Source organism: Typha latifolia, chromosome 2 (genome assembly GCF_019914945.1).
Source record: "Typha latifolia isolate L0001 chromosome 2, TyphaL0001v2, whole genome shotgun sequence".
NCBI lineage: Eukaryota > Viridiplantae > Streptophyta > Magnoliopsida > Poales > Typhaceae > Typha > Typha latifolia.
Window position 1 is genome coordinate 4,953,215 of NC_133087.1, and position 55,293 is coordinate 5,008,507.

Genomic DNA, 55,293 nt, shown 5'->3' on the forward strand with positions numbered 1-55,293 from the left:
AATTCGGAAGAAACTGGTGTAGTTACGAATTAAAGTATTTTAGTAATCTAAACAAAGAAGGAGACGAGCCTTGTATGATTCCACTGCTTGGACAGTATATTTTGTAACTAAATTTGCAATTTTTCTTCCTCTTGTACAATTCCATCTTATCAATTTCTTTCCCTGAGAAATAACCTTTGGACCAGTAGAATTGTAGATTGCTAATACATTAAAGTTAAAGCCAACTCTGTAACTTTGAGAATGTTAATAAAAGCTAACGCTCCATCCATCAGTCAATTTTTATATCAGAAAGTACTACGAATCAAGTTCACATGTGGCAGCCTATATTATGGCCAATAGGCTATAGTTTATAAAAGCCATTCTCAGATCACTAATTCGTCCTGTACTGAAGCAATTAATCATTATTCAAGAGGTCAAATGAAGTTCTTTTGAACATATCAGAGCAGTATGAAGGCATAGAGCTACTCATTCTTGAAGTAGACACAGAGAACAGCAAGAAAATGGATAGTACTGCCATTGTAGGCTCCAAAAGCACACGTTAGATCAACAATGAGGGTGAACGAGAAAGTATATTGTAAAGACCAGAGACCACCACTATCTAGGGGAAACCTAATTAGGATCACAGATCTCTAAGGCTCCACAGTTGTCACCTGCTGCCATTCTCCATCCACGGCTTCTTTCCACAGTGTAACATTATTATGTCCATCAGCAACAGCCAATATATTTCCTGTCAATGACCAAGATACCCTCCAAACAGGAGCCTTAAAATCATTAAGGATTCTACCCTCCCACTGATCACCTTCCTTCGCCACTGTCCAGATAACCACTGTTCCATCCTGAGAAGCACTAGCAATCGTGGTCTTAGGTAGTCCCAGGTTTGGTGCCCAAGCCACATCTCTTACCCAATCCGTATGCATCTGAAGAGCAGGAAAACAGTCCATCTTCCAACTTCCATTGTAAAGCTTCCACACTTTGACTGTGTTATCACAACCGCCAGACGCAAGCTTCTGAACATAATCAAATTGTCCAGAACCAACAAGGGCACCAGGTGCCATTGAAGGAGCCCATGAGACTGAGGTTACTCCTACTGGGTGAGCCTGATCAATTCTCGTGGTGTCCCAAACCCCATCAGCTCGAGCTGTAAACACTGAAATATTACCATCCGAAGATCCACATGCTAAGCATAATCCAAGTTCATGAGGTGCCCATGCTATGGAGTTGACGGAGGACTTGTGCTCAGTAAAAACGTGAGCCTGAAGCCACTCATCAGGCTTGTTCCCTTCCTTCCATATTATCACACGTCCATCATAGCTGCAAGAGGCAATCATAGAACCAAACTTAGGATGGGCCCATGCTACCTGCCAAACTGGGCCTTGGTGCCCACTCAGGGTGGCAAGGTGCTGATGCGAGGAGCCACTAACACCTACAATCTTAATAGTTGCATCAGAGGAAGATGTTGCTAGGCGCTTTCCATAATAATCCATGGACACATCATGAACCACATCTTGATGGCCTGTTTCTATCTTCTGAGAAGGCATTTTCCTGTGCAATAATCTATAGACTGTTGGCGCCCAACCTACACATTAATGAAAAAAAAAAGAATTAGTTTCTGAAATTGCCAAACTTGTGGCAACAATACATGCTCTTTAAAGTAATACAAGAAGAAACGATGTATAATATAGAGTTCTTATGTACTTCAAAATACTCATCACACCAATATCACCTAACCCTAATCTCATATCTGAGTAAGCCTTCTAGGTCCAAAATTTGCACAGTTATAATACAGATACATCCTCTTGATACTAATGTTTGATTTCCTCAGGGGAGCAAACCTTCTTACCACATACCATTCTTTCTCTGCAAACAGGACAACCCTTTCCAAAATCAGTAGAGTATCATTCCGAAGTTCCACAAGAACCATACCCTAAATAAACAATGGAAGAAAAGAGGAAAGCTCCTATACTTCAAGTTGCAAACAACAAAACTATCAACGGAGTCATGACACTAATATCCTATCTCTCTTGTACAACCACATTGGTGAAGATGCTTACAAGATATTCTAATGCTTTAACTATCCTAAATATAGAAATATCCTTAGTTACAACATCCATTACCTTTGACAATTCTAGGCATAAACACAACCATTTCAACAATTTACCAGACAAATTCCAAAACTAGTTTTGCCCCTTGAATAGTATACACATCTTAATCATGCGTACAACCATACATAACTAGTTTTGCTCCTTGAATAGTATACCCATCTTAATCATGCATACAACCAAACATAACCATTTCAAATTCCACAACTAGTTTTGCCCTTAGATAGTATACCTGTCTTAATCATGCCGACAACCAAACATATTAAATAATCTACCAAACAAATTCCAAAACTAGGTTTGCCCCTTAGATAGAATACGTCTTAATTATGCCTACAACCAAACATATTCAATAATCTACCAAACAAATTCCAAAACTAGGTTTGCCCTTAGATATAATACATGTCTTATTTATGCCTACAACCAAACATATTGCATAATCTACCAAACAAGTTCCAAAACTTGGTTGCCCATTAGATAGTATACCCGTCTTAATCATGCCTACAACCAAACATATTCAATAATCTACCAAACAAGTTCCAAAACTAAATAGTATACTGATCTTAATCATGCCTACAACCAAACATAGCCATTTCAATAATTTAAACAAATTCCAAAACTAGTTTTGCCCCTTAGATAGTATACTGTCTTAATCATGCCTACAACCAATATCCAAGTGTTTTGCTCCTTAGAAAGTATACCATCTTAGCCATACCTTTAGATAGTATACCCGTTTTAATTATGCCTACAACCAATATCCAGGTGTTTTGCCCATATTTATCAAAATCGGACCGGACATTAAATTGGTTAAAGGTTAGGTCACTAGGTTATTTGTTCAACCAGTGTTCACCCGGTCGGATAGTTGATTTTTTAAAAATCTTTAAATAATATATAGATAGTTCTGAATAATTCTAAAAATAAAAGAATATCTACAAAAGTAATATAAGTGTATCAAAACCTATGTCAATTACTTTTCAAAGTAAGTCATTTAATATAAAAAGATAAAAATACTATTGACCAAGAAAAATACTTGAAAACTAAAATAATGATATTTTTATAATTTTTACATTTAAATTGCTCATATTTTAATGATAGTTTGCTCCATGGGGTATTTATGCCAAAAAAAATTAAAAGGTATAAATGCAAAACCTATGTATTTTGAGTAATATATATATATATATATATATATATATATATATATATATATATGTAAATATGAATTTTAGAGGGATATACAAGCAAATAAGGACCTTTTTAAGGATATATGTGCAAAAAAAACTAATTTTAAAATATAAATATATTATAAACTAAACAATTCTAAAATTTTAGGACTAAAATATTATTAATATATATAATAGAATAATTAAATATTAAGGATAATTGGGTAATTTTGCAAAAATACTTGTACTAGCTCGGTTGCACGGGTCACTGAGTCAACCACCGAGTTAATCAATTTTTATTAGGTCAATTGCTTATCTAATATGATAACAAAACCGAACAGGTTCAGTGGTTTGATTCACCGGTTCACTGGTCCACCCACCCGATCTGGTCCGGTTCTTGATAACTATGGTTTTGCCCCTTAGATAGTATGCCGTCTTAATCATACCCTTAGGTAGTATACCCGTTTTAATCATGCCTACAACCAAAATAACCATTTCAATAATGTACCAAACAAATTCCAAAACTAGTTTTGCCCCTTAGATAGAATTAATTTAGTATAATTAATTTGGCTTTTTAATATGAATTAACCTTCCCTTTTAATGCAAACCTCACCGTTTCTTGAGGCGGCAAGGTTCAGTACTTGGTAAGACATTACTTAATTTTTCAATGTATAACAAAATGGTGATTACTTAAATCAAGTTCCAGGTTAGGTTTATGTCAATTTAGCACGATCCCTTAAACATACGACATGAAAGTGCGTGAATCACAATATCATCATTAATTCAACAATTAACTATGCTATCAATAGGAAAAGTAAATTTTTGCATAGTGATACACGTGTATCTCGCATAAATAGAACCAAGTTCATAATATTTAAATGATAACACAAGTAGAAATAAAATAAAGTCCTAATAAAGCTCAATACTCAAAATACACAATGTATTCTCTCTCCCAACTTAACCATTACATTGTCCTCATTGTAATGTAACATAAAGAATAAGGAACAGTTAAATTAACCAGAAGGAAATCACCTAAGATGTTAGAGCAGGTGTGAAAGCTCAAAATATACAAATATGAAAAACAGCAACAAAAACAATCCAAGTCAAGTGAAAGGTTGTGATTTTAACGGTGTTGTTTCAGACCTTCTAGCAAATTTAACTAACTCGTCCCTATGTCTTTGCATAAATCCATCAATATCTCTATTTTCTTCTTCTTTTTGATAACAATGCATAAAAGTTTTTTAAGAAAAAAGAAAAACAGAAAAATAAAAAAGAAGGGAATTTCTTAAGGTTGTCCCTTTTAGCGCTCCTTGCTGAACTGTCTCCCCAGCAATGATGCTAAAATTTGATTGCGCCCAAAAAGTACCCGCAAGTATAACGGTCGATAGTAGAATAGTTTAAGTGGGACATGGAGAAATAACACCAAACAAGTCACATTAAATCAAGCCAACAAATATAGTGGATCCATATTAAATTGGCCATGCCAAGCACCTAATATCTCATGCAATGGTTAGATTAGGGAGTTGAATCATTACTGAAGTAGGATTTTGACATGCAACTCAAAATGTCATTAACTTAAATTGTACACCTGTTATTGAATATCAATTGTACTTCATACCTTTCTATTGCTTGTTGGATTAATCCTCCTATTTGATTCTCAACAATTGTGTGTTTTAGCTAATTTGGTTCTTAATTTACATGACAGATTAGGATTACTGATGATTATTGATTATTGATTAATAAAGGGATAATTAAGGTCATTTTCTTTTGTAGGCAACTTGTTATGCTTCATTCATGGAGAAATTTCCCTCTGAGGCTACTGTAGTAGAATCAAGGGTACAGGTGGATGGCAAGGCAGTGACGAGCCGTAGACCAGGAACAGCCATATAATTCTCTTTGATCTTGGTGGAGAAACTATATGGGAAAGTGATGAAGTTGCAGGGCCTATGGTAAAAAGATTCATTTATTTTTGCACACTTCTCACTGTGGTTTTACGTTTTTCAGATTGATTTCTTAGATTCAACTAATCATTCCACATTCCACAACAATTTAACATTTAAGAAGATGAAACCACATCATTCAAATTAAATATAAGTAGCTGATCTAGAAATCTAATAAAGCAACAGATCTGGAAATAATTCTGTACGAGTCTATCTGAAAAAACTGTGAGTGAGAGAGGATTAATTAAACCGTATTACTTAAGTAACCATATCAGAAATTCAGAATTAAGTAACCATACTTAATCATGTAATACTTAAGTAACCATATCAGAATTAATTAAACTGTAAATAAGGCAGAGAAGAAAATCTGCACAATTTCAAAGAAAACAATTCAGAGAACAAGGGAGAAAAAACTGAGAAAAGAAAAGAAAAAAGAAAATCTGAGGAACGAAACTGAAAACAGAATTTGAGAAAGGGATAGTGGAAGAAATCAGATGAAGAAAATTCAGAGAAGAAACTGAGAAGAAATTGAAGAAAAAAAAGAGAGACAACTAGAGGGATAAGAAAATACCGGCGTGAGAGAGTGAGAGAGGAAGATCGTCGTTGTCGAGTGCCGAGAGAATGGTGTCGTGCGGAGCAGCGTCGTCCTCGTCGAGAGAGAGAGATGGGGTGCGGGGGATGGAGGGGAGCTAGGGCACGAAATGCTTGAGAGAGGGGGAGAACGAATGGGGGATGGGGGTGGGTGATAAGTTAATAAGCGGGGTGGGAGTTAAGTTAATAAGCTTAACGGGTTTTTTAACAGTTTAATTCGCCCAATTAACCCAAATAGATTTAAAACGTATCCAAAATGTATACTCAGCATATCCAGCGGTATCCACCTCATACTAAAAAAAAATGTAACTATTTTAATTCAGAAACTATGAAAACTTATGGGATACAGATACTTACCTTTGTTACATCCTTGATCGTAGATGTCTAAAAGAATTATATTTCTCCTAATAGATTTCTCCTTGATGACATATATTTTAGATCCTTTTGATATGAAACCTAATATTAGAGGATGCTAAATGCTATATGACTTGGTTATCCTAATTAGGCTACCTAACTAATTAGAGCAAATATGCGCATTCCAAAGTGTTGTAAATTTGATAGATAATCAGGTATATGATTTCAATGAGCACCTGTGTTCCTACTATTTGCCATGGATGGATGGTATTCAGACATGCTGAAAGCCTGAAACATATGAGTAAGCTTGACAATGCATTTAAAAAGGGATACATGCATCCAAAGTGAGAAGATAAAGAAATTCATAGAGGTAAAAACCCAAAATAATGGAAATTTTCATATTCACCCTTTAAAGGCATCCAGTTTAGCTAATATTTGACAATAATTCGTTAGGCACACCAAGATGGAGAAGGTATAAGAGAGGTAAGAGCCATTCATTGAGCGAAGTAGGTTCTTGTAGTGTCACAATGGCCACAATCTATGAGTTGAATAGTCTACAAACAAGAGGTCTATTCTGTAATTATAATTTGTTTTTCTTTCGATAAACTATTCTGTAATTATGCTAAAATTAGAGAAGATGGTTTTCTGCTACGGTAAGTGAGTATGTGGACCGACCAGACCCAATCACAGGTAGTACAATGTGTCTGGTTCAGGGCTTCTGGTTCTGAGAAATACTCACCTGGTAGACCGGTCCAACCGTCCAAGGGAACGCGGCGGCGGATTCGAATCGTCGCGTTGCCTCTCCGAGTCCAAACCGGCGAGAAGGATTCCGACAAGGTATAAACCCTGACTCTGCTCTTCCATTCAAATCGAAATCCTTACGGGACAAAACATTCTGACTGCGGTACTTCTACTTCTGTTGTTAGGGTTTCTAACTGGTTGTGGATTAGTTTCTTGCTAAACGATCTAACTGCAAAACACCTTCCTTTTGTTTGAATGTAATCTGACTGCGACTCTCGCCTCGAGATTTCGAGTGTCTTGGAAGATTTGGGATGGTGAATTCGGAAGAAACTGGTGTAGTTACGAATTAAAGTATTTTAGTAATCTAAACAAAGAAGGAGACGAGCCTTGTATGATTCCACTGCTTGGACAGTATATTTTGTAACTAAATTTGCAATTTTTCTTCCTCTTGTACAATTCCATCTTATCAATTTCTTTCGCTGAGAAATAACCTTTGGACCAGTAGAATTGTAGGTCAATGGTGGTTTTGAAAGATTTGTAGAAGAATTCTTAATTGTGACTTGCTTTCATCTTCCTGAACTCATGGCAATAGCTGCTTTGAAACTGCTCTTCTTTTAGGTGGCTGAGGCCTGAGGGTGGCAAAAGATGAAGTAAGCAATGGAGGGTGAGTTTGGGAATTCAGATGAGGTATTACTTGTGTAGGATTATGATCAGGAAAGTGGGTATATATACAAGATCAAGAGTGAGGTGGCCACATATCCAAGCTTCATCTTTTGTGCTTAAATTATTGAGATGATAATCATATCAGAAAAGATAGGAATAACTAAAATCTGTCATAAAATGTAATTTGGCTTGTCCGATATAGGTTGATGTGGTGGAATATGGAGCATGATAATCAATTTATCTTTGGCCAAGTTGATGAAAAGGCACTTTTCTGCATATGTGGAAGATGAAACTTCTTTTTGGATATGCTGCCTTGAATGCATGACATGGTCCCTAGAGGAATATTATTTTCGGCCTAAATCATCGAGGATTCATGTTCTAGAATTAAAGAATCTAGTACTTCGAATGGTTTCTTATCTTCATGAGTTGTGACATAGGAAAGAGGATAAAAGTTGGGACCAATCCAAAGTTTATCTCCTTATTTATTTCTATATTCAGATATTGATTTTGATAGCTACTTAGATATCACATGTATTACAAAGATGAGCTGATCTTTTATATATTTTACCTTTAAGATTTCCATCTGCTACCAATTTGTTACTGTCATTCTGCAAGCTCCTAACATCATGAAGTACAACTGATTAGCATGTTTTTAATCCTTGTAGGTTCTTTAATAATCTCCTCCCTGGTGTGGATAAATTTGACTTTGGTAAAAGACTTTCTTCTGGCCCAACTATTTCTCCTTTTAATTTTTATTTCCCGCTGTTATCACAACCCACTACATTATCAGAAAATCATAATGTGGACTTTCTTATGGAAGAAATGTTGTTGGAATTGGCTATGCATTTATAGTTATTGAATTCCTTTTAGTTGAACTCACATTTAGCGCTAACAGATAAATTTCATCTATGAATTTTCAGTTTTAGATGGGTATATCCCTGTACGCAAACTAGAGAAATCTAGAGATCACATAGAAAATGCCTGTTTTAATATGAAGAGAATAAATAATTGAAAATAAAATTTGGTCATTTTATGATCTATTTGAGATACAGGCAAGAGTAATTGGTTTCTCTGCCTGATTGGAGAGTGTGGTGAAGGTGCTCAGAAGTGGATTTATGCATGTGATAGAGAAGAGTATGATTATGACAACAAATGAAAATTTTAGCTTGACCATTTGTTGTTGCTTGTCTGGAAGAATCTTTTGCTGTTTATAGAGCATATATTATCATAGAGAAGTGCATCTTGCATGACGTAGAAAAACCAATATTTGTTCAGAAATCCCTTCTCGAGAATTTGTTGCATGCATAGCTCCCATTTAAAATAAAATAAAGCAGCAGAAAATGGCTGAGATTGGTGATACCGGTGAAGTGGGCAAGCTGCAGGGTGACATCTCTGTCTTGCACGTCAGTGTTTCTGTACATTACGATTATTGGTTACAGCATAGTTGTAAATAGTAAGTGATATATTGCCTTTTCTTTTCTTTTCTTTTTTGTCTTTTCATTGGCCTGCTTTCACGTTAACTGCTCAGTATATCCTTTGTTCCTCCATCTGTAATATTACTTTTCTTGCTGCTTTTCTATTGTTTTCTTCATTTTTTAGCCCTGAATTAAAATTCCTAATACTAACACTCTCTAAACTATTGAAAACTAAAAAAGAGGATCCTCGGTTAGGATGCCATGAGGCATTTTGACAAAAACTGTTCACATGCTTCACACATGATGTTACGAACCAGATCTGGAACGATCCGTCCGTAGGATGATTATGAAAATTTAAGAAGACGTAGTCTCATGAGGTAGGGTTCTAATGACTCTGATTTCATTTAAATCGGAGGTCGGAATGAAAAGATAAAAATAAAATAGTAGAGATAGGTCAAAGATGGCATAACGGTAATTTTCGACATTGTGAGGGTCGTCGGAGGGTGGTGGACGACCAAGGGTAGTGGTGGACGGCCGTGTAGCAGGGTGGCTGCTGGAGATAGAAGATGGCTAGGGTTTGGATGCTTAAAAGGGATCTACGGTTATGATTTACTCCTATGAAGATAAAGACAATTTAATGGCTAAGATAAAAAGATAAGGACAAAAAGATAAGCTAAACTCATATTTTTCCCAATGATTCCATTCAATTCAATGATGATTATCAATACATGTTCAATCCTATTTATAGGAATAAAAAATTTTAGCGGATCGGATCCACATGCAGATTATCCGATTTATTTAAAATTCAAACAACAAGATAATACTAACTAACTAAATCAGCCTTACTTTTGTAGATCTAGAGGTTGATGATCTTATCAAACTGGTTTGATATTATTCGGATGTTTGTAGAATATTCTGCGAATATTTTCCCAAAACTGTACAAAGCTAGATTTAGCTAATTAAATAAAATTCTAAGTTTTTAACTAAACTAAATAAGCAAATAAGATAACTAGACTCAATCTATTAAGCCCAATCTTTTCTTAATGTGATTCGATCTAATCCGGTTTGCATCACATGACCATTTTTTTTTTTTTGCATTTTCATGGCACTGCTGCCCTCGTTCCTTATCTTAATAAAAACTAATTGACTAAAATGCGCTTTAGACAAGCACATGTCTAGTCAAATTGCTTACAAACTCCTGCTAAGTAAAGGGTAATATGAAGATATAGTAATTGTTGGTCAATAGCTAATCACATTGCAAGTCAATGCCACATAGTCATGGGTAAAAATGTCATTTTGCCTGAATAGTTCATGGTGTCTTTACAGTTTTAATTTTCAATAGATTAGAGGATGTTAGTGTTAGGTTTTTTTACTTCAAGGGATTAGTGTGTTATTACGCTATTATTTAGGGGGTGTCGATGTAATTTAACCCCTTTTTTTCAATTGAAAATTTTATGCAGCACAGTTAGTTAGTGGTGTCTTAGAGTTTACATTTTATAGTTGATTCAGGAATAGGCTAAAGTTGCAGACCTCGACTGGTGCTTGATTGATTAAAAGGTGCTTGATTGATTAAAAGGTACAATAAGAACAACATATTTATTGGTATCGAATATATTCATGGTACATATGAGCTTACATATCGGCAGATGTGGGCATACTAACAAGGTATTCCTCAATTAGGACATGGAAACTGATCAGAAACCAAGACTACTTTATCGCTGCAAAAAATGTCGCAGAATTGTTGCCTCACAAGAGAATGTAATCCCTCACGAAAAAGGTGCGGGCGAGCAGTGCTTCAAATGGAAGAAAAGAGATGATAGAATGGCGACAGAGAAGAAGCTTGAGTGCTCCTCAATATTTGTGGAACCCTTGAAGTGGATGCAAACTGGTAATCGATGCACCTATATTCATACTATTTCATTAGTTTAATGTCATCGCAGGCATTCTAACATGTTTGCTAAGTTGCTAACACTGATTTTGAACAGTAGAAGGAGGCAACGTTGAGGAGAAACTTTGGTGCTTCGGTTGCAAGGCCCGGTTGGGTTCATTCAACTGGGCAGGCATGCAATGCAGCTGCGGAGCCTGGGTGAATCCAGCATTTCAGTTGCACAAGAGTAAGATAGATGAATCTGCGACATAATTTTTGCTTGTACAAGCACTAACTGGTTATATGAGCAATAACATTATATAGAACTATATAGATTTATTGCATGTTTGCGGTTTACTCATTCAAGCTGATGGTGTTATGTTGAGGTGGTCTTTTAGCTGAAAAGTTTACCACCTAAGAATATGCCATTTAATAGAGAGCATGACAGCCCAAGGGTTCAGACGTACTGTACTAATGTAGTGAAAAAGATAGGAATGAGTACGTTGGACATGATTGACTTACAATAGTCACATACGACTATGGCCCATCCTGTGCTAGATGAACTGAAACTTCGGACGCACTGTAGCACATTGTACCCAAATTGGGTACAGAAGTACGTACTGATTGATGCAACTTGCCTAGGACTTAAACATGAGTCAGAATTTGGTACGGTTGGACTTGGTCGTCAAGATCTAGGGTTAGAAGAATTAGAACAATTAGGGTCAGTCAGAGTTTCTGCATGCATGAGCTCTTGTATTGTGATCATCTGATGTGCGTGATTGATTTATTACCTCCTAAATCACCCACTTAGAAGTAAAAAAAAAAGTAATTGGTAGTTGATTTTTAGTAAAACTAAGTCGGCATAGAGGCTATTTATTATGGTGGTCAACTAATGTGGAACATGGGCAATCTTGCATCACAACTGTGTTGTTTGAGTTGTAGTGAAAGATATTATTTTTCCATTTGAAAAGTATAAACTATCTACTCAAGTTGGAAGTTTAGAAATATTTTCTTCCATCATTTGAGATTTGCTTTGTTCGTACGTGATAAAAAAAATTCTCATAAAATAAGAGAAGCATGGATCTGAAAGCTGAAAAATATTTGATCTGTTATGATTGAGGGCCTGAAAAGGATATGCTCTATGTCATGGAGTTGTTCCAAAGGATCAAAATGATCTGGTATCAAGAGAGACCTTGTCTGCTTGTTTCCAATTGGATGCAATCTAATGATAGCCTAGCTACTCACACATGACAAGAAGAAGTTCCATGATTCCAATAGTTTCTTTGCTAGCTTAGCAAATTGGAAAACATGTTGAAAAAAATTCCAGTGTCCTGTTGTATATTCTCTATAAATTTGCAATCCAGATGTCTCTCTTATTTGGTCCCATGGATGTTGAATTCTGTGCTACAACAGCATCTAACCTGGAATACATTTATTAGCAAGTTGTGCCACAATTTAAAGATCTAATCAGAGGCAGAGTTTCTCCAGCTTTTATATATATAAACTTAATACACCCCATACGTGAGTTTGTGTTCAAATATTGAGCAGGCCATGTTCCTTTCATTCCAATGAGTATTTAGGCATGTGGTGTGATGAGCCATATAGCCTCCAATGATACACATTTCCTTCTAATCTTAGCCAAAATTTGAGAAACCAAGCTAATTTATTTAGACAACATAACGTGCTCATGCAGATGTATTGGCATAGTTTTACGTGGTCCATTGTACTATAATTAGGACAAGATTCTAATAAGAAATATATAGCTGGTCGCCAGAATTCAAATGCATCTTGTACTCTTGACTGGTTTAAGGGGAGTCCAAACGGAAGGTGCTGTAATATGATTCAATGTACAGTAACTAGCTATGGTAGTACGATGGTTTATCTTATCCATTTATTTATTTGAGGGGGGGGACCTTATAGTTTGGTCGAAATTTAAGGCGTCAACTTTCATTCGTGGCGTTAATTTTTGCTTCTTAAAATAATGGTGAGAGTGGTTTTCTATCAAGAAAATTAAGTTTTTTTTTTTTTTAATCTTTCCTCCTTTTGAGATGTTTGTATGTATAAAAGTAATAGATTTTCACATTAATTTTTTTTTATTTGATTACTGTAAATTAAAACTAAAGGTTAATAACACTTGAGGATGGGTAAAATAGTTTGTTTCCCATTTTTAAAGAAGAGAAAAGGCTTTGGCATTGTTTCATCCCTAGGAATTGTTAAAAATTAATTAGTAGGAAAGGTAGCGAGCTGTCTTACTTAGAGATGCAATTTGGAGTTAATTATGGCATTAATTAGCTAATAGTCCACTTCCTTATCATTGGATGGTTATAGTCTCTTCTTTATGCTTTGCATTATTGACATTAAAGCTAGGAATTAAGAAATCCTAGCATGATGAAGAATCCTGACAAAGTAAACCTTAGCTATGAGACCTAGGATGGCCCATGGATTTAGCAATTTAATTAGGTCAACAATTATCTAAATCTCATCAACAACCAACACTACTTAATCTAAAGTGCTAACATAGTGCTGATGGGATCTCACATAAACTAATTGCATCTCATGAATCAGATCAACGGCAATCTTCTATCATTTATTTAATTGTCCTAAAGAAAAGATGAAATCAAAAGTATTCATTAGGAAGAACAAGAAAGCCTTTCCATAAGTAAAAAAACTAGAAATGTAAAGAGAACTTATAAAGATTCATAGCTCAATTAAGATATCTAATTACTATGTTAGATTAAATATATTTTACCCTCTACTATGGAAGATAAGATAATTATTTCACCCAGCAAACCTAGTTTCATATCATTACGTTTCTTTAAAGTTTTAATTAAACAACTATAAATATCAATAACGGAGATGATAAAATAACTTATTAGATAATCCTATTTGTGTTAAAAAAACATATATTTTTGAGAGAAAATTAATGGTAAAATATATTATTTTTTTCAAGTCGATAATATGTTTAAGAAAAAAAGACAAGAATACTGATAATATAAGATGCGGAAAGACCACTGGCCCGTCGTAACTTAGTTCAAAGTTTAGAGTGGATATAATAATAAATTTCATCAAAGTAGTATTCAATTCTAAGTATTTAATAGGAATAATTTCACTTAGACTTTCTGAACTATCATAATTTTTCGCATGTATGTTATGAATATTTTTTTACCACATACATCCTTTGATTCAAAATATTTTTTAGTTTAGATGTCAATATAGTTACTTTTTTCTTAGTTTATAGGGGGTATATATATATTTTTGAATCTACCGGGTGTATATGGATGATAAAAAAATTCAGAGAATGTATATATAAAATAGTGATAATTTAGGGAGTTTAGAATTATCCTTTATCTAATAATATAATTGATATATAAAGTAGTAGTAAGTCTACTATCCAATCTTATTGGATCGGGTATTGTACTATTGTCACGTGCTTTTGCTGGAGCCTGAGAGCTTCGGGTTTCATAGGCCAGCTGGCACGATCACCTCACGCACGTGGCCAGCTTGGCCCAGTCACCAGGGTTTTATTAGCAAAAATGCCAACTCCCCAGGCCCCCCCTCCCCCGCGCTTTCTCACAAATAACACCTTGCAATTTCTCTATTTTACGTAGAGGTTTTTTTTAAAAAATAAAATAAAAATACCTCCGTACAACTTATACATAATTAACTAAGAAAAATAAATTATGATTAACTTTGTTTAATCACAAATTTGCTAATTATAAAACCTAACAAACTCTTTCTTTTGACAACTTTATACCAAACTAAAGTCTCTTAAATAAATACAAGAGTTTCTATTAATTCAAACTCCTAATAAAACTGAGTAAAAAACATCAAGTTTTATATCCCATATATGTAAGAGTGGAAGATATAAATAATAGATAACGATAACTTAGCATAATGTAACATAGTATGCATACATATGGTCTAATAACAAAACATGCTAATCAAATATTAGTCCAAAGTATTCAAACATTTATCCTCCCATTTATCACAAATTAACAAACCAAACACTACTCCCCCTTTTTTATATAAAGATGATTAGTTAATACACCCAAAATATTAAATATATGTTTCATGAAAAAAAAAACTCTAAAATTTTAATAATAACAAGATTCAGCTATTTAACTGAATATATTTATTTTCAATGACAAAAAGTATATATATATATATATATATATATATATATTTCATAATAAAATGTATGTAATTTATATAAGAGATGCATATAATAGTTTATTTTTTCTATTTTGAAAAGACCTTTCACAAATGACACAAAAACTCAAACAAAGAAAAAATAATTTTATTCTTTTTAAAAATATAAATATAAACTTAAATCTATGAGTCTTTATCAATCTCAGCGAATGAAATAGGTTGTTTTTGGTATTCATATATTAAAGAGTAGGCAAGATTTTTTATTTTATTTAGTGATAATTTCGTACTGAAAGGTTGTCTATTACTTTGTAGTGTTCTTATTCATCATTCTTCAACAAGGTTATATGTGATGGTTAGGTTACATCACTTTGGAAGACTTAGCTGCTGTCTTCCTACCTTTGGGTCAAAATCCAACTGAAGAAGAGCTGAAAGAAAATTATAGGAGAGAGACAAACAGAAATGGGTCCGTAGAAGTTTTGGATTGTTCTTGAGCTTCATTAGGAGAACGAGGGTGAATTAACTACGTTAACATCTTTACCATATATCTAACCTAGATACGTTTGGGTCTAATGGTTGTGGCATTACAGGAGGAGAATGACCCTGAAGAGGAGCTGAGAGAAGCTTTCAAGGTTTTCCACAAGGACCAAAATGGATTCATCTCAGCTATTGAGGTGTTTATTGGATATCACCTCCCCCCCCCCCCCTACATTATCTTAAATTTTAAGTCAGCTCAGCTCTTGAATTAAGTTCATTTAAGGCTTGAAAATAGACTATTTTAATTCGGCTCAAATTAAGCTTAGTAGAGCCTAAATAGAAATCTCAACTTAGAAATTAATTTTGACTTGAGCTTGAGCAAAAAAAAAAAACTAGTTGGCTAGTTAGACTGCGTGATAAACTACTCTTTCGTAACATTGCATGAAGTTAAAACTCTCATTTCTTAGTTCTCCTTGAGAAATCTCAAAGATTTTCACTCTAGTGATAAAAGTACATCTCTCGAGATAATAATAATTTCTTTCTCTTTTTCTTTTCTGTTTCTCTTTCTCTTTAATTACTTCTAAAATTTTGATGTGACATAAATATTTAAAAACTCTTTCGAAACAAAAAAAAAAGAATCTTTCTTCACTTTACTAGTGACACATGTAATTTGCAGAGACACTAAAGAGATATAATGTGTTGGCATACATCTGATAGTGTGCCGGGCCATAACTAAGACTTAAGAAGCGAGGGCTGAACTAATTTCTTTTTAAAAATAATAATAAAAGTAAAAGTTGAAGTGAGACCATAATATATAAACAGAAAATTGCAGGTGTAAAGAAGTAAAAGCAATAGATAGAGGAGATGTTAATAAAGTAGCGGAGTTTGAGCTAAATATTATCTATCGCACGTTCTTCCTACTTTCTCCACAACTCAGCATCAGAGAGTAAATAAAAGGTAAAGAGTTCTCGTGAATCAAACATATGACAGCGAGAAGAAAAGGAAACTCCTTTTTAACTTGGTTTTCTCTTCCATTCTCTCTTCCCCCCTTCTCTACTCTTCTTCTCCACTCCAAATCTACCCACGTTTTCATTCTTTGCTTCCTCCTCCGTCATTACCAGATCCCCATCTTCCCAACTCTACTCTAATCTCTCTCCCTCTCTCTCTCTCTCTCTCTCTCTCTCTAGCCATTTTTTGATGTTTTCTTGGTGCATTCCTCATTTTTCCTAGTCTACTGAGAGATCTAAGCAAAGAATACGAGATATTTGATGAAATGTCGCTTCCAAATTACATTAGCAACAAGACACGGAAGCCCGGTATGGTCGAATCCATCTCGGACCGCTTACATTCTGCGGTGACCTTCGACACCAACAAGCCGGATTCCAAAGATTTCCTCTCCCTGAGCTCTCCCGTCTCCCCTCTCATCGTCAACACGACCAGCACCAGCTCGAGCTGCTCAAGTTCTGCGTCCAAGACGCAGGCTTTTCTTGGCATTGCCGGAAGGCGAAGCAACTCCGGCGGGATTCTGTTGAATTCTGCTGAGACTAGTCCCAATTCTAATCAAGACAAGAGCTCGAGACCTGGCCACCGGCGCACGATGTCGGGCCCGCTTGTCTTCTCCGAGGATAATACCGGAACCAGTAGCACGGCCACGTCTCCAATGACCAATGTGCTTCCTGCGGGAAACATATGCCCGTCGGGGAAAATTGCGAAGACCGCGACGATGCATCGGAGCACCGCTAAGAGTGACGTGCTCGGCTCTGGGACTGGGAATTATGGACACGGTAGCATAATAAGGAGCGCCGCCTGCATATCAGGGGACTCTGTAGTAAGGAAGGCAATGACGAGTGTGGATCCAGAGGAGGTGAGGAGGGTGGGGAATGAGCAGTACAAGAAAGGGCAGTTTGCGGAGGCGCTGCGGCTGTATGATAGGGCAATAGCATTGTGTCCAGATAATGCTGCATGCCGGAGTAATCGCGCGGCAGCACTTACGGGGTTAAGAAGGTTGGCAGAGGCTGTTAAGGAGTGCGAGGAGGCTGTTCGGTTGGATCCGGGGTTTGTCCGAGCGCACCAGAGGATGGTAGCACTTTATTTAAGGTGAATACTGGTGCATTACCTTCAAACTTCTTGAATTGTGATCAGATCAATGTTTAGTTAATGTTGTGATAGTTATCTTTATCTTGAACTGTGATCTTTAGTTGGATAAACTTAGATCTGATTGTTGTTGGCACTTACAAATGCTCACCTGGCTATTGGGCTATAACGTTTTCATGAACCATGAGTTGTTTTGATTAGTTTTTTTTTTTGTTGTTGTTTGTCTCTTCTATTTTTGTTTCAGTAATTTCAGGCAATCCATTGCTTTGTGTGTGTGTGTGCTTTATTACTACTGTTTGTAGTGTTGAAATGACCTCCTAATATTCATCATTGTTCTTGAGTGATATTTAATATTCATGCTGAGGAATTTTAACCTGTATATCTCATTATTTTTGACAATAGATCCTAAACCAGTATGAACTTACATACTCCATACTGATGATACCTATAGGATTTTTCGCCCATTGCAAATCAAACTTCTTTTTGTCCTTTCATGTATTTGATAATTCTCGTTCTTAACTACAGGTTAGGACAGGTTGATAATGCTCGGAAGCATCTCTTCGTGGCTGTCCTGCAGCCTGACCTTGTTGAGTTGCAGAAGCTGCAAGCAGTGGAGAAGCATTTGGATAGATGTGCAGATGCCAGGAAGATTGGAGATTGGAAGAGCGCATTAAGGGAAAGTGATGCTGCCATTTCAGCAGGAGCAGATTCTTCCCCCTTGGTGAAATTTCTAACTTGCATATTAATATTCAATCAGATTTTGATAACTAGCTGTTGTAAGATGGGAAGACAAAGATCTTAGTCCTCAGAATTTCGTATTTGCAGCTCATTGCTTCTAGAGCAGAAGCTCTTCTTCGGATCTATCAGCTTGAAGAGGCTGATTTGGCTATATCAAATGCATCCAAGCTTGATCATTCATCCTCATCTTGCTCAAACACAAAGTTTTTCGGTTTCCTCTCCAATTCCTACATTTATTTTGTTCATGCCCAAGTTGAGATGGCATTGGGAAGGTGAGTCCACAGACTCATGGAGCTTGTAGAAAATTTTCCAATTCTTGAGTGAGTGAGAGCAAGTTCTGATATTGTTCAGGTTTGAAAATTCGGTTGCTGTAGCTGAGAAATCTAGGCAGATAGATCCTTGTAATGCAGAAGTTACATTGATGCTAAACAATGTCAAAGCAGTGGCCCGAGCCCGAGCTCTAGGGAACGAGCTCTTCAATTCTGGAAAGTATGTGGAAGCTTGCTTAGCTTATGGGGAAGGGCTCAAGTATGATCCTTCAAATCCTGTCCTCTATTGTAATAGAGCAGCTTGCAGGGCCAAGCTTGGACAGTGGGAAAAGTCTATTGAGGACTGCAATGAAGCCCTCCAGATTCGACCTAACTACACAAAGGCCCTTCTCAGACGTGCTGCCTCAAATGGCAAGGTAATATTATTTCCTCACTTTTTCTTCTTCCTTTGCTTGCGTCCTAAAGTTATATTCTTGGCATTCTAACAATAGCTTGCATTATTTTCTTCTCATGAACAGATTGAACGATGGGCTGACTCTGTCAGAGATTATGAGATTCTAAGGAAAGAAATTCAAGATGATACCGAGGTGGCAGAAGCTCTGTTCCATGCCCAGGTTGCACTTAAAAAATCTCGAGGGGAGGAGGTCTCTAATATGAAGTTTGGTGGGGAGGTTGAAGAAATTACAAATATTGAACAATTTCAAGCAGCTATTACTTTACCTGGTGAGCTTACTCTATTTGGTTCTCATCCTGTGACCTACTTGCATGAGATTTGAGCAATTCTCTTATTTTGGTCTTCAAGATACAATATAGTGATTGACAACCATTAGAAAATAAAAGTGACTTTTTGAATTCACGAGTTATATTTTTCTCTAATGCAAATAATCTTTTAGAAATGATTTGTTAGATGTGGTCCCATATGGATTAAAAATTAAGATATGCATATCTGTTCCTGTTTCAGCTGTAATCAAGTTCTTCTATCTTCATTCAACCCAATCATTACTTGTCAAACATCAATTCAATCTTTAGTTAGATTATATATTAATTTACCACTGTAAATGCTACCACATTCCTTTGCCTTTTCTTCAGCTATGAAGAAATGCCTAGTTACACTGGTTCTGACATTTATATGAGTGGCAACAGTAGCATCAATAATAATAGCGTCAATAATAATCAATTTTTTATGCTATTTAGGAGTTTCGATCATCCACTTCATGTCACCGTTGAATCAGCATTGCACTCAAATGATGCCTTTTGTTGATGCGCTATGTACCAAATATCCATTTGTGAATTTTCTCAAGGTAAAATTCAGCATTTCTGCATCTTTTTCATTCTCAGTATTGTCTAGTCTTAATTTCACTTTTCATCTAATTCAGGTGGATGTGAATGAGCACCCTGCTGTTGCCAAGGCAGAGAACGTGAGAACTATCCCAACATTCAAAATATACAAGAATGGCACCAGAGTGAAGGAGATGATATGCCCTAGCTTGCAGTTGTTGGAGTATTCTGTGAGGCACTATGGATTCTAGTCCTCAGAGCACCAAACACAGCCAGCAACATAATAATCCATACAGCAAAAGCAGAAAGCATAGATAGACAATTGCAAATTTTTAAACATATATTTCCCATTTATCATATTCCTTTAATTTATTCCTCACCTACTGTCTTTACTCTTTCCATAGTCTTATTTCAACCTACTTCTTTCGTAGCCATTGTTGCAATTTGCTTGTACTAAACATATCGTTCTCCTCTTAATGAGAAGCATGAATGTGTAGCCTATTTAGCTGCATGGTCAGAGTAGATGGAACAATAGACAGGGATTGATGTCAGGTGGAAAATGTATATAAAGACATACCAATTTAAAGCTACAGAGGAAGTGGATCTCTGGTCTGTACTAAAGTTCTACTATTCGAGAGAGGGATTTTGTAATCAATGAAAAATACATACTAGACATCTCCGAATTCACTGTACTTTGTTTGGACCAACTCATTCTTCTTTGTTTCCTTACTCCAACTTGAAAATTATCACTTTTTATATTCATCTCTAACTTGGTTATAACTTTCAGGAATCACCGATTACTGTAACTGGATTATTTTGTTGTTGCCAAATATTTACGAGTAAAGTTAAATTTCTTTATTATTAGAAGAAACATTTACATATAAGTTATTTTTCAATTCATCAGCTTTCAAATATAAAATTTATTCTAGACTTACTAATTATTGTAGCACATTTTAAAATTTATATAATTCACTGACTCGAAAAAGAATTTATATTTGAAAGTTACCGTACAAATGAGAAACGTGTATTAAAACAAAAACAAAAACAAAAAAGGGTTTTGGGAGAGCTAGTCTGGTCAAAAACTCGCTTCCACTCACTCTTTTATTGAATCAGAGGTTCAGAAAAGGTACAAAGTACAGTTAATAAATGTTTTGGAGTCAGGGGGGGTTGTTGAGATGCATTAGTTAATTTGATTACTTCCTTTCTTTTAAATCTCCTTACTCTCCCTTTTCTAACTTTTGCTCCTGCAAATCTTCCATGATTATACTCTTGGATCAGCTATTATTAGTGTCAGTAAAGAGATTCTTGTTGTTTGGCATGCAAGAAGCCTGAGATTTAGTGTGCATGGTCCCCATGGCCATAATTGTAACGATGGCTTTAAACCCCATCGGAAGCTGGTAACAGCTATATTCCAAGCTGTTCCATAATTATGACAACAAGTCCATTTCCTGCTTCTTGTAGCTGGGGACTCTCTGGTTCATGTGAGAGACACCAAGAAAGATGCATGCATGCATTCTCTCTCTCTCTCTCTCTCTCTCTCTTGAATGCAAGCCTCTCACTTCACAACTTGGAGCACAACTTTATCAACAATGCATTTACCACATGAAGCATGTAGCTTTTGATTTCTTTTCTTTTGTCAGTGCTCTTGTTGTTAAACAGAAGTGTTTCTTCTCAAGGATAAAACTTATCCTAACCAGTAATTTCTTTTTTCAAATATACCAGCATTAGAACAAGTAAAGGGTTTATAGTCCTGTAAACAATTACTCTGATGAAGGATAATAATAAGACCAGTCGCAAGGATCTCAGAAATTATTCCCCTTGTCAAATATGTAACACTAAAATTCGAAAAGAAAATGATATTTTGGTCATCTGTATACATTTATTCATGTAACAGCTATTCCTCTAGTAATATTGTTTTTAAAACTAATCATAATGGCAATTCTAAAAGAACTAATAATATTAAAGGAGCAGTAACTGCTATCAGAGTGGGTTCAGGCCCAGCCCACATCTAATTAGGGATAGAAGGCAACCCCTTTATTCAAAATCTGAGACTCCCAAGGCCTGGGCCCTATTCCTATCAATAATTGCAAGCAGATATGTGAATTATTGCTATAATTTTTCAGATATCTGAATAATTGTCCTCAGATGATAATTGCAAAAATTGCAATCAAATATTTGCAGCTGTTCTCTTATTCTTTAATAATTGCAATCAGAGAATAATTGCACCCTAACCGATCATTTATGAGAATAGATATCTGAATAATTGCATGAAAGCTATGATAAATCACCCTTGTTATTATAGAAGGCATTCTAATCTTGTATTTATTCCTCTATCAAGTAAGTACATCTTGTTTTGCTGCCTCTACATAACCTCATATTCCTCTTTACAACAGGAATTATGCATGGAAATTCTTTATCTATAATGACTTTTTGGTATTATTCTCATTCTAAGTGTACCAAAACGAGCTCTTATTTGCTTTAGCATCTTCAATGACATCCCTGATCATGCCAACTGATGTGCGTTGTACGAGTATTATTACTTTAGAATCCCTTTAATGGTTTAACCAAAATTCTACATCCATGACCCTAAATTTCTTAGGTTTAATTATATAGACCTTCTAAACTATTCCTAATTTTCACATAAATCTTATGTTTTTATTATCTAATATTTCTTCTTTCTTAATGGTGTTAACGAAAATGTTCGAATAACTATTTCAGTATCAACTTTCCTTCTTAGTCTTTTTCCTCTATTAAAGGATAAAATGGCCCTCGAGCATCTAAATTAGTCGTGTGTTAGCCACGTGATATATTTATAATAAGACGAATACTAAAAGACATTTTTGGTGAATGAGCCATGAAAAATAAATTGGAAGATTTTATACGAAATGGAATCTTTTGTCAATCAAAATTTTTTTTAAAGAAAAGAACTAGATTAATTAGCTACTCCGGTTACAGTAAGCATTGTTAACATCGGCCGCTAAAAGAGGCATAGGGAGATGGGGAAAGAACCCTCCTGAGTGTAACTGAAAGCTATATTTTTATCGTAGTTTGGGGGCTAGACAGCCAATTGCTTAGTGTTGTGGTAAATAGGGTTGATGAATAGAAAAAAAAAAGTGAAACAAAAGTGCCGACACTCATCTATATAATTGCAATGGGTGGCCCAAGAGAAGCATGACGTTGACCATTCAAAATTTTGACGAGAAGCAAAGAGTCTATTTCAACAATGAGGTGAGAGATTCTACACTAACGGATATAGAGGAGGGCCTCCTGGAGGCCGATGATCTCAACAACAAGAGTAGAGTGGTAAATGCAATGCTGACTGCTCGCGATAATCGAGAAATCTAGTGAGGTGCACAATGAAACTTGTCTCACCGGATTCATTAAGACCTGAAAATGAGCCGTCAGCATTGAGCTTAAGGAAACCCGGTAACAGAGGTCCTAACGAATGAGTCTATAAGGGGAAGTGAGTCCGACAAAAGGGAGAGATAGAATCTCATAGTATTTATAAGCTAGAGCGAGAGATCTTTCCCATACCATCTTCGGGAGTTCTAGAGTTGAATTGAACAAAATGTTATTGCAAGTGTTTCTAAATGTGCCAAAACATAATGCTTATGACAGCTAAAAATAAAGCACGATAATTTATAAGTAGCAAGCTAGTCTGAAGGAGCCAAGAACCATCGGCCTTAGTCGGGTCCAACTGCCTCCTAATGGGCCAGATTTTCCTGAGCTTAGCTCAGGGAGCCAGAGCAAAAAGAACAAGGTGGAATATCGATTCTCGGTAAAGGCCACATATGGGCACCAATCAATTATAAGCAGAGGTGAGCTTGCTCTCACAGACAAGTCAACATATATAAATAAATTGTCACATCATTATGTAAATATATTAAACAAGGAGGGATGAAGAAGTAATTACATCTCATATATACATACATATATATATATATATATATACACGAGAAAGTTCTCATCACATGGCCTCGGATCCAATTCGCATGGTTTTGGTCAGAGAATAAAGCTAAGCCCGCAGAAAGCACGCACACACACACACACACCCACCTACCGCCCCTTTCGCTCAAATTTATTACTCCTGCCACTCATCTTCTCCTTTCCCACCTCCAACTTAATACTAAACTAAAACACCCTCTCAAATCTTTGCCATGATCATAAGGGATTTAATTAACAAATCAAAGAATTATAAGTGGAGATTATACATTCTAATTTGAGCATAAGCAGCCACCCTAGCTAGTAGTGCCTTCCACGTTGCGAAGCTCTTTTTTTTTTTCCCTCCTCACTCTTTATTGCATTGCTTTTCCTGCAATGGCAAAAAGGCAAAACAAAAGGTCACAAATCCTTAAACCCATATGCCAAAGTAGTCGCCTTTGTGATGAGATGGATGGCGTTGGCTATCCATGGAAACAAAGGCCCTTTCCTTTGGGTGGTAGGAGATATAAAGAGGTTGTCCTATAAGATAAGATAGTAATAGGATAAAGAGAGGGGAGGGGGGCCATACCTGCCTCAATTGGGTGCATCTCCTTTGGTCTTGGAAACTTAGTTCCCAAGTCCTTCAAAGAGGAGGAGGAGAGAAGGGTTCATGGGCTGTCAGTTTTCCTTGTAAGAAGAAAAATCAAACAAAGCAAAACAGTCACATGAAACCAAGTTCATTTTGTTAGGTTGCCCTTCTCATTAAAGCTTGGAAAGTGATCAATAAGGATATGAGAGTCCAGTACCACATACTGCTATACCCCCTCCTGTATTCCTGCATCACAAATGATGTGACATTACTATGTTTACTTTTCCAATCTCAATGAATTGAATATATATATATATATATATATATATATATATATATATATATGCTGAATCAATCATGAACTGATAACTTACAGTGTTGATCGTAAAAGAAAAGAAGAGGTTATCAAAGTTTAATTGCCTTGTTTCATTCTTATTCCATGATAGTGAAACGCAGTATATATGCAATCCATGCATCCCTTTCTCCATCTCACTGACACTTTTGTGAATAGTCATTTTGCTTTCGTTCCTTCATTGGTTTATATATATATATACATTTCACCTGCTATTGATTTTACTTAGGGATGCACTTTCGATCAGCTTTCTATCATCTTTATTCTTGATTATGTCTCGCAAATTAGCACTTTATGTGAACATAACGGAAGGAATAAGTGTATACCTTGAAGAATATGTATGCTAACTTTTTGCACGGACTAAATTAATTACCCCGCCGTAAGTCATAGTCAGGTCAAGAACCGGAAGATATTACTCGTCAAGAAAAGGAAAGAATAAATAACAGGAAAGAGCAAAGAAGGAAACTACAAAAGATAAACCATGATAAATTATCACTTCACAACCCATCTTATTGTCTTATTCTACTTCAAATCTTTAACTTTTCGCTATTAATTTGTAAAACAAGGTATGACTCGAAATAAAATAAGGCAAAAATAAATTCAGGGTCCGAAATGTAAAATGTTCTAAAGGAAAGAAAACATACCCTTGTAGCAGTAGCAGAGGAGGTGAGAGACACAGACGCAGTGGACGTGAGTGTGGTCAGCCCTACGTTGTAAGCCATGGTCATATCCGGTTGGTAGAGCCCATAGTTCCTCTCCGAGGTTGGTCCGGGCTTCAAATCCTCATTGAACAAAGCAAACAGGTACACTTCCAATCTTTGGTTAGGCCTCAATGGCGTCCCCTCATTGCTCATCTGCCTCAGCAACAAGTTCCTATTGTAATCCCTCGCATTCGCCACATTCGCACCAATCTCGTCTTGGTCTCCTTTCGACGGCCACCCGGTCTCCGACACCCTGACCTCGATGCCGGTGTACCCCATCCTCGCCATGGCGAACGTCACCGCGTCGACTTGCGCGTAGAGCATGTTGTCGTAGTGCAACTTCGTGTAGGGATCCACCATTCCATAGTTAGGGTTGAATAAGACGTAGTCTAGTGGAACTTTAGTAGGGTCGCCCTTGTAGGCGAAGTAAGGGTACGCATTGATCCAGAACGGCGATTTGGTTTCCGATAAGAATCGCAGGAATGGCGCCATGAGGGTTGCGACGTCGGAGCTAAAGGTGCCAAAGGAAGGGGGATAGGAGTTCTCCAACACTGCCAGGGAGTTTGCAGTGGACACGTGGACGTAGGAGTCGAGGCCTAGTTGGGCTAGAGCAGAGTGGAGGTTGAGCATGGCAGGGACGAGGTTAGCCGCCAAGGCTGCGTCGTCGCCGGTGTAGACCTCGTTACCGACGGCGATGCCGGTGATCCTTGTGGCAGGGAAGTAGGGCTTCACATTGGTCATGATCCATTGCAGGGCTTGCTGCGAGTTGGTTAGCATGGCAACGGCGTCGTTTGGGACGGTTACAATGATCTCAATCCCGGAGTTGGCAAATGCAGTTAGGACTTGTGGGTTTGTGTCGTAGATCCTTGTCTTGGTAATCTTGAGGGAGGTCAGGAGGGTTACTACTTGATCTGGTGACGGTAAATTGTTTGCCACTTGGCCATAATTGATGCCTAGAGATGAACCAAATTGAAGGAATCCAAGTTCTGCAAGACCCAAAAAGTTAAATCAAAAGATTAATTAACTTGTTAAATATTATCAGTGAATGAGTAAGAGATTTTCTAGAAATGACAACAAAGGATTATATATATATATATAGTACCTGAAGAGAAAATAATAGATAGTAGCAACAAAGGGATTATAGTTGATCTCAAGAACAGGGAGGCAGCCATATGAGCGAGAGAGAGAGAGAGAGAGAGAGAGAGAGAGAGAGAGAGAGAGAGAGAGAGAGAGAGAGAGGGGAGAGGGGGAAGAGACACAGATAGAGATTTAAAGAGGAGGAGGAGGAGGAAAAGAAGAGAAGAGTGCACGCTTTTGGCAATTCCTTTCTTTACTTGGCTGGGAGTTTGGCAGGGGGGGAGTTGAGAGGTTGCCTTGCCTTGGCCATTTAGTCTTTCATGAATGGGCTTTTTATTTATCTCATGATGTGTAGTAATGGACTTATGCCCAGGCATTACTTTATAATTAGCGTTGGTTATCTTTACAACGACGCTTCCTCCTGTCCTATTCGGCGAAATGGCACAATTAGCCCTTGGACTAGGAAGATGCCAACTTTAGACCATGCAGAAATGGAGACCAGAGCCCAACACTGCGTGCTTTAATACATGTGACGGGAAATTAAAACAAGGGTGGGTAGAGAGGGGGAAGAAAGGGAATACAGCTAGGATTCTCTACTTTGTATTAGTCCTTAAAAACATTCTATGAACGCATTGTTGTGAATGACCCAGAGCTCTCTGACAACCAATAAGATGGTCAATTATGGAGGAAGAATCTATGGAAAGTAGCCAGACTTAAAGATGCACGAACCCATTAAGACGATGACCTTTGACACCAAGTAAGTACTAGTTAGATGCTAGGGTTAAGGTTTAAAGAGTAATTGTCTTAAATTTTGATTGTGGACCATTCTCTTGCACTCTGTTTGATCTTCATGTATGTATGTATGTATGTATGTATGTATGTATGTATGTATGTATGTATGTATGTATGTAGGCAAATACTTCAATGCACCTTTAAAAATTATAATCTTAATCCAACGGCTATAATAGCCAGTTTTCATACCCGGTACCGGTTTTTCGGTACCGGTTCCAAAACCACATTACGTAAGAAAAAGAGTATATCAGTTAAGTAGATTAATTACGTGTGCCTAACTTTCCAATTTTCTTGTTATACCCTTGAAGATCTTAACCATTAGATCTTCATCAAAGTGATTGATAAGTACGGAAGAAGCGCTCTACACGTTTTTTCCGTTAAGATTTCTCTCTTAAATATAATTATGCCTTAATTATAGGAGATATCATTTAATATTAAATAATTTAAATTTGATTGTTTGGAGATAAACTTTAATTTAAATATAATTCTCTATCTCTATCTATTAAAATTTAATTTAAATCAATCTTAAACTAATGGGAGATATATGTAAATAATAAAAAATAATTAAAAAGATAAAATGTAATTAAAATTTCATCAAGTTAATTATAAAAGACATCAATACCCTTATTTTAATATATATACATTACTCTCAGTTAATGATATATATGTCTTTTACTTAATAAAATATTAAGATAATATAATTGTTAAAAAATAATGTGCAAGATTATATATCTAAAAAAAATTACCTGCTAAACCGGTAATATCTTTCATTCCTATTATACCCTTAAAGATCTTAACCGTTAGATCTTCATCAAATTGATTGATAAAGAATTAATTCGATTGCATGGAAGAAACCCTCATGTATGTATGTATGTATGTATGTATGTATGTATGTATGTATGTACGCCTATGCATATGGTTTGTGTGACTCCATTCATATTAGTTGCAGTTAGACTTGGAATTCTATAAAAGTGGGTTTCAAGTAATTGGTTTGAATATTGATTTGAAACCCAATATAGATTGTATTAGATTCATTGCAAATCCATAATGAATAGGATATTGATTTATTATAAATAGACTAAGTCATCTCAGTACTCTATAACTAATTTTATTTATCTCATTAAGAACTGCCGGTTAAAAGGGAGAAAGAAGGAAAGACTTACCTGGTCACAGTTTTTAGAAATTAAGATCAAAGATGAACAACTTTGGATATAACTTCTATCTTCTGTGTGTTCTAAATTTCGTATATATTTTAATTCAGATCATATCTAATATAAGATCTAGGGATTATGTGACAAGTTCTTGTAGTATTATGATATAAGACAAGTTTCAGGAGATATGGATCCTGATATTTTCATTATGGCTTTTCTAAAACAACCTTAGAAGAGTTTATTGATCCTGAAGCGAGAGTCTTCTCTTCTAACATATCTTCTCTCCCTCCTCTTCACTCCTACAACACTATCTGAGCTATGTGTCTTGTATTATCCCCTATGTTCTCTTTGGGCTTGTTACAATGGTTTCCTTTTCTGTTGAGCCGTAGATGATTAGCAAATTATGAGGCTTGTTCATAAGCCGTTGTCCGATCTCCCCCCTTCTGCTGTATATCAAGCTTGTATATATACGAATCGTTGGAATTAATGAAGTTCTTGGCTTACAATTTTTTTCCTTAAAAACTTGCTTCACAACACTAGCAAATATAGTGTTGGTCAAAAGGAAAGAAAAAAAAAAAAGACTAGCAAACATAACATGCAGGCAATTAATTAAATTGTCAATGTAAAATTTTGCCTTTGTAAACAACATTTTGTGATAGCTGAATAGTGGTCTGGACTAAAACTACTGTCTGCATTCAATTACTAAATTAATCTTATCTTATCTTATCTTATCTTATCATATTTTGCTTTTATCTCAACTTTAGCGATGTATTTGGACGTAGCGTTAGATCATACTGTTAGATAACTCTTCTCCAATCTATCTTATCTCTTGGAATGGATTTAGCATTGTTTAACTCTCACTTGGTTCCTTCTTTTTGACTCCTAATTGCTCTTTCAAGAATGACAATTTCATGCGTGGAATTGCACTGTGTAAATTTTGCTACAAAAGCTGATGACAAACTAAAGTGTGAATGTGTGATGCCTAATATATAGTCAACCTTTTTGAGTCTGAGTCAGCTTATAATGTAGTCTACATCTAATTCACCAAATTAATGTCAGAGTTCAGTAGTGCTGACCAAGCTTGACATAATGGGTTACCATATGCTTGCCACTTTCTATTCTATCCTCTGTATCTACAAAGAATGATGACATTAGCAACAGTGGTTGTCTATAAATTAATTAACTTGTAATAGTGCGATGATAGATTCCAAGACTGTGGTCATCACCTGGCCCTTCTTTTACTTAATTGTTGTAAGCTCAACAGTGTTGAACACTATTTGGATTGTATTACATTGTAGCATCATATATCAGTTTGGCTTGTTGGAGTTAATCATTATGTGACGCTCATAATTAATATGTTATCCCAATTAGTGCTTGCCTAATGATGAAGGCTCGATTGTTTTGTTTTGTTCTGTATTGTTTTTCTAAGGGAAAGCCCAAAGGCACATATCATTTTATTAAAAAAAAAATTCATTTGAATATAATTTTATATACAAAAAAGAGAGCGAAAGATAGGATGGTGACCCCTCGACACAAGCATCACACCTAGCTAAAACAAATCAGATAATATTAAGAGCTGAGATGCTAGGGACGATATAATTTGTTTAGATCTCCTATGAATGCACGATTGTAGTTAAAAAATGGTCAACCTTTGTTTTTTTTCTCCTTTTCTTTTCTTAATATGTTCCCTCAACCTAATTTTGTAGAGTTTGTGTTGTATATCACTTGTGAGTGAATAATCTTCTGTTAGATAATGAGCGAAAGTGGGAAATTTTATATAGACTACTCTTGGGTCCTTATTTAGTAGTTACAATTTTCTATCTAGGGGATATTCTTAGAAACGATTTGATGCGATTAATTTGATGGATCTTGTAGCAGACACATAGTAACATAGGTTAAACGTGTGATATGATGCGATTGATGATGTAATGATCCTAGGTTTGGACAAAGATGCTTAGAAATACTTGACGAAAGAATCTGATTAAAAGTGTCTAAGTAAGGGCATGGAAGAGCCGGATTGCAGTCCAATAATGTTTGAACAATCTTTCACTAGGATTTAGACTTCCATCTTTCCCAAATATTGTGGAGTTGTGAAAAGGCATTTAAATGACTCTTAAGAGATGTATGTATGTAAATAAAATTTGGTGAAGAGTACTCTACACTTTAAATGACTGACAGTCCCCTCACTCTCTCAGAAATATCCAAACGCAGGATGATCTGATGTACTATGACATGAACTCACCATCTTCCTAAGCTTAAGCTAATTAATGAAAACATGGTAGCAACTCTCTTTACCTTAAGGCGACACTAAAGTAGGGTTCACCAACCACTGGGCCCTGCCCACGTCACCACTTTAGTATGGCTAGTAGCATGATCTTCCAAAGTTTTCTAATATCACAATTGGAAACGTATCTTTCCACCAAAGAAAGAGAAGAAAAGCAAGCATAGATGTGCGAATTACGTAGGAAGAGCAAGGCCACCACTGTTCTTGTAGGGTTAAAAGAAAGATAGAAAGATATATATATTTATATCCATGACGTACGTAGTTGGACCATGACGGTGTAAACGAATGCATGGCTGATATGACCACACGATGGAGGAGACCACGGCTTTAGAAGAGGGTTTAAAGCACCACCATGGATAACGAGTGGAATTACGTGGTGATAAGGACATAACTGAGTTGTCTCTAGATCTCTTATCCACTCTCCTTTTCCCTAGGTCTTCCCGCAAAAATCTTTTAGATTCTTAGTAGACCTGGGACAAACCACCTCGTGTTCAAAATGTAAATTTGTCCACAAGGGAAAGCAATCTTAATGCTACCTACATGCAGCAATATCTTGGAAGGTGATTTGTTTGGTTCTTTTGCAGTACGGTCCAAGTTTGGCATAGTTGTAGACAATATCAAAAAAAAAAAAAAAGGAAAACGAAAATTGTGGGGATGACTAGGATATCTACATATTGTTATTTAATCCCGAGCCCAAAAGAATTTTTAAGCTTTGAAGATTGGGATGGTCTTTGCCTTGATTCGTTGCCGAATTAAAGTTATTTGAATGGGTTAATGATGCTCCATGGACCGTAGTTGGAGATAGGCCAAGTATTTTGCAAGAGTAGGACTTAAGGTATGAGCTAGATACAGAGAAGAAGGCAAGAGAATGTGATAACGTAAATTTCATATCTTTGCAAAGACTTTGTTTATAAGCTAGGTTAGTGGTCAGCTTAAAAGCTCGTTAAACGTTTGTTTTCCCATAAGAGATTCTTTTGATAACTTTATGCCCAATGTCGACCGAGGTCCAACTCGGTTTTTATTTGCCATCTAAGCTTATTAATCCAACTTAACTACTTTTAATAGGTTTAAGTTAGATCAACTCTCTGGGAAATTTTGTAACTGCTGGCAGGCCTCTACGTTCTTCTCTCTGTATGGAATGGAAATACTAAATCTATTAAAACCAGAGAAAATAAAAAAATAATACACTGTTGTGCGAAGAGCTCACAAGCAAACACCGAATAAAAATCTGATCAGATAAAACTTAAAATAAAGTAAAAAAGCTAAATCCCAGAAGAAAATAGTTAAATTAACACCAAAACAAGGAGAAAATCAAACCACAGATAAAAAAAAATAAAATAATATTTACTTAGTTCGATAATTTGGGTATCTCCAAAAACAAAGTTAGTATCAATCCACTATTTAGAGAAGATGCAAATACAAAATGTTAGCCAAAACCTTAATCCAATGCTAATCTCAGCCAGCTCTCACATTGCTATTGCAAAAGATGCAATATGCGATGCTAATAATTTAACTTAACAAGCACCTTATGAGATGATATGAGAAGTAATAGGTTTGGGAAGATGATGCTAACAAAAACACTAGATCCAAATCCTTCATAGTAGAGAAAATAGATAAGAGTAATTTAAGAAATATAAAAATATTACTTCTTGTTTCATCTCATAAGGTTCTTGTTAAGTCAAATTTAACTGATCAAATGTGGCTTGGTCTTTTCCAACAGAGTGAGTGAAAATGTAGAATGTTATGTGGTACTTTCTGTAATAATTAAGTATAGGATATGGAAGCCGGATATACATCGATCCCAACTCATTGAAGCCATAAATTGTATAACTACTTGGGCCTAGCCCAAGTAATATCCAAGCCGAAACCATGAATCTATAGGTCATGAACTCATGATTGACGCCTACCAATTCCTTTTTCAAAGATATACTCCACTTTTCAATATATCACTTTACACATAAGAAATTGGACATAGTTAGAGGTTTCTTAAATGTAGTCATCGTCGACATTACATGAGACTTTTGCAGCAACACAAATGTTACTCCTCCAAATATTGAACCCATAGAAGAAAAGAAAGAAAAAACAAATCTAGTCATGAGCAACACTAAACGAGACAAAAGTTCGAATATGGTAATTGAAATCATGTCCATTTACAGTACTACTGCAGGCCAATGAAGACCGAGGGCAGAACCTTATGAACAGTAATAGGTTTTGTTTGGAATGAGCTAAATGCCAAGGACTTGCAGGTGCCCTTAATCAAAGCTCTGAGCAGCACTTTGTTTGTAGGGTGGTTGCCCTACACTAACTCACATGTCCCAGATTTTTTTTCTTTTTTTTTAAACTCTCCGTACGCATCTTCTTCCTCTCCTTCGCCCATGGTTTTCTCTCCTCTAGATAGAACCCCGGCTCCTCCATTATAGAATCTTATTGCGAAGTGCATTGCATGCATGCATGCATGCAGGAGCTGCAGAGGGCAATCATGTATCTGGATCGCCGTACGTAAGATTCCTGTACGCGTGGAGACCACCACAATTTGCGCCCATGATTTATTCTCCGTCTTTCGTTGCAGCTACTGTTGTTAATTTTGTCCGCATTTAGTCTCTTAAACGAAGATCAATGACATCTAACCAAATTAATAATGTCACCCATCATGTTATAGCCTGTACTAACAACTTATTCAGGCAGTTTGGCATGGCTATAGCCTATTTACATATAGCTAGATAATGTCCTGGTCTCTCTTCAATAATTAACCGCTAACACTTTCACTTCTTCACCTAAATGGTACTCTTGAGTGAGTTAATTACTCATACTTTAGCACTAAAGAGATATTTCCGTCTTAAATCCATGATCTATATATATTGTTCACCTGTTTCTTAATTTGTGTTTATCCCATCTAGATCTAATCTGACATCTCTTTAAGAACTTAGAAGATGAACTCTCTCTCTCTCTCTCTCTCTCTCTCTCTCTCTCTCTCTCTCTCTCTCTCTCTATATATATATATATATACAGGTATTTAAGTTTCTAAGAATGTCTAATTCGATCCATAAATGCCCTCAAATTTCGTTCACGTTTGTTGTCGGGGAAGCACAAACTCCCCGAGTCTCAGGATATAAATGGATCGTGGCATCACATGCAACTGCCCACCCAAACCTGGAAGCCATGGGCAGTCGTCCTTCACGTCAAAATAGGAAAAGCTCTCCTACCTCTCTCTCGCTCTCTCAGCACATCACATGCAAACTGATCACCTTCCAAGGTGCATGGGAATGTGCGGTCCATTGCATTAAAAAAAGAAGAGAAAAAAAGAAGAAGAAAAAGACTATCTATCTCTCTTACATAGTACGCAATCGATCTCTTAAACCCCATCGATAATATATATATATATATATATATATATATATATATATATATATATATATATATATATATATATATATATATCACGTATCAATTAACTATAAGTAGATATGCCAAACAATGTTCGAGAGGCAAACTAGACAGTGAAAAGACTTGCAAACACCCAAAGCCCCCCAACCATTAGCACATCTCCATGTGTTTTTCTTTGCCCCATGATTCCGAAACCAGTGAAGTTTACGAGGAATGGGGGATATAAAGTTGTCACGAAGAGTGGACCAGACCAGACCGGACCGGACCAAACCTTATCATAAAGATATTGGCCTCTGCGTCCATGTGGGAATATGCATCATGGCAGTTGGACTCTGATGCTATTTGCTAAGAAAAGATTTTGCTTGGATATGGGGGCAGGTACAAGTGCAACAGTCCCACATGTAGTGTTCAAAGGAGCGTGCATGATATTATATGCTTGGATAGGGATGCGTCACAAAGTAGGTATGGCAGTTATAAGGCCCACAACATGGGAGTAAGAAAAATATATATAGAAATTTGGTGAGGACTAGCATGGCATGCTTAACTTCTCTTGCTATTAACACTAGAGTTCGCCACGTTACAAGGCAACGTTGTAACGACTTCTAACAACCGACATATATATATATATATATATATATATATATATATATATATATATATATATATACATATATATATGCCCATATTTAGTTAAGAAGTTAGAGTTTTTATTTTGTATGTATACCGTGAAAGAAGTCTTATTTGTGTGTATATTCGTCAAAAGAATTTTTTTTTTTGTATGCATGGCTGCCCTTCAAACCTAATTATATTATGAAAAATATTTAATACTTGGTGATTCTAAGAGAATTGAACATGATCCTTTTGCCCTTATTACTCCTCGGCAAAATGGAATAGTTAAAGAAATAGCATGGTTGTACGAAAGATGACACGTGTCATGTTGCATGCTCAAGATGTGCCACAAAAGAGTTAAAGTTGTGAATACCTTTCACGTGATAAGCTAGATCTACCTTTTGGCCGGATATCAAGTAGATGGCTTATTACTTGTGGGAAAGGCAAAAACCCCATTGTGAAATATTTATAAGTCTTTGGAAGCAAATGTTTCTTTAGATTATTTTAATACTAGTAGAGCATGCATATAGTGTTTAATTTAACTACATCAACTATATTTACTATGATGGAATCTATAAACACAGATATAGATGATAATAATTCTTAAATTTCTTAACATTCTCTTGTTTTTGGTCATTCAGGTACTAATGCTAGTGATGAGGAGATTGAAGTTGGAAGAGAGAGAGAGAGAAGATGACTACTCAAGAAAAAAAGAGAGTGGAGATACAATTTTGGAGCCCTCTACAAAAGTTAAACTAAATCACCCCTTGACATAAGTGATTAGAAATATGACTAAACTATGAAGACAAGACGGCAAACACCAAATGAGGTAACTTTTATGAGCTATACATCCATTATAAAACCTAATAATATTAAAGATATATTTTCATATGATTTTTGGGTGACTGCAATGTGCACGAAGAACTGGAATAATTATTAGAAATGATGTTTCAACTCCTATAGGTGTGAGAGGAGATGGCTCTAGGGTTGGGTGTCGCGGAATTGGATAGGAAAAATTCATGTTATGGTTTTGGCTATGGTGGAGTAAGGAAGAAGGTGGCTAAGTGAAAGGGATGAATCGACAAATTGAGAAGGTTAGCGGTAACTTGGTGGCTCAGGTGGCTTAGAGATCAAGCTAAGGGGAGGGGCCACGTCCAAGGTGAAGGCTGGTCATGGAGTGGGGTTGAGTGGTGATGGAGGTAAGCTCGGCGAGGTAGATAGTAGTAGTGACAATAGTAAATAATGTTGACGATAGAGATGAAAGTCATATAGGAGGTACTAGAGATGAAAGTTATATAAGAGGTGCTAGATATGAAAGAGAAGAGGTAGAAGATATATTTAATAATTAATTACACAAACCTGAGTTGCTCTACATATCTATATTAGAGACTAATCCGATTTGATCTAACTCAACAAGTTGACTTGGCTATGACTTAGCTAAATTAAAAGATAAATAGGTTCAGATTGAATCAAACATGAATTAACTCATGCCATAAACAAATAATATAATCTAAAAATGCAAATAAAAGAACTAGGCCTATTTGACCAAGTTAGCCCGCTGGCTTGAGCTAATTCTGACTAGAACTCGGATTCATGAGTCTGGACTATAATAACATGTTTGCTGATAGAAGGTGGGCAAATGTATGCAAGACTGATGGGGTAGTTTTTGTGGAATTAGGGTGGGATTTTTATTCAAAATGCTATTGTTTTTAATAAGTGCATGCAATCCAAGGTCTGTGGAGTATCAATTTATCTGAATGCAGATGTGATTAGGCAACCCTTTGCCTTATGGGGAAGTTTGTGTTTCCTTTACAAACCGAGTGATGCTCCTACTTAGCCTGAAATTGCTGACTATAATAGGGCCAGATGAGCTTAATTTGGGATAGCAACATAGTATTACATGCAAGACTTACGCTAGTAGGTCGAATGCTCCATCTCATATGTTTGTACAACATCATTCCCAAGACACGTCATACCATATTTGTCTGAGGATATTGTAAATCTTGCTACAGTAATGCATGAGTGTATAGAAGCAGCAATAGTGAAGGATTCCTCGTGAGAGGGTCTGCCTTTATGTTTTTTTTTTGGTGCATAAGGTCTGGTGTAATCTGAGGCATCCGTCAAGCATTAGAAGAGCTCCTCGAAGAGAAGTCAGTTGCATGAATCACCTCATAAGCTTAGTTCTTTAAACTCCTGCTGTAAAGATTGATGTTTCCTCGTATGAGTTTGCTGATCATGATTATGAGCTTGAGGGAGAATTTTAATTTTTGCATGTGTTAGCTAGATTTTTTTTTGTACTTATGTAATTGGCAAATTATATATTAAAATATAATTTTTATTTATATAATATATCTAGATTTTATGTATAAGCATATTGCACAAGTTATGAAATACTTAATAAAGAATATTGAAATAAAAAATTGATTTTGAAATCCAAGGGTAAATCTCTTTTTTTGAGAGAGAGAATGACTGTAGCAATGGTTCAGCAAGAAAATCATACAAATCGGTTCAAATCTGGTTTGTATCACTCGGTCGTCTTCGAACGGCGGTCGCCGATAGTTAAAGTTCGACGACTATAATAGTAAGTTCCTCCTGGTTTCCCTTTTCCTTTTTCCTTTCTCCTTTTTCTCCATTTCACCGTTCGGCTTTCTTCATCGCTATAACAACAAGTTCCTTCTCTAATTACTAACAACAATAAGTAAATCACTGATAAATTTGTTGTATTAGGTTATGAATCACGACAAGCATGCTTTGATCTTATAAATATACCATATATAATTTTTTTATCCGGTTTAGAGTTTTTTCGCATAAAAACTTTAGAGTTCATATTTTTTTACTTATTTATCATTTATTATTATGTAATATTTTAATAAGTAAAAGTTTGAAAATTTGTGCCCAAGGTCTATAATTTTTAATCCTCAATAGAGTCCTTGAGAAGAGAGGAAAAACTTCCAAGTCTCATCGGCTATAATATGCAACAACTGACAAGGAGGGGAGAACAAGTGGAAGCAGAAGTAGCAGAGAGCATGAGAAAATGAGAGGTGGGGCGAGGAGAATGTTAGAAGACAAGAGAAGGGGAGAAGCACTTCTAGTGAGCAGAGCTCTCTAAGATAACAAAATATAAGCAAAAGAAAAGAGTTCCATTTTTTTAAAGTATAATCTGTAGATCATTCATTTTAAATAACTGATTACAAAATAATCCAATAAAAAAAAGAGAATAAGGCAAAAACCGTAGGGATAAGCTAGAGGAAAAATAGGTATTAAAATAAGTATTCAAGCACAATAATTGAAAAAAAAATGTGAAACTTAAGTAAATATTTAAATATACTATGATATCTATTGAAAAACGTACGAAATGCCTTAGGAGATAAAATCCATTACACGCTATCAATAAATAATATACGAAAAATAAAGCGTGAAAAAGACGATTGTAAACACAAAAGTTTTTACGTGGAAAAAATCTAAAATCAGATAAAAAATCAGGGATCCAAACTCGGATCAAAATCAATCAATAAATCAGATAAACAACCCATCGATTTCCATGACTTGCTCGCTAGAACCCACGATTCACCGCTTCCTGTGATAAGTTTCTAAACCTCAGTAACCCACGATGGTCCATTCAAACAGCTAAGCAGACTATTGAATGCAGAGTTATTGTTCCTGTGCCATTAGCTATTTTTTATACTACTTTGACCATCATGATATCATTTGAGCACTTCAATGACGATTCCAAAACCGTTTCGAATACTTTAACTTTAAATTTAATCTTCCACTTCAAATATATCATAACTTGTCATAACTTATGCATATGCTCATACAAAAATATAGACACAATACATAAAATAAAAATTATATTTTAAAACACAATTTACTAATTATAATAATAGATGAGATAGAGCGGACACTCTAGAAGCAAACCTCTATATCTTTTTACAACAATATACAATCCTATAACCAATGTATAAAGTTAAACTTTCAACTTCTCCATAAAAATTGGATGTCTCAGACACCACCGAAATATATATTGATGAAACAACTAAATAAATACATTTTCTATGAATAAAACTGTAGATATATGTACACCTTATTCGATTGCGTCCCCCATTAACATAACACGAGTGGAATTCACTAATTAATATTATCTTTATTAGCACAGTCTCAAACCCAAATGTAATAATTCTTCCAATAATCCACGAAATTAACAATAAAAGACTACTAAACAGGAAGTCAAATTAAGGTTTCGTGCTTTATTTTACTTCTTTGATTCAATGCAAATATCAATAAGAGGAAAACGAATTTTAATCTCTCTTTCTTCCCATCTTAAATTATACATTGAAACCATTTGACAAGCAGCGGCAAAGCTCCGCGTAAACCCATCATTTCCTACGTGGCATGACATAAGGTAATCGTTAATTATGCATTCAATTATTTTCATCTTTGATTGGATAAGTTCATCAAATTAGCTAGAAAAGACAAGAGTTGAATACCATAAATTTTAATATATTATTAGGTGAATAAAGCCTGTCAATTTCAAGGAAGCAATTAATTATTTCCATTCGAATTGGAGAGTTTTAGCATATTGTAATGCAACTAGCAAACATATACAAGAGGCCGGCCTTATAGATAATTAAATAAATGTTGTTAAGAACAACTTTGGGCAGTTAATTAATTAATTAATCCAAATATATTAGTGTGATATTGAAGAATGTACATAGGATTTAGATCCTTTGACGAGGAATATTAGTTGGAATAAATGACTAACCACGTACGTCTACCAACACGTCAGCATGCGGTGGAGATGATAACAAATGTGATTAGTTCTTGAGCACTATATAATAGAGTATCTAATATTAGCGTGATAAATAATTGGTAATATTTTTCTTGCCACATTGGATCCACATTGGATAAATATCATGGTTACAACGATTTGCCAATTAATTTGTGGATATTGTGGTCATGCATTACACACAATTAATTCTATGTCAACTTTTGAGATAGATAAGGCCAGCAGCGAATGACTTCAGAGTATGATGCAGTTGGAATATTTTGTTATTTGAAACTCCCATTGTATACTAGATAATGTAAATATACATACAAGAAGGTACTTTTTGGTATGACTAATATTAAAATAATACTATTTTATAATAGATTGATATATATATATATAGGTGGTAAAGAAAACTAATTTGAGTTTGTTAAATAAAAAATTAAGTTCCTCCCTAATCAATCAATACTTGAGTTGCTATCAGTTGTTTTTTTTCAAAATTAATAGGATGCTTTAAAACCAAATTAAATGGTAGTTAGGAATTGTAAGGGAGTCCCAATTAAATAAATACAATGTTGGGGTCCCTTTGGTCTTTATTGTTGGTGATTAAGATTTTCTATTATATTAAAGATAAAAGGGTAATGGAAGAGCAAAGTTGTAAAGGTAATAGACCATATTAACGGTACAAAAACCATTATTGTAGATTTAATTAGCAAGATTTGACATATCAAATAATTAATGCTTAACTTAACTCAAAATTAACCTAGATATTATAAATGAGTAGTTTTTCTTATATTTATAGGGATAGACTATAAACATAGCCTAATTAATGTCCACCATTTTTTATCGTTAATGTATATGATAAGTATCCTCATATCTTATGCACAACCTACACTCTACAAATCTTAGACACTAGTGTGTGAGGTAATCTCACTTAACTAAAAAAATATATAAAACAATGGCACTAAAGTAAAAGAAATTTTCTTAAGAGAAAAATTACGGGACAACAAAAAGAAAATTCTACTAAACAAAAAATAAAATAAAGTACATATACTCGAGCGATAATTTTCTTTTCATTCGTGAACTATAACTTTTTTGTATAATAACTTTTTGAAAATTTTTTTAGTACATAATAACTCCTGAACTATCTATCGGAAATATTTTATTTGACCCCTTTGATTTTTTTATAAAAAAATTAATATATATTTTTAAAAAATTTTATTATTTTTCCTTTTCTTTTCCTTTTCTTTCCCCTGAAAATATTTACCTACAAAAAGCATGGAAATTGTGAAAAAATAAGGACAAAGTCAGAGGTGGGATTAGAAAAGAGGGAGTTGCTTTCAGGGCCGGTGACTATGGCACCCAAACTTTCTACTCCTCTTTATCCTTTTGCAAGTCTTAAGTCTTCTTAGCTATATACTCGCCTTCCAGTGGATCTATCTCTCCATGATAGTGAACATACTACAGATGTGAGTTCAAAATTGGTCTTTCGGAGAGTGGGGATTGAAGGAGAGGATAACAACTTTATAAAAAGGGAATATACCTATCTTCCATCCAAACAATACCGTTATCCTTTCGTCCAACTAATCTAAGGGCATTTTCGTCTATCTACGCGGCATATAAATAGAGATTTTTCGGCCAAACCTACCCCTCTGTAGATATATATATTTTTTATATTAAATATACCATGCTATAAACTTAATATCTATCATAGTTGTAAATAAACTGAGTATTTTATCTAATAAGATAAAAGATGAAAGATGAAATATTATTAAGTTCAGGGCCTTCTTCTTATATATAAGATGCCGATCTAATCTGCATTTTAAATATAGCTCAGAAAAAAAACAAACAAACCTAGTTGAATCCATTAGATTTGAAAAAAAAAATTCATTAACATTTTATTTTATTAATTTACAAATATAAACATTAAATATATGGTCATTTCTATCTAAAAAATAAATATTAGCATTTTACTAATAATAAAAGTAAAACAAATCCTTTTTTATATTAAGTTTGCCGGGTTGATCCATTTCAATAAAAAAGAAAAAAAAGAAAAAAAAGGTTTGTGATCGACATGCTAGTTTGGTTAAAAGAATCTGGAAATGGAGATGTATTCTTCATCACTCTTTTTGGCAGCAGTTGGATAGGTGTAAATTGAGTTTGAACGCGTTGACTTTGCAGTCACGATCTAGGTTTAAAATCCATATCTAGGCCATTAAGTGCTTCAAAAGAAATCCTCTTTCATTAATTTAAGGGAAAGCTCCTAGACTGATGATAAATCATTCATCCTAATTCAAATCGATTTAGACATCCAAACAACTCTTTTAAATTATATATCCAATATAAATAAAAAGAAACCAAGAACGATTCCTACTACAATCAACGGTATAAACCGTAACAATATATTACAGTCTATCTAAGAAGATCTGCCGACGTAAATGGGGCGAGTTTGCATGGAGGTCAGAGCTTCCACACGAGAAGAAAGTAAAGGAGGAGAAAGAGACAAAAGGTAAAAGATGCAAACTAAGTATTAAAGCAAGAAAAAAGAAAAAAGAAAAAGAAAAAGGAAGAGGATAATCTTATGTGCCATTATTCCATTCCTTTGTGTCTGCAAACGGAAAGGGACAACAACGGCTGATATCTTCTTGGTTTCGTGATGGTTAATTTTGTCGACAATCAAAATAAGCATCAATGGATCCAGAATTCAAGATTCTTGAACTTAGGACCTTCCACATATAGCCAACTCCATCAAAGTAAATATGCTTGTTGTGCCTTTTATATGAACAGAATCTTAGTACGTGCTTCGTGTTGTTGGATTGCTGCTAATTGCTCCAGATCTGGGGTAGATGTTGGTTGTTCAAATTGGACGGCTTCAATTCAACGAGATTTGAACATTTTACTGGATTTCAACTTATTAAGCAAAGTATCTCAATTTCAGTATAAGGTCTAACGGTCACCGCTTACAGCCGGTCATCACAAAAACCCTACGACACTATGTCCCGTTGGGGCGAAAAACTAGTCGAATAAAACGGTGTGAGAATAGCAATTAGCAAACACCCTGCGCTATTTAATCTTCTCTTCCCCCTCTCTAGTCTCTCTATCCCCTTCTTCGTTGCCAGTTGCCACTGCATTCGCCTCCTCCCCTATCCCCTGAAAAACCAACCTTTTGCTTGCTATACCGTCGAGAACTTCTCTTCTCTCTTCCACTTGGGTCTTATTACTTTGGTTCTCCGTGGAGATAGGGAGAGTCGTGGGCTGCGTCAAGTGGGTGTTCGCTGAAATCCCCAAAAAGAAATTCTTTATTGGGGGCTATATTAGTGGAGAGATGGGTGAGGGAGGAAGAGAGAAGCAGATGAGGTATGTATTGGTTACGGGAGGCGTGGTTAGTGGGCTGGGGAAAGGGGTGACGGCTAGTAGTATTGGGGTTGTCCTTAAGGCGTGTGGGCTTCGAGTTACCTCTATTAAGATTGGTAAGGCTTGGTTTCTCCTTTGAGTTTTTTTATTGAGGGTATTGCAAGATTTGATTTTTACAGGGTTTAGTGTTTCCGTTTTGCTTTGCTTGGGGGGTTTATTTGGGGTTTTAGAGAACACGAGAAGTGCAATTCGTGGATTTATGTTGGAGAAATTAAGTATTGTTGTATGAATTGGAAGGATACCCAATGTACATTTTAATGAATTTTTTGTTACGAGGTGTTCCAAGATGGCATTTTTCTGCTGAGCTATTGAAATTTGTTGTGATTTGGGTTACTTTTATTTTTCCCTCTTTGCTATTTTTATAATTTATTTGGTCTGAATATTTAGTTTACTCATGGCCGATGACATAAATGGTTTGACTCTTTGATTGCCGTGGACATTGTGCAATAAGTTGTTCGCCATTTGAACCTCTTTTGTTGATGATCTGGATACTCCGCTGAAATAATTTTAATCTTTTTGAGTACATGAAGAAATATGCTTACTGAATGTGATGTGTGTGCGCAGATCCGTACTTAAACACTGATGCTGGAACAATGTCCCCTTTCGAGCATGGCGAAGTTTTTGTTTTAGACGATGGCGGTGAGGTGAGGAAGTTTCCTGAAACTTTAACTGTTTGTTATAGTATGATTACCAGTTGGAATTATTGATGTTTTACACATCTTTCTGTTTCTATAAGAAAGCTTGGCCTTTCAGCATGCCTACCTGATGTAAAGTTAGCCAACCAAAATTTCGAACCATCATGTCCTACTAAGTTTCTGCGTCTCCCTAATGTAATGAACTATTGCCTGACAAAAGTTTTCCCCCCTCCTAGGTGGATCTGGACCTTGGAAACTATGAGAGATTCTTAGATATCAAACTAACTCGTGACAACAACATCACAACTGGGAAAATATATCAGGTACCGAATCTATCATGCTCCTAAATTTTGTAAGGCATGTCCAAATTGAAAATTTGATGGTTCATCTTAGTTTCTGTTATCTTTTCTTGTCAGATTCTCCATCTATAGTTTAATTTTTTTTTAATTTTTCTTGAAGTCTTTACTAATTTCTTGCTATTTGAGTAGTCTGTCATAAACAAGGAGAGGAAGGGAGATTATCTCGGGAAAACAGTTCAGGTTTGGCTAATATGCTGTTATCTATTGTAAAATATGCATAACTTTTAAGTGCAAAATTTTGCTTAAGCTTTCCACTCTATTGCCCCTATAAAGGTTGTGCCCCACATTACCGATGCCATACAAGAGTGGATTGAACGTGTGGCAATGATTCCTGTGGATGGCAAAGAAGGACCAGCTGATGTATGTGTTATTGAACTGGGTGGGACTATAGGTAAAAACAATTTCCACAAAGAAGCTTCTTCAGTGTTGCTTTGTGCCTTATCATTTGTGCTTAGTCTGATACCAAAATTGGCTTTCTGACTCAGGTGATATCGAATCAAGGCCTTTTATTGAAGCTTTAAGTCAATTTTCCTACAGAGTGGGTAGGATCATTGTGTCTGCCATGCTGAAAGATGGCTCTTTATTTATTGATTCAATTATGCGTGTTAATTTGCTTTCATGTTTTACTCACACAATTTTATTGCCCTAATCAACCTTTTCTCAGGGCCTGACAACTTTTGTCTTGTTCATGTCAGTCTTGTGCCTGTTCTGAATGTTGTTGGTGAACAGGTATGGAAATGTAGCTTTTCATTTCACAAGGTTCTTAATGTTCCATGGCGTACTATCTATTATGAGTTACTAGCGTATCTGATTTCCCTATGTTCTAACTTGTAGAAAACTAAACCTACCCAGCATAGTGTTCAGAGACTAAGAGCACTTGGATTGACGCCAAGTATTCTAGCTTGTCGAAGTACAAAGGTACCTAAAGTACTCTCTATCTCTTATGTGTCTTAGTGAGGTCATGGTGTCTTCAATTAATGTTTGAAATACTTTCTGCAGTCTCTGGAAGATAATGTCAAAGAGAAGTTGTCACGATTTTGCCACGTTCCGGTAATGCAAAATTATGTATATGCTACTTTAATTATTTTCTGTAGGGTTACTTCCATTCTCTTTTGTGCTCATAAGCCCAACACTGTCCTGACTTGATGCCTCTGATTCTGAATTTCATGTTGCAGGTAGCAAATATCATAAGCCTGTATGATGTTTCAAACATTTGGCGCATCCCTTTACTCTTAAGGGTAGGCGATACTTATTGATTTGTTGGTTTAAGCTTTCTTTACCCATTTTCTGAACCATTTTGGAAATGTTGATTTCTATGTTCTCAGGACCAGAAGGTGCATGAAGCTATTTTAAGAAGACTATGGCCTTCAAGGTTTGTATAGTGACTCATATTCTGCAACAAATTCAGTATATTATAAAACTTTCTTTTAGGATAGTAACCTAATTCAGATATAGGAATTATACTTTTATCTTGCTTCACAAGTAATTAATACATGCAGTGCTGCTGGGGAGCCAAAGTTGGACGGGTGGACAAGGATGGCTGATAGATGTGACTCCCTAAAGGATCCTGTAAATTTCCATATTTTCAGATTCTAAGTTGTTTCTGTTGCTATACCACATGTCGCTTTGGAGTAGTTGACAATTCTTCTTCTTCTTTTTTTATATTAACAGGTCAGAATTGCAATGGTGGGAAAATATACTGGTCTTTCTGATTCTTATCTTTCTGTACTGAAGGTTAGTTCCTTTTAGCTGCAGCATTGTTTTCTCATTATTTTCCTCAAATATGTAAGCAAAGTCATCTCACAGACTGATTTTTTAGAATTATTTTGTGTTTCTTGATTCCCCAATTCATTGTCATTATAGAAGATCTTTTGTCTGAAAGAATTCTTTCAGGATCCATCTTTATCTGTCCCTTAATCCTGTTGATCTTTACTTCTTTATAAAAGAAATAGAAATTGATAAATACTATATTAGGAATAGTCATTCACCTAATATCCTTTTACATGTTGCTTCTGAGGTTTTTACAGCTCATTTACATTTCTATGTATCTTAAGATGAGAAGCCCAGTAGCTGACTGAAAGGAAAATGAAGATGCTTGTGAAGCAACTTGGTTGCAGACTTGCAACTAAATGAAAAAAAAAAAATGAAGACGCTTTCTTTGTGAAAGAAAATCTTCCTTTTATTGCAAAGTTAGTGTTCCTCTTCCTATAATGTTTGGAATGTTCTCACCATGCAGGCACTTTTGCATGCTTCTGTTGCTTTTCAAAGGAAACTTATAGTTGACTGGGTTCCTGCTCCTGATCTAGAAGAGAGAACTGCAGAAGAGGTTTCTTCTTTGATTAAATCTTATTCCATACTTTTTAGTCATTTATCTCATCCTGCACTAAAGGCTACTGAATTTTTCTTTGTATAGGCACCTGATCTCTATGAAAAGGCATGGGATTTGTTGAAGGTAAGAAAATCCCTTGCATACTTATTATATATGGGTATGAGATATGTTAGAATATAAATATAAAAATTACTATTTTTTTAGCTTTTATAGAAGCTTATCGACTAACATAGTATCAGAATAAGAGGTCATGGGTTTAAAGCCTGGCGTGCACATCTACTTTTACGCATTAAGTCATGTTCACTTTTTAGGTCTATCAAAATATCTAAAGCTTAGAAACGAAGTGGAGCATTAGAATATAAATATAAAAAACAATTATTTTTCAGCAGTTTAAGCTTTTAGGATTATTTGTGAGTTTATAAGATAAATAGATTATATGTTTCTGTTTCAGCATCCTAAATAATCCTTTTAAAACAGGGTGCAAATGGAGTGCTAGTTCCGGGAGGTTTTGGTGACAGAGGAGTGGAAGGGAAAATACTTGCTGCAAAATATGCCAGAGAAAATAATATCCCATTTCTTGGCATATGTCTAGGCATGCAAATCGCTGTTATTGAGTTTGCACGATCTGTTCTCAACTTGAAAGATGCAAACAGCACTGAGTTTGATCCTGACACAAAAAATCCATGTGTCATTTTCATGCCAGAGGTAATATAGTTTGTGTTTACAAATTAACTTTTGCTATTTTATGTTGCTATAGTTGGTATTAATCCTTTCTTACGTATTATGCGTGTGATACAGGGTTCAAAAACTCATATGGGGGGGACAATGCGACTTGGATTAAGGAGGACTTCTTTCCAAGTCATGGACTGCAAATCAGCTAAGCTGTAACGACTAAGACTTTCGACCAACCTTGTTTGTTGTATCATGTGTCATGACTAAATTTCTTATCTATTAGGTATGGAAACACTAATTACGTTGATGAACGACATCGTCATAGATATGAGGTCTGCTTCATGATAGTTCATTGCTGGACATTATGTTGATCCTGCATTTACATTAACAACAATGTATTTTGTATTAAATAATGTTCATTATGTAGGTCAATCCTGATTTGGTTATGGATCTTGAAGCTTCTGGACTTGCATTTGTTGGCAGAGATGAAACTGGAAAGCGTATGGAGGTTTGTGTTCGACTATGTGATCATTTCTTTCTTCCAGAGGTTTATGGTGATTCTGAAATCCCTTTACCTTGATTTTTGCAGATTCTTGAACTGCCTGCTCATCCATACTTTGTTGGAGTTCAATTTCATCCAGAGTTCAAGTCTAGACCTGGAAGGCCATCTGCACCATTTTTAGGTAATGATTTACTTTCGTTCATGCTCACTATCATTTCTTTAAAATGGCTAATTTTCTCTTCCTTGTGCGCACCATGGGAAGAAAAGAAATAAGAATGAAACCTCTTAGTTAGTATTGGCTTAAACTGTTTCCTTTACACTTGTCCACCCTGCTTGTGACAAGTGTTGCATGACCCACTTATCAACTGTCTCCTTATGTATATCAGCCGCGATTGGACCTAATGTTTTTTTTCCCCTTAATGAAATTGATTCTCCATCGCACCTGACCACACTTACCAACACTTGCATGGCAGGGCTGAGATCCATGACAGTAGTTAAGTAGGTCATGCAATTTGCATGTTAAACTGTTCAGATTGAAGAACTTCCTTTTCTGGGATTCCAAATGGTTATTGTCATAGTTTCTTAAATGTTGGTGTCTGGCAAACAGGAACTTCTTAGGTTGCTGAGACATTTCGAGACACTAATAATTGGGAAATAATTTCTTCCTGAGAATTGAGATTGTTGGAGCTGTTCAAATTTTCAGATATATTTTCCTTACAAGTGCATTATTTCTCCAACAAACTTTGATGCTTGCGACCATAAATTAAGATATGTAGGCTTTCTGGACTATAACCAAAACTCTTTTAATCTCTGATGTCCCGACAGGGTTGATTGCGGCGTCGTGTGGGCAATTGGACGCTTTGCTGCAAAGTCCAAGCCAGGCTAACCAGCCAACCCCAAAGAAATTTCCAACCAATGTTTTAAAGACAAATCCCTACCAAAATGGAACAGCCAAGAAAACCATTAACATACTCGATGGAAGAGTTCTGTCAAATGGCAACGGCGTGCATGTCTAAGGAATCTCCTGCCTGGCTTCGGTTTTCCTCTCTTCTTCCAAGTCATGTTTCAATTCTTGTTCTTTTTGGTTTTTGTCTGTACAGTAAATTGATCGGAGAAGCATAGTTCTAGTTCAAGAGTCTTGTAAGGAGGCAGCTACTTGCAATGTTTTAATAGTGAGCGGCTCGTTTTGACAGTATACTATGTCCTCTTTTTTCAATAGATGGAGAAATTTCCTAATATCATTTTGCGTGTCTCAATAGCAATCATGTTTATCTTTTAAGGCAGCAATGTATACATGGCTTTAATTTTTCAAAGCAAAGTTCATTCACGTAACTGCATTGTTGAACGTGGAATTATTTACTAGGATCTAAATTATGTGGCCAAGGGTTATACTTAAACTGATAAAAATTATAATTAAGCTAGATGATACAGCACAGGTTAAGCTCTTTATAGGCATTAACATTACAAACATATGAACATGATACTTCTTTTAAATCTCCCTGCAGGTTATATAAAGCATTATTTCCAGAGGAACACACTCTGGGAGTCTGGGACACCGTTAAAAAAAAATTCTGACAGTTCTAAAAGAAATTTATCAACCATGCTAGATTGGATCATATAGCCAAATTCATTGGTGCCGGAAAAAAAATGATTCTTTTCAGATAATGCTTGCATTGGCAATTTCATTTCCTCTTATTTGTAAGAGCGTGTCCAATAAGCTACCTTTTCCAACACAAATCTTTGAAGTCAACAAGGTGCAGAAGGATAGCCACGAATCATTTAGGAAAAATTATGATGACATTATTCCATCAAAAATAATTAGGGAAAAGTTCGTATAAACAGGCACCCACTTGCACATATTTATATATAGAGCTCAATACGCAAACACATTCAATGCAAAGCCAACCTACTAACTTCAACTTGAAAGCTTGCAGGTCTTAGTATTGCATGCCATGCATCCATGAACAAGGCAAGTAATCGAAGTGACCCCTTGTTATGTCCTTTACCAGAACCACAACTCTTTTCTTCTTCCTATTGAAGTTAATATATCTAATCAAATGTGAGGTTAATAGTTGGTGGTAAGGACTTCGGAACCCTTTAGAGTTTAAAAGGTTCTGAGGTCATTCCCACCAAAAACTCTTTTCTTCTTCCTATAACTTTTTGTTTGGATGATTGCTATGATAATTGCTGCTATTGTATTACTTAATGGCTGCTGCAGTACTTGCTTGCTCATTGTTCAGGCTGGTCAAACGATATCAATGGAAATCACTCAGAGAGGCAACACTTGGTGAGTTGGTGAGTTTTTGGATACTCCGTTTGAGATTCATTTTGTCATTTCTCATTGAAGGTGCTAATATCTTCTGCTTGAAGGCAACTGATTCAACCATAACTAATGAACAAAAATCAAAAGAAGAGATCTGATATTAGACAATTCTAGTATGCACTAATATATGTAAATTATGTGTACTCTTTTATAAGAAAAGATGCATAGGTTATAAAAAATATATGCACTTAATATTATATATTAAATTAAAAAATATAATATAATAAATTACAAAATCCCTGAATTTATGCGATAGGAAGATACTTGATGAAAAGGAATGGATCGTGATCCCATGAAATTTGAGCCACTGGATGCTTTAAAGATGCATGACAGAAATGTCCAAAGATGAAGAACCTCTAAGGGGGTGAAAGGAATCCGACACTGATCGGATAGTGTCAAAATCATAATATGTATTCTTATTTCAGATATGGATATGAATAGTAGATGGATAATAAATTTACTGATCATCTCTTTTAACAGTGGATATTTATAGGTAATTCATATTCTATTCTACGACCATGAATGGATGTGATATTGCTAAGTCTACGACAAAGTAGTCAAAACAGAGTCTTCTGATCTTTTTAATTTATTTCACATAAAATAATTGGCTAATATCACAAACATCAGTAAAAGTTATTAAATCTGGATAAACTGAAACAAACTATTAAAATTAGAGCCTTCCGATCTCTATGAAACGATACAAGCCTTAGTAATCCCCTCCTTGGGCAGATAACCAATAGAACAAGGACGAGTAAAGATGTGTCTTGAGTCAGAAATATCATGATGTGCACATTGCCACAGTTTCACACAATATTTGATATGAATCTGATTCTGTCGACCAGTGTAGCATGAATTTACTAGAATACAGTTCATCCAATGATTGGTCATAGCATGTCCATTCTTCAGAATTGAATTAATGAAGCAATATAACAAAGAAGATAAAGATAGAGAGAGAATAAGTCCTACAATTATAATGCAGAAACATAATTGAATTGTTAAATACACATAAGCAGAAAGGGTTGTCAAGAGGAGAAACTGATACCGCTAAGAATAGAGGAGAAGAAACTCTTTCTTTCCTCCTACCATGAGACTAAAAGTTCAATAATCATCTAAGTAAACATCAATTTGAAACTAAAAACTCATGTAGAAACTTGTTTAGCTATAGAAAAAACAAAAAGTTTAGAGGAGATATAAAAATAGGTAATTTTCTGTGCATTTCTCTGAGTAGTGAGCCTGCAACGCCATACCTTACAGGGAAAGATCTTCAAGGACTTGATGGGAGAGTGGTTTCCTCTTGTCCATGGCACTGTAACTGGCCTGTTTCACAGGAATCATAGACAATTACAGGAAAATATATAAGTATTTTCAAATTATCTAGTAAATCTGATATAGTGATAATCTTACACAGTGTATAGAAGATAGGAAAAAGCAATAACAGTCTGGCCTTTGTGAGACTAATTTCTAAACCAAGGCCAAGTAAAGATATCATATTCTGGATATAAGTTCAAAATAGATAGAAATTATATCTTCAATTTATTTGCACAACTCATTAATATATTTGAGACAGCATTCACCTTACAATGTATTCTTGGCAAAGCCAGCTATATCAGCCAGAATGGCTTCATATGCTTTTGACACCTTTTGCAGTCTGAATTCTCAGGAACTTCATCTTGAATTAGTTTTTGGCCTTGGGGTGATGCAGGAGTCAAATTTCTTTTTGAGATGTCCTGTTCCTAACACTTCTGCAACTTGAAATATGACAGTTCTTGCAAACTAGGTACTCTGCCACCAATAGCCTTTAGCAGGAGGAGCACCAAGGAGCATTGATCATTATATTAAATTATCGGAAATTCTTATCCCAACTGATTTGGTTCTCTCATGTTAAAAAGAGGAATAGGTATCGTTCTTCTCTTTTGAAATTAACTGAATAAAGTGTTTCTCCGTTCAGATGCACTGCACAGAGTTAATACAGTAGTCATCTCCTAATATTACAAGACTCAGCTCCATTGCAGAGAGAAATTTTTAACACCTCAATGGTTCTGAATTAATCTTTCTTTTTGTAGTTACCAATAATCTTGGCATGAACATTCTCCATCTCTGAACTGATGATAACGATTAACATCCCGTATAATGATTTCCCTTTGCACAATCTGTGAAATAAACTTGATGGCAACATGACAGTCCTCACAGACCCGAAGGTTCTTTGTAATAAGAAGCCTTGTGCCAGGAGCTGTAGTAAGGAGCCCAAATGCAATAGCCAGCCTTTCACTGTGACTTCGAACCATGTTCCTCTTCTCATCATCTTCCACATCATGAAAGACAGACCTTATGTCCGGTACATAGCCAGCTTCTTTCATTAGCCCCTCCAACCTCTCTAACTCAGTGTTTATCTCCTCTGACATAGGATGAGATAGATCACCCACAAGAAAGCCATGAACTTCGCCTTTGACTTCAATCCAGCTACAAGCAATGCTCTTCTTCAAGCCTCTATTGGTCATCATCTTTCTCACCCTGGCAGTTTCCTCCCACTTCCCAGCTTGAGCATAGATATTGGATAAAAGCACATAATTCCCTGCATCATCAGGCTCCAATTCAATCAATTTCTGCAAAGCTAACTCTCCTAATTCCACATTCTTGTGAATTTTACAACCATTCAGTAGTGCACCCCAGACTCCTGAATCTGGTTTCATTGGCATCTCTTTGATAAGTTTATGAGCTTCATCCAGTCTACCAGAGTGGCCAAGAAGATCAATCAAGCAAGTGTAATGCTGCACTGTCGGTTTGATGGAGTACTCATTCACCATCAAATCAAAGAACTCTCTTCCTTCTTCCATCAGTCCTCCACGATTGCAAGCCGACAGGACACCAACAAAAGTTATATGGTCAGGCAGTACTTGAGCCTCGACACACATCTTATCAAACAATGTAAGTGCTTCATCTGCATGACCATGCATTCCATATCCACAGATCATAGAATTCCAAGACACGAGCCTTCTCTCCATGAGCTGCTCAAACAGTATCCTAGCAACCCGAACCCATCCACTCTTTGCATACATATCAACAAGGGCAGTTTTCACCTTGTCCTTAGATTCGAAACCCCTCCTCCAGCTAAACCCATGCAGCTCCCTCCCTCTTGGTAAAGCAGCTGCATCAGCTGCCGCTGATATCACACTCACTAGAGTCGCATCCGTAGCTCCAAATCCACTTGCAGCCATATCACGGCACACAGAGAGCGCTTCCCTTGGGTGCCCATTTTGTGCATATGCGGCAATCATGGAATTCCACAACACAGTATCTCTGGTAAAAATTTGATCAAAGACATTGCGAGCATCATCCACACATCCACACTTCGCGTACATATCGATAAGTCCAGCACCCACAAAAACATCTGTATCCCATTGGGTATGCACAACTAAATCATGGATATTCCTCCCTGTCTTGATATCCGAGAGAGCCGAGCATGCCTTGAGGACAAACGGGAAGGTAAAGTTATCCGGCACAAGACCATAATCAAGCATCTGGTAGTACAGCGAGATCGCAACCTCGTGAGGTCCATTCCATGCATAAGCTCGGATGAGCACATTCCAAAGAAATAAATTCCTCTTGGGAATTCTATCAAACAGATTGTGTGCATAAGATAATGAGTTGCAAACCGAGTACAAGTTAACGAGTTTGGTGGCCAATACGGTGTCAAAACCGAGGCCGGAGAGGATTAAGCGAGCGTGGAGCTTCTTTCCAGGGTCAAGTGCCTTCCGGTCTATGGAAGATTGGAGGAGAGATGAGTAGTCGTGGTAGCTTAAGGAGCTATGGTTAGTGTAAGGTAGAGAGAGGAAGTGTTTGAAACGGAATTTGGACAAAACTAACCGAACCCCACTATGGTTATTCATATGTATCAGGTAATATCACATCTATCTATCTATCTATCTATATATCTATCCTTATTTTTATCTATGTAGCTTCACGAAGGCCGAAGCAGCCAACTGTTATAGTAAAACTAAAAAAGTACCCCTGACATTAGAAAGCATAAGTCTTTCGGTAATTTACTTTCTAATGTTTGGTGAGAGATTGAAATTCTGAGTTTTTTTCCTTTCTATTATTTAGTTAAGAAAGGAAAAAAAATAAAAGTTATAATTTCAAAACAAAAATGAGAGGATTTGTTCATGTCTATACCTTTCTAAAAAAATTTATTTCTGTATAACGTTTTAGAAGCATATGAATATCCTTTAAAAGCCATAATTGTTAGATATGTACCTTTGTACCTTTCATGTTAATTTTTAACAAATATAAGTTAAAATTTTTAGTATTTGGAGTATAAAAAACATAAATACTATTAATAGAAAAGAGTGGATAAATAAATTAAGGGGTTTTTGCAATTCTAGTGACGTTTATAAACTTTATTAATGATTAATTTTGTTTGAGGAGTATTCACAAAATTTCTTTTGGAAATGTATCTATGTTAAAAAAAAACAGAATTTAAAATAGATAAGTAGAAATATTTAGAGCGGTATATATGTAAACAATAGATTTTAGAACAATATACAAGTTGGAAAAAATATGGGTTAATTACACCGACACCCTACTATATCTAGTTTTCACATGGACTTTCTAAACTTTTTTATATTACAATGCCACTCCTAATTTAAAAAAAAAATTTAATGTCATTCTTCTGTTAGTGTAATGTTACATAAATTAGGAGAGCCAACTTATGTGAGGTTATTTTAGATGTAAAATAACCTAAGTGCCCTTATTAGAGAGAAGATAACTTAATTTTATTTTGATCCAACAACACTTGGACAAATATACCCTCATCTTCCTTCTTCCCTCCCCGTTCCCTCCTTCCTTCTATTCTCTCCCTCCCCGACAATGCTACTGCCCACGGCACTGGCAAGGTACAAGGCGAGGGTCTCCATAGTGCCGGGACCTCCCTCCCTCCCTCTTTCCCCCTGCTACGTCAGCCTCCTCGGTGCCTACAATGCCGCCTCAGCGGCAATTGAGGGAATTTGATCGATTGTAGGTCCTCTGTCTCCGCTACATGCTTCATCTCGTCGGTCGAGATGCACTCGAGAATTGGGCGGTAGTGCTGGGGCATAAGATCGGGGTCATTATAGTGGAGAGCTCGTTAGAGACGATGGCGTCGTGGTGGACCTTGCTCTCAAACTTAGTTATGCAAGGGGACTCCAAGACTGCTTCAAACTTCTCGTCCCTGTCGATGTGAAATTCCTTGACACCCGATAGGCTCAGCTTGACCAGATTGCAGCCCCTCCCCAATGACGCTATCACCCACAGGCCCATGAAGAGGTCAGTCGCCCCCACGGGTGAGGGAACCGGTAGGTCTCCACTACGACAGGATCGTTGTGGAGGGAGCAGCACGGGAGGCTGCGCCGCAGGGGATGGGGAGGCGGTAGTAAGCTCGCTGCCGTCGCTCTCCCACTCATGCTCCATTGCCGCTGTTGTCCCTGGAGAAGATCTCATCCGTCACGGTCAGCACTGATGCTACCGACAGTGAGGCAAGGGAAGGGAAGGTGGGGAGATGAGCAAGGGCTGTGGGGTAATTTACTTTAAAAACTTGTGAGTTTATTGAGGGTATTTAGGTAATTTTATAAAT

General features: G+C 36.0%; 6 protein-coding genes across 15 annotated transcripts; 3 read left to right on the forward strand and 3 right to left on the reverse strand.

Moving 5' to 3' along the window:
• Positions 1–374: 374 nt before the first annotated feature.
• Positions 375–5,963, reverse strand: LOC140782470 (protein transport protein SEC13 homolog A-like). The gene is made up of 2 exons (XM_073129055.1): positions 5,768–5,963; positions 375–1,576 (listed from the first exon to the last, which is right to left on the reverse strand). The coding sequence occupies exon 2, from the start codon at positions 1,536–1,538 to the stop codon at positions 630–632; it is 909 nt and encodes a 302-aa protein (XP_072985156.1). The 5' UTR covers positions 1,539–1,576; positions 5,768–5,963; the 3' UTR covers positions 375–629.
• Positions 5,964–6,684: 721 nt separating this feature from the next.
• On the forward strand, positions 6,685–11,193 carry LOC140782874 (probable inactive dual specificity protein phosphatase-like At4g18593). 8 transcript variants are annotated; one of them, XM_073129718.1, is made up of 5 exons: positions 6,839–6,978; positions 8,211–8,254; positions 10,461–10,536; positions 10,641–10,848; positions 10,946–11,193. In XM_073129718.1, the coding sequence occupies exons 4-5, from the start codon at positions 10,644–10,646 to the stop codon at positions 11,098–11,100; spliced, it is 360 nt and encodes a 119-aa protein (XP_072985819.1). In that variant the 5' UTR covers positions 6,839–6,978; positions 8,211–8,254; positions 10,461–10,536; positions 10,641–10,643; the 3' UTR covers positions 11,101–11,193. The 8 variants fall into 8 exon arrangements, with proteins under 8 accessions (XP_072985816.1, XP_072985819.1, XP_072985820.1 ...); XM_073129719.1 differs by having other exon boundaries at positions 10,470–10,536; XM_073129716.1 differs by lacking the exon at positions 10,461–10,536 and adding an exon at positions 7,501–7,546 and having other exon boundaries at positions 6,851–6,978.
• Positions 11,194–16,433: 5,240 nt separating this feature from the next.
• On the forward strand, positions 16,434–20,536 carry LOC140781083 (inactive TPR repeat-containing thioredoxin TTL3-like). Of its 2 annotated transcripts, XM_073126880.1 has the most exons (7): positions 16,594–17,547; positions 18,070–18,265; positions 18,370–18,554; positions 18,634–18,967; positions 19,070–19,274; positions 19,746–19,852; positions 19,928–20,536. In XM_073126880.1, the coding sequence occupies exons 1-7, from the start codon at positions 16,724–16,726 to the stop codon at positions 20,078–20,080; spliced, it is 2,004 nt and encodes a 667-aa protein (XP_072982981.1). In that variant the 5' UTR covers positions 16,594–16,723; the 3' UTR covers positions 20,081–20,536. The 2 variants fall into 2 exon arrangements, with proteins under 2 accessions (XP_072982982.1, XP_072982981.1); XM_073126881.1 differs by lacking the exon at positions 19,746–19,852 and having other exon boundaries at positions 16,434–17,547; positions 19,928–20,340.
• A 3,140-nt stretch (positions 20,537–23,676) lies between these two features.
• Positions 23,677–26,816, reverse strand: LOC140781149 (glucan endo-1,3-beta-glucosidase 11-like). 2 transcript variants are annotated; one of them, XM_073126969.1, is made up of 5 exons: positions 26,495–26,816; positions 25,336–26,378; positions 24,557–24,585; positions 24,340–24,437; positions 23,677–24,141 (listed from the first exon to the last, which is right to left on the reverse strand). In XM_073126969.1, exons 1-4 carry the CDS (start codon positions 26,562–26,564, stop codon positions 24,419–24,421), a joined length of 1,161 nt encoding a protein of 386 aa, XP_072983070.1. In that variant the 5' UTR covers positions 26,565–26,816; the 3' UTR covers positions 23,677–24,141; positions 24,340–24,418. The 2 variants fall into 2 exon arrangements, with proteins under 2 accessions (XP_072983070.1, XP_072983071.1); XM_073126970.1 differs by having other exon boundaries at positions 24,340–24,585; positions 26,495–26,785.
• Positions 26,817–42,553: 15,737 nt separating this feature from the next.
• On the forward strand, positions 42,554–48,606 carry LOC140782429 (uncharacterized). The gene is made up of 21 exons (XM_073128983.1): positions 42,554–42,924; positions 43,433–43,512; positions 43,740–43,826; positions 43,992–44,042; positions 44,136–44,253; positions 44,348–44,404; positions 44,527–44,591; positions 44,697–44,780; positions 44,862–44,912; positions 45,038–45,100; positions 45,188–45,234; positions 45,362–45,431; positions 45,534–45,596; positions 46,099–46,188; positions 46,276–46,314; positions 46,669–46,896; positions 46,990–47,075; positions 47,147–47,195; positions 47,291–47,371; positions 47,453–47,546; positions 48,191–48,606. The coding sequence occupies exons 1-21, from the start codon at positions 42,780–42,782 to the stop codon at positions 48,379–48,381; spliced, it is 1,839 nt and encodes a 612-aa protein (XP_072985084.1). The 5' UTR covers positions 42,554–42,779; the 3' UTR covers positions 48,382–48,606.
• A 2,963-nt stretch (positions 48,607–51,569) lies between these two features.
• On the reverse strand, positions 51,570–53,726 carry LOC140781147 (pentatricopeptide repeat-containing protein CRR2, chloroplastic-like). Its single transcript, XM_073126967.1, has one exon. It carries the CDS (start codon positions 53,573–53,575, stop codon positions 51,752–51,754), a length of 1,824 nt encoding a protein of 607 aa, XP_072983068.1. The 5' UTR covers positions 53,576–53,726; the 3' UTR covers positions 51,570–51,751.
• Between the last annotated feature and the right edge of the window lie 1,567 nt (positions 53,727–55,293).

Bases quoted from the DNA above. Each gene is read 5' to 3' on its own strand.
- LOC140781083 (XM_073126880.1), top strand. From the start codon at position 16,724: ATGTCGCTTCCAAATTACATTAGCAACAAGACACGGAAGCCCGGTATG. The intron at 18,266-18,369 runs GTGAAATTTCTA...TCGTATTTGCAG, and splicing joins GAGCAGATTCTTCCCCCTTG to CTCATTGCTTCTAGAGCAGA. The intron at 18,555-18,633 runs GTGAGTCCACAG...GATATTGTTCAG, and splicing joins GTTGAGATGGCATTGGGAAG to GTTTGAAAATTCGGTTGCTG.
- LOC140782470 (XM_073129055.1), bottom strand. From the start codon at position 1,538: ATGCCTTCTCAGAAGATAGAAACAGGCCATCAAGATGTGGTTCATGAT.
- LOC140782429 (XM_073128983.1), top strand. From the start codon at position 42,780: ATGGGTGAGGGAGGAAGAGAGAAGCAGATGAGGTATGTATTGGTTACG. The intron at 42,925-43,432 runs GTAAGGCTTGGT...GTGTGTGCGCAG, and splicing joins AGTTACCTCTATTAAGATTG to ATCCGTACTTAAACACTGAT. The intron at 44,405-44,526 runs GTAGGATCATTG...ACCTTTTCTCAG, and splicing joins TCAATTTTCCTACAGAGTGG to GGCCTGACAACTTTTGTCTT.
- LOC140781149 (XM_073126970.1), bottom strand. From the start codon at position 26,564: ATGGCTGCCTCCCTGTTCTTGAGATCAACTATAATCCCTTTGTTGCTA. The intron at 26,379-26,494 runs GTACTATATATA...TGGGTCTTGCAG, and splicing joins ATCTATTATTTTCTCTTCAG to AACTTGGATTCCTTCAATTT. The intron at 24,586-25,335 runs GTATGTTTTCTT...TTTGTGATGCAG, and splicing joins CCTCTGCTACTGCTACAAGG to GAATACAGGAGGGGGTATAG.
- LOC140782874 (XM_073129715.1), top strand. From the start codon at position 6,805: ATGTGGACCGACCAGACCCAATCACAGGTAGTACAATGTGTCTGGTTC. The intron at 6,979-10,640 runs GTATAAACCCTG...TTCCTCAATTAG, and splicing joins GCGAGAAGGATTCCGACAAG to GACATGGAAACTGATCAGAA. The intron at 10,849-10,945 runs GTAATCGATGCA...GATTTTGAACAG, and splicing joins CTTGAAGTGGATGCAAACTG to TAGAAGGAGGCAACGTTGAG.
- LOC140781147 (XM_073126967.1), bottom strand. From the start codon at position 53,575: ATGAATAACCATAGTGGGGTTCGGTTAGTTTTGTCCAAATTCCGTTTC.